This window comes from Oryctolagus cuniculus, chromosome 9, assembly GCF_964237555.1.
Source record: "Oryctolagus cuniculus chromosome 9, mOryCun1.1, whole genome shotgun sequence".
In the NCBI taxonomy this organism is placed as follows: domain Eukaryota; kingdom Metazoa; phylum Chordata; class Mammalia; order Lagomorpha; family Leporidae; genus Oryctolagus; species Oryctolagus cuniculus.
Genome location: NC_091440.1, coordinates 127,490,325 through 127,545,060, shown reverse-complemented (window position 1 = coordinate 127,545,060; position 54,736 = coordinate 127,490,325). Strand labels below are relative to the sequence as shown.

Below are 54,736 nucleotides of genomic sequence, written 5' to 3'. Positions count from 1 at the left end.
GTGTTCATTCAGCGAGAATCAGCGAGTGTTTGCTGGACGTTCACACGGTGCTGGCACTGTGTTAGGTTTCAGTGGGAAACAAGGTGGGTGAGGTCCTGGCTCTCAAAGAGCTCAGATTCTCGCAAGAGAACAGAATAAGGATTTATTTATTTATTTGCAAATAGCAAAAGCCCTGTGAGAGAAGTAAACCCTTACTAAGTCCTCCTGGCAGAGTATTTCTGCAGGTTAGGAAGATGAACATGAATATTAGAGCTGAGATCCGGCATGACAAGAAAACATCAGCTGAATCAAGACTTGGGTTAAGCAGCCTCCTAGGCAGAGGGCTTTCCATGTCAAAGACCCCAGAGGGAACAACCCCCGTGCCAGGGAGAGCAGCAAGGAGCCCACAGGGGATGAGGAGAAATGTGGGGGCAGAAGAGTTATCTGCAGCTATGGAACAACATTGCCACAAATTAAGCTGCTTAGAACAACTGCCTATCTCAGCTCCCGTGGGTCCCCAGCCCAGGCACAGCCTAGCTGGGCTCTCCGCAAAGCTGTGACCAAGGTGCTGGGCAGGGCCAGGACGGAAGACCCATCCCAGGCTCCTCCAAGGCGCTACTTCCAAACCCCAGTTGTTGGAGGGGAATCCAGTTTCTCGCAGGCTGTGGGACTAAGACCGCAGCCTCTTGCCGGTAATCTGGAGGCTGCCCTCACTAGCTCGCCATGTGGACCGTCCCACCACGGCTGCTGGCTTCCGAAAGCTGGCATGGGAGGAGGAGTCCCTGCCAGGCTGGGTTACAGCCGATGGGATGCTATCATGAAGGTGACTTCTGGCCACTTTGCTGGGGTACCCTGCATGGAAACACATCCAGGTCCTGCCCACTCAGAGGGAGAGGAGTGGACAGAATGAGTACCTAGAGGTAGGGACTGAGGGGCCACTTTAACTGTCTGCCACAATAAAGAGAGGTGTGGGAGGGGGAGAATTTATATCATGAGCATCTTAAATAGTAAGGTTTTTTTTTCTTATGTAGGATAGAAAGTCTTTAGGGGTTCTGAGCAGGGGATTATTTCAGATTCAAACTTCTTTTTTTTTTAATTTTTTTTTATTTTATTTTTTGACAGGCAGAGTGGACAGTGAGAGAGAGAGACAGAGAGGAAGGTCTTCCTTTGCCGTTGGTTCACCCTCCAATGGCTGCCTCGGCTGGCGCGCTGCGGCCGGCGCACCGCGCTGATCCAAAGGCAAGAGCCAGGTGCTTCTCCTGGTCTCCCATGGGGTGCAGGGCCCAAGCACTTGGGCCATCCTCCACTGCACTCCCAGGCCACAGCAGAGAGCTGGCCTGGAAGAGGGGCAACTGGGACAGAATCCAGCACCCCGACCGGGACTAGAACCCGGGGTTCCGGCGCCGCAAGGCGGAGGATTAGCCTAGTGAGCCGCGGCGCCGGCAGATTCAAACTTCTTAAATATCCTTCCAATTCAGTGTCTGGGAGAAACTGTAGTGCAGTCAGGAGGGCAGCAAGAAATCCAGACAAGACATTGCTATGTCCTGGAGAGAAGACAGTGGCCTGGCTTTGATGGTGGTGTACACAGGGAGAGGTGGGGAGAATATGACTTGGGTGGTGGTGCACACAGGGAAAAGTGGCTAGATGAAGATGTAGCTTGGGCAGTGGTGTACACACAGAGAGAAGTGGGTACAATCGGGATGTGGCTGGGGTGGTGGTGTACACAGGGAGAAGTAGGTAGAATTAGGATGTACCTTGGGTGTGGTACACACAGGGAGAAGGGAGTAGAATTGGGGTGTGGCTTGGGTGGTGGTGTACACAGGAACAAGTGGGGAGAATAGGATGAGGTTCAGTGGTGGTATACACAAGAAGTGGGTATATGGGGATGTGGTTGGGTGGTGGTATACACAGGGAGAAGTGGGTAGAATTGGGATGTGGTTGGGTGGTGGTGCACACAGGGAGAAGTGGGTAGAATTGGGATGTGGCTTGGGTATGGTGTATACAGGGAGGAGTGGGTGGATGAGGATATAGTTAGGTGGTATTGCACACAGGGAGAAGTGAATAGAATTGGGGTGTGGTTGGGTGTTGGTGTACACAGGAAGGAATGGGTACATGAGGATGTGAGTTGGGTGCTGGTATGCACAGGAAGTGGACAGAACTGAGATATGCTTTGGAGGTACAGTTGATAGCACCTGCTGGTAATGTATGTGTGGCTGTTCACAGACAAGTGAAGTCGTTTGCCCAGGTTCGCAAACTGTCGCAAATTGGGCCTCTGCCTTCTTGGTTCTTAGCCAGTTCTCTTTCTACTGGACCTTTACATGTGCCATGATATCGACAGGACATTGTATCCCAGCCTTCATTTCCTGCCCTCTATCTCTCACCTCCAAGTTTTGTTTTAAACAGACCATCAGGGACCAGTGCGGTGACACAGCAGGTCAAGCCTCCACTTGTGATGCTGCATCCGTTATCAGAGGCTTGGTTTGAGTCACGGCTGTTCCACTTCTGCTCCAGCTCCCTGCTAATGTGCACCCCTGACAGCAGCAGGTGATGACTCGAGCCCTAGGGTTTCTGCCATCCATATGGAAGACCCAAATTGGGTCCCCAGCTCCTGGCTTCAGCGTGGCCCTGACTTGGCTCTTGTGGCCTTCTGGGGAGTGACCCAGATATGGAAGATCTCTCTATTTCTGTCCCTCCCCCTCTCTTTTCACTCTTTTTGAATCAACAAACATAGCACAGGCTGCTACGGAAGTGACATGGCTGTAACTCTCAAACATGATTTTGTAGTTGGTGGCATCGTTAGTGATGGTGGTAGGTGGGTTAGAGAAAGCAGCTGTCTTAGCAAAATGCCTGCTATAGCGTTGGCAGGGAACCCGGCCTGTTCCTCCATGTTCCAGCTGCCGTGCTGCCCCCGGGACCCTGTTTGTGAATTGCAGCAGCTGAGCAGCACGAGGCATGCGAAGGAGGCAGTGCTGTCCCTTGATCTGCAGTTCTGGAGATGTGGACTTTCTGTCTCATGCACTTTTTTTTAAGGTTTATTTTATTTATTGCAATAGTTACAGAGAGAGGTAGAGACAGAGAGAAAGAGAGAGAGGTCCTTCATCTGCTGGTTCACTCCCCAAACAGCCGCAACAGCTGAGCCAATCTGAAGCCAGGAGCCAGGAGCCTCCTCTGGGTCTCCCATGCAGGTGCAGGGGCCCAAGCACTTGGGCCATCCTCTGGTGCTTTCCCAGGCGGCGTTAGCAGGATGCTGGACTGGAAATGCAGCAGCCGGCCCTTCATGTAGTGCCCATGTTCTTTGCCTGAGCGCTCCTCAGTGGTCCTCACAGTCAGCAGTTGCCCTGGGACGTGTGTTTCTCTGGCTCCTCACCAGTCTTTAGGAGCAGGGAATGGCTTTAGCAGTGGAAACAATTTTTCTAAGAACCACTACCAATCATTGTGCTAGGGGCTGCGCAATGGGCTAAATACTTTACATCTATCAGCTCCTTTAGCCATTACAACACTTCTGTGAATTCTTAGCCCATTTTATTTATTTATTTATTTAAGATTTATTTATTTAAAAGGCAGAGAGAGATAAAGAGAGAAAGAGAGAGACAGAGAGAGAGAGAGAGAGAGAGACTTTCTATATGCTGGTTCACCCCCCAAAAGGCTGTGATGACTGGGGCTGGGTCAGGCGGAAGCCAGGAGCCAGGAGCTTCTTCTGGGTTTCCCGCATGGGTGGTAGGGGCCTAAGCACTTGGGCCATCTCCTGCTGCTCTCCCAGGTGCATTAGCAGGGAGCTGATTTGGAAGTGGAGCAGCTGGGACTGGAACCAGCACCCATGTTGGATGCTGATGTCTGCAGGCTGTGGCCTAACCTGCTGTACCACAATGCCAACCGCTATTAGCCCATTTTCAAGGTAATGCAACCAAAGTTCTAAGAAGCTGATTTACCCTGAGATGGAACTCTCCCCTTGTTGTATCCAATGGGAAATTTCTCCTAGAAAAAACTATTTGCCTCAAGGCAGAAACAGTGCAGGCCCATGCAGTCTTACCCCTCCCCCCGTCTTCACCGCCATGTTGTTTTACCTATCAGTTGTTTGACGTTTTGAAAACAAAAAAAAAGTAGGTTTTTCAAGTCTGCATCTTTTTGTTTTTCCTGTGGCAATCAACCTTTCCCTGCCTCCTCCCGGGCCTCAGAATCATTTTCTTGCCAGTCTACAGGATTCCCGCTGAGATTAAGGGACATATTCTTATTTTTAAAATAAGTAATTCACTGGATTTATTCTGGCCCAGACATCTGCTTGAAAGCTCTAATTAACACTGCATGGTTCTGAAGAGGCTACTCTCCAATCGCCAGAAAAATACCAGCATAACGATGCCCGTGGAACAGACGTAGGGCATTCAAATAGCACAGTCCTCTGGGAGGTGGAGCCTGCTCACCTTGCTGCTGCCTGATGTTACTCACGGAGAATCCCCTGGTGGCCACATCAGCGTGGGCAGCTGCAGCATCCTGGGAAAGCAAGCAGGGAGGGGCCCTGCAGGTGAGGCGGCCAAGGAAGTGTGCGTGATGAAGCCAGCTACGCGGACCCCTCTCCTTAGCACCTTTCATTTAAACACCACTAATACACTAATTCCCAGGCCAAAACAACGATGAATTCTAATCGAGACTCCTAGGAATGTGTAATTTCAACTTTATGAAAAATATAAACTCACAGGAATATTAATATTAGAAACTACTGATTATCTCTTTTTAAGATTTATTTATTTGAAAGGCAGAGTTACAGAAAGAGAGATTGATCTTCCATCTGCTGGTTCACTCCCTGAATGGCCGTAATGGCCAAGGCTGGGCCAAGTTGTGTTCAGGGGCCCAGACCTCTTCTGGGTCTGTCACATGGGTGGCAGGGGTCATAGCAGGATCAGAAGTAGAGCAGACAGGATTCAAACCAGTGCTCATATGGGATGCAGACGCTACAGGTGGCAGCTTAACCCATTGCACCACAGTACTGGTCCCTAGAACTTTTCTTAAAAATGCTCTAAACTATTACGACAACTTTTTTTTTTTTTTTTCCTAGCTCAGGTCTATATTGCGTAGCTCTTTACTTTCAAGAAAAGTCTCCCCTTAACTATTTGAAAAGACTGAATCTGAAAGTATGTGAAACTGCAATATATTTTTAAAAGACTTATTTATTGGAAAGGCAGAGTTCAGGGGCACACACACAAACACAGGGGGAGAGAGAGAGAGAAAGAGAGAGAGAGAGAGAACATGAGAGAGAGAATCTTATATCTGCTGGTTCACTCCCCAGATGGCCACAGTGTCCAGGGTGGGCCAGGCCACAGCCAGGAGCATGGAACTCCATTCCAGGCTCCCATGTGGGTGCAGGGGCCGAAACACTTGGGTCATCAAAAACGCATCATTTTTAACAACCTTAGGTTACCTGTTACCTGGGACTGTACATTTTTTGGGGGTTACTATTTTGCTCCATAAACTGTCTTAGAGCCACTAGAAGCAGATGTCTGTCACCCATGACAAGATGTGCAAGACAGTTTCCAGCATCTCCCATCATATGCTACCGGCTTTCTTGTCCCTTGGTGAATTAATCTTTCCAGGTCCAACAACATGAAACTGCGCTGATACAAAGGAACTGTGGTTTAACCATCACTGCAGGAACCTTGTGTTTGCTAGACAATGCTTATTAAGATCACCAGATTTCCAAAGGATGTCAAGTCTGGCTGCTTTTGCAAAAATCAAACCATGCATTATAACGCTTTAGGACTTTGTCTTTCTCTCTCATTGTTTTTCTCTTCTTTCCATTTACACCTTGCAGCTTTTGTTGACTGCCCACTCCAGTCCCAGGAAGGCAGAGATTACACTGCCTCATGCACCGGTATTGCCCTATTACCCAATAATAGCTGTTGAATGAATGAATGCATTCGTCCCTCACCGATTCAGGATATTTGAAATTACATTCCGAATACAGTAATTCCGTGCAAAGCTTGGAGGTGGCATGCCACAAATACTGCCTCATGGTGGCCAAGACAAATGCAGGCATTGGGGAGAATAGTGGAGGAGGGGTGGAAGGGAATGAACAGGAGCCTTGACTGCCAAGATTGTGGGGGCACATGCTGTCACAACAGGCCAGGGGCACCCGCCTCAAAGTTCTCGGCCAGCAGGAAAGCATTTTCCTGTCCGAGTCACCCTTGTCACTGTTTCAGAAAACATTTCTGCAGCATTGTCTACTGTGAGACGTTTTCTCTCAGAAGTCACGCTGCCCCTTCCTGGATTTGAAATTTAATTACTTTTACCTTTTCGTTTTTTCTTGATTCATTTTCACGGCCCATGGTGGGAAGTCAGCCTGTATACAATCACTCAGAATTATTGCACTCAGTGGAATGTTCGGGATCTAGGGCCAGATCTGTATGACCCAAGGGCTGGGTTTTGCCCAGTTACCTGTTTCAAGTTCATTGTAGCTCAGGCTACAACAGGCATTGCCCGTGTTCTAACTGTGCCACATCATTGATCCAAAAGTGTGCCCTTCACATTATTTCTTACTAAGTCCAGACTTCTGCATTGCCAAGGGTGAAGGCGTGGTGTGCCTGCCCTCACGTTCTGCAACGTCTGTTCTTGATCTGGCTACAAACAGACAAAAGGACAAGCTAAGGTTTGTCTGACCTTCAAGGTCTCACGTGGGATTCAGAGACCCAAAGGGAAACTGCAACATCGAGGTACAAATAGCACCAGGGACTGAAAAGAAGGGGGCAGATACTGTATCAAAATATTAACATCACAGTCACATTTGTGTGGATCTGGCCAGACTTGCAGACTTGGCCTTTGTTTTGTTGGTCAATCGCTTGATTTTTCTCTATCCTCCTCTTGCTAGTCTTAAGTAACTTTTATCGGAGCGCAGGAACACGACCTAGAACAGCTCTATGTGATGAAATAGCTGGGCACCTTGGGGGCGAGGTAGTGATTGTTCCTTATAAAACAGAGGCTTTGCAAGAGCCGCGCCATCCTAAGTGTTTCCAGCTTTTTCTGTTAATTTCGTGCAACCTTACTAAGATTCTAGCCAGCTCTTCCTCTGGATGCCAACGAATCCATCTTTCGCACAGCAGCGAACAGCCCAGCCTAACAGACACAGCCCCAGTACTGAAGGCTGCAGAGTCACCTCCTCCGGTTACGGCTGCGCCGCTGCGGGCCGCTCTGCTCCCGCAAACCGGGTCCCTTACGGGTGCTTTTCCCGTTCCTGCCGTGAGCGATGCTCTCCCGGGGCCAGCGGCGCCCTGCCCTGCAAGAGCGCCCCACGTCTGCTGGGCAGCTCCGCCGAGGCGCGCTGCGCTTCTGCAGTGATTGAAGTCATCGGCTCCAGGTGTCGCGGCGAGTGGGCGCCGCGCTCAATCAGCAGGGCCCGGCCGGCCGCTGGGCGCCCCCCGCGCGCCCGCGCGCGTCCCCTCGCCCGGGCGCACCTGCCGCGGATACCGCGCGCAGTCGCAGCGTACGCGCCCACTCCCGCAGCGCCGCCGCCGCCCCAGCTGGGCCGGGAGGAGGCCCCGCGGGCCGGGCCGGGCCGGGCGCGTCGGAAGGGGGCGGGGCGGCGGGCGGGCGCGGCCTATATGAGCCCCGCGCGGCGGCGAGGGCGGGCCTGGGCACGCGCGGCGGGGTCGGCGGAGCGCCCGGCGCCGCAGACGCGCGGGCTGGAGCGGGGCGGCGGGAGCGGCCGGGAGGCGGAGACGTGGTGCCGGGTGGCGCGGGTCCACCTCCGCAGCTCTCCTGGCTCCCGCCGGCCTTCGGAGGCGGGCCCAGGCTGCGGCAGCGGCGGCGGCGGCGGCGGCGGCGGTGGCCTCGGCGGCCTGGGGAGGTGAAGTTGGGCGCGGGGGCGCAGAGGGGCCCGGTGTCCGGGTGGGGCGTGGCGAGTGTTTCTGCGCGGCGGACGGAGCCGGCGGGTGCCCTCGGAGCGCGGTGCGGGTTCGGGGCGTCCGCGGCGGCGCGCACGGGACCTGCCCTGCGCTCTTGCTGCAGATGCGCGCGGGGTGTTGAGCTGCGTGGCTCGGGGCGCAGGTTCCCTGAGACCGGCTGGGGCTGGGGGTTATGGGTTAGTTACGGGTTAGTCCAGGGGCGCCTCGGAGAATGAATTTGGGGCGCTGGCACCTTGCGGAGGCCCCGGCCCCGGGGGGCCCGGCAGCGAGGGTCGCGCCCCGTAGGCCCCGAGGGAAGTGAGCCTTCTTGTTGAGGCCCCGACGGCGTTGGGGGCTTCCCCGGAAAGGTCGGCTGGGGTCGAGGCCTGGGCTGGTGGGGAGGGTCGGGCGTGGGCAGCTTGCCTCGAGCTCACCCCCGGGTCTTGGAAATGGCTCGGAGCGTGCTTTGCGCTTCCGACCGGAGAGCGGCTCCCGAGCCGTTGCGGGATGAGCGGTGCTGTTTCTGGAAGCGTCCCCTGGAGGAGCCTTTGGCCTGTGAGAGGCCTTGGTCCGGGCTTGGCAGTGGTTCCGTCGGAGCGCGGCGCCAGCCCGGCCTTGGGTGGAAGATGGGAGGGGGCTTTGGGCGAGTGCGCCCGTGCTCCCCGGGGGAGCGGGGCTGTGCCCGCATTCACTCGCGCACTTAAGGTCCCCCTTCTGCCCTTCAGCCTCCTCTGTTTCAATGGTGCAGCTGTCTTCGTCCGCTTTTGGCTACCAGACACCTTCAGGCCTCGCCGAGGAGGGGACGGTGGCGAATATGAAGGCGGCCAAGCCCCAGCTGAACCACAGCCCGCATGGGGAGGGCCCGCGGGCCATGAGCCCCCTGCAGCCCACCGTCAGTTCTGCGTCTCCTTCCCAGGCTTACGAGACCTATATCGACAACGGACTCATATGCCTTAAACACAAGATCAGAAACATCGAGAAAAAGAAGGTAACCTTTTCCCCCCCTCTTTGTCTCTCCAAGCCTGAAAATGCATGAACTTCAACAAGGGGTTAAGCAGCCGAGGTCTCTATTACAGCTGGGCTGTGGGTGTTCCTTCCTAATTAACCTTGGGATTTAACTGCCTGAGAACAATTAAGCAGGCAGGCTGAATAGTGGATGTATCCAACATTGTGTTTCGTTTGTCGACACAGGGAATAAGGATACTCTACCTGGCGAAACCGGTGCCTGCTGTGGGAAGGCTTGTAGGGCTGGGTGTTCCAGCCGGGTGGATTGCTTGGGTGTTGTCTCCCTCCTTCCCGAGGTGAAGGGCAGCCGGGTTTTGAGCTTGCTGCTGTGCAGTGACTTTGTGCAGCACCTGGTACTGCAGTGTGGCTGCTGCAGTCCGTAGGCTTCACTGTGGCACCGCCAGGCCATGTGGTGGCCCTGCATTCTGTTCTGGGAGGCGATGGTTGAAGAGTAGGTGGAAGTGTGCTGCACAGCCTTGGGGAGGGACTCACGCGTGGGGTCTTGGTGCTGAACAGTACAGTCGAAGCTGATGTCAGGATCCCAGCCGTGTCTCAATTCCTGAGTCATGTAGCCCGGGAAACGTTGCTGCACGCTGCTGTGTTGTGTCACGGCTCTTCCCTGCTTTGACGGCGAAGGCCGTGTGCTTAACTCTTGGGACCCTGGTGCTCTTCAACATGACTGCAGTGAGTCCAGAGAATCGCCGTTCTTTGTCTTTTTTAAGGGAGGTTTTTAAGAGTCTGGTTGATGCTGTTTCTCTGCGTTTTCCATTTCCCCTTAAGCTAGGAAGGTAATGAGAAGGGCCCGTGTAGCAGTGTTGCTGCAGCTCTCCCCGTCTGTCTTTGGAACGTGCACTTGTGGCAAGGGGAGTGTGGCCGGGTCAGCACAGTTGCGCTGCCCTAGGGAAACTAGTCAAAGCAGCATCTGGGGTTTTTTTTTTTTTTTTTCCCCTTTCATTTTTGAATGTTATTTTACTATTTGAGAGTGAGGGACCTCCAGGGACAGGACTGTGATCTGATGCTTCACTCCCCAAATGCCCGCAGTCCAGCCTGGAGCTGGAGCTCAGTGCGAGGCTCCCACGTGGGTGGCAGGAACCCGAGTGCTGGAGTGGGGACGTGCCAGCTCATGGTGTGCGTTAGCGGGAAGCTGGAGTCAGGGGCGCGGGCGGAATGTGCAGCCCAGGTACTGTGATGGGGAGCGTGGGTGTCGACCGCTGGGCTCAGCCCTCTCCCAGAGCAGGGTCTGTGGAAGGGCTTCGCTGGGGCGGGGAAGCTGCATCTGTATTGTAGTGTAGTTACCTCGTGTGCATTTAAACCTTCCGGCTTCCATTATGGGTTCTGTGAATTGGAAACAATCTTTGTTTCAAGATTCTGAGAAAGCATTTTAAGACTATGAAGCCAATTCAAGAAAAGCCTGAAAAAAGGCTTTTAGAATACCTTTCTCTGTCTCTCTGCATCTCCAATAAATAAATATAATATTAAAAGAATACCACCGTAGTGGGTATATGCCATTGCTATGGGGCTGGTGGAGTTAATTTAGCTTTGCTGGATTTCTTTGTCTACCAAATGCTCTGTGAAAAACCGCTTCGAGTTGAGGTTACTACAGTCCTAGAAGTCTGTGACATTGCTGTGGTTCTGTGACTGGAGATGGCTTGCTCAGAGACCCTGTCTTCCTGCAAGAGAAGAATTGCAGCTGTGAGACACAGTAGCCGTAAACAGGGTAGCGCAGTTGAGGAAGAGTACCCTTGACAGGCCAGTGGAGAGCCCAGAGTGCAGTCTGCATGCACCCTGCAGTTTTTATAGATACAGCCCATGCTTCCCTCCCCCCCACCCTTCCTCTTCTGGGATGGGGCTGGGTGCAGAGCTTTCCGGGCATGGAATTCATGAAATTCCTCCTGGGAATGAACACAGGGTCACTGGGTCTACTGGCCCCTGGAAGTTGTCTACCCCCCCCAACATAGGCAGGACTTTCGGGGTGCAAGTGCTGGCCTGCCTCCCGGGCGTGGTTCTGCATTACTTCCCTCATTCAAACAGAATCCCGGTTCTGTTCCTGAGACCCTTTGAGCACACGGAGGCTGAGGTCTGTCTGCCTTCCCACTTAATACTTCCGTTAGGAAGTTTCCTGTTGGGAAAATCTACGTGATTCAGCAGGTAACTGAACTAACAGTTGAAGCTAGAGGTTAGAGTGGAACTTCTGAACCTCCACACGCTTCGTGCTGGGTGATTTTCTGATGGGGAATTCTGTCCCGGGGCACCTGGGTGCACTGGGCGGTGGCCCTGACCTCCACCCCTCCCCTCCTCCCACTTCCTGTCACGGTGACCAGAGTATCCCCAGACCCGGCCAAGTTTCTCTGGGGGACGGAATTGGCCTAGATGGACACCACTGGGTTAGTGGCACCAGGTAAGTCCCGGTCTGTTAAGCTCTCTAACAGTAAATAGAAGAAATGAAGGGATCAAGGCTTTATCACTGCTGAACTTGTAGAGTTCCAGACTAATGTTACTGTGTCTGATGAGCCTGTTCCCTGTCACTGGCGTTCCTGCAGACTGCTGACTTGAGAATCGTGTTTTCATGGGAAGCAAGACCTGGTATTGAGCTTTCTCGCTGTCGAGTTCTGTATCAGACTGTAGTAGACACATGTTTCTCTTTCGTAGCTCAAACTGGAAGATTACAAGGATCGCCTGAAAAATGGAGAGCAGCTGAATCCAGACCAGTTGGTGAGTGTCCCGTGATCCTTTGTCGGGCTCCGGTCTCCCTTTGTTCAGAAAGCTCTGGGTGGATTTAGTGAGGCTGGAGACTTGATAGGCCACAAAATGGGTTAGAATCTCCGGGATTCTTTCGGAACACATAGTCTTATCTCATGAATGAGTCTTGGCTGTTGGGATTAGGTGGATGGGGGCTAAGTAGTCAGATACGAGTGGCAGCATAGACGTTCACCAGGAGTCAGGCTACGGATGTAAGCTAGGCTTAAACTCAGGAGAAGTGAGGGGAGCAGGCACCCTCCCACGTTCCACTCGTCCCTGGGGGGTTCCGGCGTGGGTGCCTTGGTGCTCTGGAATATCGGCGAATATTTGGCCTGGCTGCCTCGAGTTTTCAGTTCATTTCCTCAAATTCCTCTCCTGGTTTCCCGATGTCTTGCCCTGCATTGTTGTACCCCGTCTCAGTGGGGGGGGGGGGGGTTATCTGACAGGTGTGTAGCCTTCTAAGGAACAACTCTGAGTATTAGACTCTTGGCAATGCTGTATGACATTCTGTAAGTTGTCCGTGATACATTTAATAGGGAGGGGCAGATTTTATCTAATTGACGAAGAATTTTTACAGTAGGGAAAAAAAAAGGTTCATCAATGCCCTTTTGACCTGATCACATGTCCTGGCTGAGAAGGGGCAAAACTCACTTAGAAGTGACTTGATGTAGCCTGTGAGTTCATTGTCTCGCCTTTTTCAGCCGAGATTTTTGGCTGTGTGTCATAGTTGCTGGCATTCAAGGCCTGCTGCCCTGCGCTGTGGGCTCCCCTCTCCACTGACCCAGAATTCTGGTGACGTGGTGGCGTGCGCTTTTGCTGAGCTGCACGTTTGAATTGTGTGAGCTCCGAGAGTGGTGTGCTCGCTCAGCTGAACACCCAGCGTTTGGACTTGGCTTTGCTTTTCAGTTGTCATGGTGTGTCCGGTAATTCTTAGAGTGGGACAGCTTCTCTCTGCGTAGGGATCCTTGAAGGAAGGATTCTGGTACAGCTGTGTTCTTGATTTTTTTGGGGAAAGGAGGGAGGGGGCAGGAGGTGGTTCTCATGGTGGCTCTGTAAGAAATGCCAAGCACATGCCCTGTTTGAGACCTGCAGCCAGGCAAGCTGCAGTCTCTGTGTTTGATTACTGTCTTTATAACAACATACTGCTTCTGTAATAAAAATATGAACTTGGATTTCTTTTTAAGATTTATTTATTTGGGCCGGCGCCGCGGCTCACTAGGCTAATCCTCCGCCTTGCGGCGTCAGCACACCGGGTTCTAGTCCCAGTCGGGGCGCCGGATCCTGTCCCGGTTGCCCCTCTTCCAGGCCAGCTCTCTGCTGTGGCCCGGGAGTGCAGTGGAGGATGGCCCAAGTGTTTTGGCCCTGAACCCCATGGGAGACCAGGAGAAGTACCTGGCTCCTGCCTTCGGATCAGCGCGGTGTGCCGGCGCTCTGAGGCTGGCCGCGGCGGCCATTGGAGGGTGAACCAATGGCAAAGGAAGACCTTTCTCTCTGTCTCTCTCTCTCACTGTCCACTCTGCCTGTCAAAAAAAAAAAAAAAAAGTTGATTTATTTGAAAGGCAGAGTGTCAGACACAGAGAAAGAGATCTTCATCTACTGGGTCATTCCCCATATGGCTGCGACAGCCAGGTCCGGGCCAGGTCAAAACCGGAAGCTGCATCCTGGTCTCATGTGGGTTGCAAGGCCTCAAGTACTCAGACCATGTGCTGCTGCCTTGCTGGTCTCATGCGCAGGGAGCTGCATTGGAAGCAGAGAGCTGGCACTCCAATTTGGGACGCTGGAATCGCAAGGAACAGCTCGAGCTCCTGTGCCGCCATGCTGGCCCTGAGCCTCAGTTGTTGGGCAGTAAGTTGACAGTTGCCAGCTTCGTATTACTGATGGATGAGTCCCCTGCACGCTGTATTCCCGTGTCCTGTTGCCTATCAGACTTTGGCTGATGGCCCCTTGTTTCTGCTTTCCTGCTATCTTCCCAAACCTCCTTCCTTTAATTTTGGCTACATAAGTCAGTGGCTTAATCAACTACAAGGAAGGGATGTCTGAAAACGTTGGAGAATTTCTCATCTTAATTTTGTATCTCGCATGCGTCTCATCAACAAATATGACGGTTTGAACCATCAAAATAACTGGAACTGACCATTTTTTTTAATTCCACTTGTGTTATCCTGGTCCAAGTGACGTCATCTTCCATCCACATTGCTGTCAAAGCTCTCTAAATGTTTTTCCCTTTCTCCTCTTTTGTAAGTCTTCTTGTCATAGTAACCTCAGTGATCCTGTGGAGATAGTCACTTGTCTGCTTAAAAGTCCCCACTGGGGGAGCTGTTAAGCCTAGCAGTTAAAAGTCCCCACTGGGGCAGGCGTTCAGCCTGGCAGTTAAGACACTGCTAGTTAAGATGCCTGTGTGGCATGTCAGGGGACGTGGGCTTCATTCCCAGCTCCAGGGGCTGGCTCCAGATTTGTGCTAATGTAGACCCTGGGAGGCAGCAGTTATGGCTCAAGCAGTTGGGCTCCTGCCACCCACATGGAAACCTGCATTGAGCCCTTGGCTCCTGCCTTTGGCCCGGCTCCAGCTTGGCTGTTGCAGGCATTTGGGGAGTGAGCTGGTGGATGGGAATTCTGTCTGCCAACTTCTCTTTATTCTGTCTCTCTGCCTCTCAAATAAAAAGAAAAAAATTCCCCCACCGGTTCCCATTAGGATGGCATAGTGTGCTGAGTGTGGTCTGCAGACCCTACAAAGTGTGCTCCCTCTTTGCAGTCTGTCTTAGCTGCGTTTGCCACCCAGCTCTCCCTTGCCAGGTCCGTTCAGCGGCCGTGGCCCTCTTGCTGCTGCTCACATGCCCCAGGCACACTTGGGGGCTCGTCCTACTGCCTGGGCCCTTCCTCGGTGTGTCAGTGGCTCAGTGTTGCCCTCCTGCAGCTTTGTTTCTTTTTTTTTTTTGACAGGCAGAGTGGACAGTGAGAGAGAGACAGAGAGAAAGGTCTTCCTTTGCCGTTGGTTCACCCTCCAATGGCCGCTGCAGCCGGCGCACCGCGCTGATCCGATGGCAGGAGCCAGGTGCTTCTCCTGGTCTCCCATGGGGTGCAGGGCCCAAGCACTTGGGCCATCCTCCACTGCACTCCCGGGCCACAGCAGAGAGCTGGCCTGGAAGAGGGGCAACCAGGACAGAATCCGGCACCCCGACCGGGACTAGAACCCGGTGTGCCGGTGCTACAAGGTGGAGGATTAGCCTAGTGAGCTGTGGCGCCGGCCCCTCCTGCAGCTTTGTATTTGAAGGTCACCTCAGGAAGGCCTTGCGTGACTACATGACCACCACGCCCTGTGCATACGCCTCAGATCCTTTTCCTTTTTGTAGCAGAAGTTAGCATTTCTCCGAGAAACGGTGAAATTCTGTTTTATTTTGTTTATCTCTGTCTTTCTCAGTACAAGCTCTGTGATAGTAGGATTTTGTGTGTTCCTGCTATATGCCTGGTGCACTGCATCTAGTAGGCATTAAAATGCTTGCTGCATACAGATTGATTAAGTGTAAAGTGACTGAATATTTCATCTTTGGATGTGATTGACCGTGTAGTTTGTGCTGCTTTGAGAAAGCACATCCCCGTACAAGAGCAGTGTGTGTTTAAGGTGTATTTAAGGTGAGAAGAAACGTGAGAACTGATGTAAATATTTCAGCATTTAATTAAAAAGCTCGAAGTTTAGTGTTTAAAGTTGGTACATGGTTCTGAAATGAGGAAATACTTAAGAAGATGTAACGCTTCCTCTCAGCCCTGTCTTTACCCTGTTTGGTTCTCATCTTACTGTATGTACTTTTTTTTTTTTTTAAGATTTATTTATTTATTTAAAAGAGTTACACACACAAACAGAGGTCTTCCATCTGCTGGTTCACTTCCCAGTTGGCCGCAATGGCCGGAGCTGCGCCAATCTGGAGCCAGGAGCCAGGAGCTTCTTCCGGGTCTCCCACGCTGTTGCAGGGGCTCAAGGTCTTGGGCCATCCTCTACTGCTTTCCCAGGCCACAGCAGAGAGCTGGATCAGAAGTGGAGCAGCTGGGTCTTGAACTGGCATCTATATGGGATGCTGGTGCTTCAGGCCAGGGCGTTAACACGCTGCGCCACAGCACCGGCCCCTCAAGCTTTGTTTTTGTTTTTGTTTTTGTTTTTGTTTTTTTTTGACAGGCAGAGTAGACAGTGAGAGAGAGAGACAGAGAGAAAGGTCTTCCTTTGCCGTTGGTTCACCCTCCAATGGCCGCCGCGGCCGGCGCGCTGTGGCCGGCGCACCGCGCTGATCCGATGGCAGGAGCCAGGAGCCAGGTGCTTTTCCTGGTCTCCCATGGGGTGCAGGGCCCAAGCACCTGGGCCATCCTCCACTGCACTCCCTGGCCACAGCAGAGGGCTGGCCTGGAAGAGGGACAACCGGGACAGAATCCGGCGCCCCGACCGGGACTAGAACCTGGTGTGCCGGCGCCGCTAGGCCGCTAGTGAGCCACAGCGCCGGCCTTCAAGCTTTGTTTTATTGGACAGTTGAGCAGGAAGTAGAGAACTGGGGCATCCTGCACCTAACACGGGCGCATCCGCCTCCGCTGTCAGCGTCTGTCATTAGAATAGCAGGTTTAGGTGTGATGAACCTGCCCTGACAGGTCGTCTGCTCCATGCTGTTCCCTTGAGAGATGCCCCTTGTGGGTGTTGACAGGTGCAGTGGCAGTGTAAAGTGGAGTTCTCTCCCCAAAGACCCTGCGCTCTGCCTGCCCCTCCCCCTCCCCTCTTCCTTTGGCTCCAGGGCTGTGTTTCCTGTGTGAAACCATCGGAGTCTGCTCCTCCTCTTGTAATCTGTTTTCAGAGTGAGCTCTTGGGAAATAATCTGTTTTTCTTTAAAAATGCATTGTGTTTAGATTTCTTGTTTTGGAGGCAATTTTTATAAACTTCTTGAAAATAATAAACTTTTTTGGTTTATTCCACTTTTTGTCTTTTCAACTCACTTTAGCTTTTTGCTTTCATTCGGTTTATTTGCTTTTTCTAATGACAATTTCATTTTCTAAAGTTCTTTGAAGACAGTGAATTTTCCTTTAACTATCACATTAGCTGTATCAGGTTTGATACTGCGCTTTCGGTATTGTTCATGGGAAAGATAGTGTAAAAATATTTGTGTCTTTGAAAGGCAAAGTGAAAAAGAGGGGGAGAGAGGTCTTCGGTCCACTTGTTTACTCCCTGAACGCCTGCATCCACGGGGGCTGTGCCAGACGGAAGCCAGGAACCTGGCACTCAGTCAAGGTCTCCATGTAGGTGGCAGGAACTCAAATACTTGGGCCATCATCTCTGCTTTCCCAGGCCCATTAGCATGAGGGAACATCGGAAGTGGAGGAGCTGAGACGGGAACTGGCACCACAAGGATGCTATGGGATGCAGGTGTCCCAAGCGATGGCTTTGACCCCCCTGTGTCACGACACCCAGCCCCAGGAGAAATTTCACAGTTTGTGTCTTTCACAAACTTAATCTTGCTTTCATTGGATCACAATTGGAAATGTGGAACCAAGATTCGAGTGTGTTTTGAGCTGTTGGCAGGGGGCACTCAGAAATTCTGAGAAACAGTTAGAAGGAGGTGGGCACTGGGCCTCATGCAGGGGTGGGGAACGGCTGGCCCACCCGTGGACTGTATCTAGCGTGCGAGATCTAAGGCCGCTGTAGATGGGATTTGAAATTCAATAAATCTGTAGCAGGCTAACTTGCCCCACCCACAGAAATCTTTTATTTAATGTCTGCAAACTTCATGTATTTCCTAAATATAACTTGAGGAACATCCCACCCTTTTTCCTCCTCCCTCTCCTGTTCCATTCTTATTTTTTCCTAAGATCTATTTTTTTAAAAATTTATTTATTCATGTGAAAGTCAGAGTTAGGCAGAGAGGTCTTCGATCTGATGGTTCACTCCCCAACTGACTGCAACAGTCGGAGCTGCGCTGTTCCTAAGCCAGGAGCCAGGAGTTTCTTCCAGGTCTCCCATGCAGGTGCAGGTGCCCAAAGACTTGGGCCATTTTCCACTGCTTCCCCAGGCCATAGCAGAAAGCTGGATGGAAAATGGAGCATCCAGGTCTCGAACCAGCACCTGTATGGGATGCCGGCGCTTCAGGCCAGGGCATTAACCCGCCGTGCCACAGCGCCGCCCCTAAGATCTATTTTTCAATTAACTTTATGCATATAAGATTATACTAAGTAAAGGTTTTCAACAAACAGTGGGAGGAAAAAACTTCTTCAGCAGTTGAGACAAGGCTGTTCCAAGTCATTGCATCACAAAGTGTCGATTTCACTTCTATAGATGACCTTGTAGGTGCTGTATTAGTTACCATAGATCAGGGAGAACATATATTTGTCCCTTTGGGACTGGCTTATTTCACTAAGTATGATGTTTGCCGGATTGATCCATTTTGTTGCAAATGACCGGATTTCATTTTTTTTTTTAACCACAGTGTAGAATTCCATGGTGTACATATCCCATAATTTCTTTATCCAGTCTTGTTGATGGGCATCTTGGTTGATTCCTTATCTTAGCTATTGTGAATTGAGCTGCAATAAACATGGGGGTGCAGATAGCTCTGATATGCTGATTTCATTTCCCTCGGGTAAATTCCCAGGAGTGTGATGGCTGGGATATATGTTAGGTCTGTATTCAGATTTCTGAGGTGTCTTCGTGCTGTCTTCCATAGTGGCCGTACCAGTTTACATCACCAGCGGTAGATTAGGGTACCTTTTTCCCCATTTGTTGTTTGTTGGTTTCTGTATGAAAGCCATTCTAACAGGGAAGCAGGCTGACTTGTAAGCAGATAATTTGTTGATGTCTGTGAGTGAAGGTGTGAATCTGTAGATGCCCCTTGGCAGAGAAGCTCAGCCCCCGGAGCAGTTAAGCCACCAGTGAGGATGCCCACGTCCTGCCCCTGAGTGCCCAGGGATAAGTTGCAGCTCTGGCTCCCCGTTCCAGCTTGCTAAGGGAGGCAGTAGTGATGGCTCGAGGGACTGGGTTCCTGCCGCTCACCTGGAAGGCCTGGATTGAGTTTCTGACTCCAGGTTTGGGTTCCCCTTGGCCCCTTCTCCCCACCATTGTAGGCAGTTGAGAGTGAAGCAGCAGAGGGGAGCACTCTCTGCCTCCCTCTGTGAGATGAATTAAGAAAAAACATTGTGAGAAATAAAATGAGTTAGGATTGGTATTCATTCCTTAGTGCTGAGCTGTGATAATAACCCCGTTGAGGAGAATGACATCCTCTGTGCTTCTCCCTTTCTGCAGAGGTGGTCGCCTCAATGTCACGTGAGCCTTCTACTCGATCTCCTCTCTTGAGACTTTGTTTTCCAGTTCACTGCCGTGGCCTCGAGCATCCCTTCCCTGGAACAGAAGTGTTAGTGTCTGGTTCGGTTGAAAAGTTTTAACATCCGATCAGAATCCTAAGCATATTTCGGTACCTCCTCTAGGAGGTCCTGTGTCTGGTGGTAGGGTTAGAACCCGCGGGGACAGCTTGTGAGCAGGTGGGGAGTGAGCAGACACAGGCAGCCGTCTGTCACCTGCAGGTTCCACTGTTAGAGGTACACAGATGAAAGATGGCTTTCTTAGTTATCTCAGTGCAGGCAGCTGTGTTTTGTTCTCTCAGTAGCAGTGCGTGAAAGGTGGATGCGTTGGTTGCTTCTAAGTTTCTTGGTGTTATGAACAGTTTGACCTGGAGCTGTGTTAAGGAGTTGGCTTACTGTTGGGCTTTTGGATATGCCCGTTGGTTAACTTAATGGGTAAAAATGCCAAAACTGTTCTCCGGAATCATCGTATTGGCGGTTACTGATACTGGTAGTTCACAGGAGAAGGTATTGCTCTACAGTGTCACACAGACTTAGTATTATCAAACTTCTGCCTTTTTTGTTTTTATAAATGTATATGTGCAATATTTGAATTTTTTTTAATAGTTGTTTTTTGTTGTCTACTTGAAAGGTAGAGTGACAGAGACAGAAGGAGGTACCACCCATTTGTTGGCTCACTCCTCAAATGCCTGCAATAGCCAGGAGCCCAGAACTCCATCTGGGTCTCCTGCAAGGGTGGCATGGTCCCAAGCGCTTGAAACCTCTTCTGCTGCCTCCCAGGGGAAATTAACAAGAGCCTGGTTTGGAAACAGAGGTGCTGGGACAGTAGCCAGCCCTGTCGTGGGATGTGGGCGTCCCAAGCAATGGTGTCACCCAGTGCCGTGCTGACTGCCCCCGGATTGTATTCCCCATAACTGTGAAGAGGTATAATGGTGCATATCACAACCAGTTTACAATGGTTCTATCACCCTGAAAAACTCACTATTATACTCTGTCTTGATTCTCTCTATATAAATTTATCTATTCTGGAAATTTCATATAAAGTCTTGTACATCTAGCTTCTTTGACTTTGGATTTTATTTGGGGTAGATAGATGTTGTGTCACACTGGGTTAAAGTGTTGCTTGCGATGCCTGCGTCTTAAAGTACCAACTCAAGTCCTGGTTGTTCTGTTTCTGATCCTGCTTCTTCCTGACATCCCAGGGAGGCAGCAGATGATGGCTCAAGTACTTGGGCCTCTGCCACCCATGTGGGAGACCTGGATGAAGTTCCTGGCTTCCAACTTCGGCCTGGCCCAGCACTGGCTGATGGAGGCATTTGAGGAGTGAGCCACTGGGTAGAAGAGTTATCTCTGTCTCTCACTCTGCATTTCAAATAGTAAATAAATCAAATATTTTTAAAAATTTTATTTTATCTGAGGGGCAGAGATGTGTAGAGAGATCTTCCATCTGCTGATGGACTCGACAAATGCAACACGTGAGGGATTGGATTAGACTGAAACTAAGACCTCAGAACTCAGTTTGGGTTTGCACTTGAGTGGCAGGGATCCAAGTACTTGAGCCATCATATGTTGGGTTTCGTGGTGCACGTTTGCTGGAAACTGGAATTGGAAGCAGAGCCGGGACTTGAACCAAGTACTCTAATGTGGGATGCTTGGGTCCCAAGTAGTGTCTTGGGTACAGCAACTGCCAGTTCCAAAATTTGCTCATTTAATTTTCTGGTAGGACATTGCACACTTTTTATGTTAAGATACTTAGTTCTCACATCTTTTCCTAATCATTTTGAAATTGTTCATCTGTGATTCATGGTGGTACTTGCGTAATAAACCTGAGTAGTGAATATTGAGAGACGAATCCTGCTGACTGAATGATCTTAACAGCTACCTTCTTCAGACCTTGACTTCATAGAGGGGGCAGATTTCTACCCCAAGAACTGAATTTGTGGGGTGAGTGTTGTGGCGCAGTGGGTTAAGCTGCCACTTGGGACATCCGTATGCCGTGTTGGAATCTCTGGGATGAAGACCACCTGCTCACGTCCCAAGTACGTGAGCCTCTGCCACCCACGTGGGAGACTCAGATGGAGTTCCCAGCTCCTGGCTTTACCTGGATCAGCCTTGGCTGTTGGGGGCATTTGGGCAGTGAACCAACAGGTGGGAGGTCCCTCGATACCTCTCTTGTTCTTGCTGATACTCTGCCTTTCAGATAAATCAAAGTAAATGAGCTAACGAATTGTGGCTATTAAGTTAAAAGAGCAAAATGCCAAGTTAAATTGAATTTCTTTTTTTTTTTTTTAATTTGTTTTTATTTGAAAGTCACAGTTACATAGAGAGGAGAAGCAGAGAGAGAGAGAGAGAGGTCTTCCATCTCATATTCACTCCCCAGTTGGCTGCAACAGCCGGAGCTGCACTGATCCGAAGCCAGGAGCTTCTTCCGGGTCTCCCACGTGGGTGCAGGGGCCCAAGGACTTGAGCCTTGTACTGTTTTCCTAGGCCATAGCAGGGAGCTGGATTGAAAGTGGAGCAGCCGGGTCTCGAACCGGCACCCATATGGGATGCTGGAGCTTCAGGCCAGGGCTTTAACCTGCTGCACCACAGCGCCGGCCCCTGAATTTCTAACATTAGAATTTCCACATGAAAGTTCGGTTTTGAAGTTCATCTTTATGTAACTTGGACTAACTGTTTTGTGGAAGGTAAGTACCTTGCTGTGTCGGCTCTGTGTTGAAGGAGCACTGATTCTGACGTATTCATGCTCAGAACGTCATGGAATTGATGCTTGCTTCTCTGTGTGGTAGGAAGCCGTAGAGAAATACGAAGAAGTGCTGCATAACTTGGAATTCGCCAAGGAGCTACAGAAAACCTTTTCTGGACTAAGCCAAGACGTGAGTGTGTTTGCTTTGCCTTCTTGGTCGCTGTAACCACTAGTCCTGAGGGAAGTGTTATGTGTGGTGGTGGTGCTTTATCATACGGGCTTCCCGTGGGGGGTGCACCGGGTTTGCACTCCTCTGAAGCGTGAAGAGTTACTACCAGGAGTTCCAGATGCATGTTTTGGAGAGCTCAAGTGTGGCCTCACTGCTTGGGAGGTGGTCCGTGTTGGCGGTCAGACTCCGACCTCTAACCACGTCACTCAGTAGTTACAGTGGAGCCGCGTTCTTCACTGAGGACGTGTTCTTCCTGGGTCAGGGTCTTAGCGTTAGGAGGCCCTTACCAGTGTGTGAAGGTTAAAGCTGCTGCCTGCAGTGCCGGTATCCCATATGGGTGCCGGTTCGAGTCCCAGTCACTCCACTTCCAGTCCAGCTCTCTGCTATGTCCTGGGAGAGCAGTGGAAGATGGCCCAAGTCCTTGGGCCCCTGCACCCACCTGGGAGACCCAGAGGAAGTTCCTCCCTCCTGGCTTGGGACTGGCACAGCTCTGGTCCTTGCCGCCAATAGGGGAGTGAACCAGCGAATGGAAGACCTCTGTCTTTCTCTCTCTTTTTGCCTCTCCTTCTCTCGCTCTTTCAAATAAATAAATAATAAATCTTAAAAAAAAAAAAAAAAGGCCCTTTAAAAGTCTTGTTCTAGTAATTTGAAGAAGTTTCTTGATGATTTCTGCCAGTGGTGGGGGAGGGCATTCCATGAGTCTTACCCATTGTTTACAGTGGTCTAAGAATCTCTTCCGTCTTCCTCCACTGGAATACAAAGAATGGTGTCTAGGCCGAAGACGTCTGTCATCACAGTCCGTGGAGTATAGTACAGTTCTGGGTTTTCTGGGAGGGGATAAGAGGTAGCACACGGATCTATGGTGGAATCACACGGAGCCATCAAGCTGTTTTGCTTGGTGCTCTGTTGATGCAGGTCCAAGACGCTAGCTTTTCCTGTCAACCACAGCCTATTTTAGCTCACACATTTATCACTTTATTTTAGTTTTTTGCTAATTGCACAGTTATTAAATATTTATTTGAAAGGCAGAGACATCTTCCATTCATTGATTGACTTTCCAAATACCTGCAGCCATCAGGGTCAAAGCCAGGAGCCAGGAACATTTTTTTTTTTATTTATTTATTTGAGAGGTTGAGTTATAGACAGAGACCTCCCATCTGTAGGTTCACTCTCCATGTGGCCCCAGTGGCTAGCTGAGCTGATGTGATGGCAGGAGCCTCTTCTGGGTCTTGCACGCAGGGGCCCAAGGACCTGGGCCATCTTCCACGGCTTTTCTAGGCCGTAGCAGAGAGCTGGCTTGGAAGAGGTGGAAGAGGAGCAGCCAGAACACAAACCAGCCCTGATATGGGATGCCAGCACCGTAGGTGGATCTTTAGCCTAGTATGCCATGGCACTGCCCCCCCCCCCCCCTTTTAAATTGATTTTTTTGAGAGAGTTACAGAGAGAAATGGCTAGGAGCTCGGTCTGGGTCTCCACCTAGGTGGCAGGGACCCCAGTATCTGAGGCCACCACTTGCTGGTTCCCGAGGTGCCCATTAGCAGGAAGCTGGGTCAGCAGAGGAGCCAGGATCTGCGGCAGGCGTTCCAGGACGGGATGTGGGTATTCTAAGCAGGCTCCTCACCGCTGTGCCCAGCACCAACTCCTTTTTATATTGAAACTCGTTTCTGTGCCAGGCACTTAGGTCACTCCACGTGATTCCTACAGCAGTCTGGGATGTGACTGTAAACAGTCTTTGTTCAGATAAGGCTCCCGAGTCTTGGGTCTTACTGAAAGTCACGTGTCGCTGAGTGGGAGAGGCAGGGTAGGACCCCGAGTTCTTCTGGGGTGTAGAGGTAGCTCTCAGCTTGCCACTTTTTATTATTCCCCACTGAGGTTTTTTTTTTTTTTAATTTATTTTAATTATTTGAAAAGCAGAGTTGAGGAGAGACAGAGGTCTTCCGTATGCTGGTTCACTCCCCAGATGGCTGCAATGGCTGGGGCTGGGTCAAGCTGAAGGCAGGAGCATGGGGCGTCTCCTGTGTGGATGCAGGGGCCCAAGCGTAAGCACCATCTTGTGCCGCTTGCCCAGGTGCATTAGTGGGAAGCTGGATCAGAAGTGGAGCAGCCGGGAATAGAACCGGCGCCCGTATGGTGTCCTCCTTGTGTTGGTGTGAAGCTTGCCATTCATTGGCTGGGGTTCTTCGTTCTCAGTCGTGGGTCAGAAAATGAATTCTGTTGGGCAGTCGTGTTGCTTGGGAGCAGAACATTCCCTGTATCCTCAGCTAGAAGAAAGACGCACGCTTTCATGTGAGGGTCTGCCTCGGTAAGGAAATGGCTTTTTGTGACAGACGATCCTGATGTGGGACATGATGTGCTTTGTGGTGCTTGAGTCATTGGCCAGGAATCTTCTGTCCTGTTGCGTGTCCGGCTGCTGCGTGGCAGGCGCTGGTGTCGGGCTGGTGAGTGACATGGGTGCGGATACGAGAATGAAGCCATTTGGTGCCATACGAGCTGTGGTGTGGGGTCGTTAAGTGGTGGCCGTTCCTGGGCCCATGCCTTAGGCGAGGGTTAAGGTGGCAGAGTTGGGATGATGCGAGGTTTTAAGGTGGCATAATTGTGTGACAGTGTTGATGATACAAGGCTTTACTGTGCTGTTGTCCTGTGGCATGGAGAAGACCCAGAGCTGCTGTCACCACACACACAGTATTTAAGGGAAAACCTAAGTGGCTCTAATTTTCCATATCCTTGTCGTTAGCTGAGTATTAGAGGCTACAGCTGTCTTCAGGCTGGAGGGCAAACTTACAAAATAAAATCTCCACTTTTCCTCCTTTTGAAGAACACGTTTGCTGTGGTTTTCTGCATTGACTCGTGAGACAGGTCTGTTAGTTTTTGTTTCCTTATGCTTTAGCCTGAAACCTTTGGTCAGTTGGAAATAGACCATTTGAGTTGACATTTTTCCTCTGAAACATGAACAGTACCCCACATTGACGCCAAAGCACTTGCTAACAGAGTTGGCCTGCGAAGGCTTGATGCACGTTCCTAGGAAGAGGTAGACTCGAGGTCAGCGTGCAGTCCACAGCTGGATGCTCTGCTTCCCGCCTTCCTGGGGGCTTGGAGGTGCTGGGTGCGGAGTCGGTTGTCGGGGCTCGCTGTGCCCTGGGTCCCCGAGACTCAGCCGTTCATTGATCGGTGGTTTCAGTGGCCTGTTGGCCCAGCTGTGGGGTTTTGTGAGCGCCCGTGGCTCCCAAGCGGGTGGAGGGTTGTCCCGCTCAGTGACTGTCGGTTTCCACAGCTGCTGAAAGCGCAGAAGAAGGCCCAGAGGAGGGAGCACCTGATCAAGCTGGAGGCCGAGAAGAAGAAGCTGCGGACCATCCTGCAGGTGCAGTACGTGCTGCAGAACCTGACGCAGGAGCACGTGCAGAAGGACTTCCGAGGGGGCTTGAATGGGGCAGTGTATTTGCCTTCAAAAGAACTCGACTACCTCATTAAATTTTCAAAACTGACCTGCCCCGAGAGGAACGAAAGTCTGAGGTAAGCTTGGGGAAGGTTTGCCTGAAGTTGGTCACATAGCACTTGGACTGTGTAGTTACGCATGAAGTTAGGAGTTAACTGAGACCGCGTTGATCAGTTTGGGAAGTCTGGCTGGCTCATACTTCAATAGAGTGGACAGATTGTCTAGAAGGCATGTGAATTTGAATGGTCTCTTATCATGCTTTTTAATTATAAAACTGAGTTTAATAATGTCTGATCAGGTTATAACCATACAGAAGTCCTGTTATACATAATATTCATAGAACATTGTTTTTAAGATTTATTTATTTGAAAGGCAGAGTTAGAGGCAGAGAGTTTTTTTTTAAAAGGTGTAAATTTATTTGAAAGAGGAACAGAGAGAGCGAGACAGAAACACACACACACACACACACACACACACACGGAGAGATAGAACCAAAATCTTCCACCTGCTGGTTCACTCTCCAGATGGCCACATCTGCTCCAAGCAGGGCCAGTCCAAAGCTGTGAGCTTCTTCTGGATCTCCAATGTGGGCGCAGAGGTCCAAGGACTTGGGGCATCGTCTACTGCTTTCCCAGGAGCATTAACAGGGAACTCAATCAGAAGGGGAGCAGCTGGGATGGGAACCGATGCCCATATGGGATGCCAGCAGTTTTACACACTATGCCACTTGGCCGACCTCAAGAGAGAAAGATCTATCCACTGGTTCACTCCGCAAAAGGGTGCAATGGCCAGGGCTGGGCCAGGCTGAAACTAGGAGCCAGGAGCTTCTTTCATGTCTCCCATGTGAGCACAAGGGCCCAAGCACTTGGGCCATCCTCCACTGCCTTCCCAGGTGCATTAGCTTGGAGCTGGATCAAAGTGGAGCAGCTGGGACTTGAACCGGCGCCTATATGGGATACCTGTGCTGCAGGTGGCAACTTAACGTGCACTGCTGTAGCACCGGCCCATAGAACGTTATTTTAATTTCAGAGTCTTTGGCTTTGTGTACCTGCTCTACTTCTGTAGAGGAAAAGAAAATTTAAGTTGGCCAAAATTATAGTTAAGATTATTTTGTGTGTTTACTGTGCTGTGAGCCAATGCTGAGACAGCCTTCTGATCATTTAAAATATAAGTCTAGCAAATTGTATGCCCTCAGTTTTTACCCTGTGGTTTCCCATAAGCTGTTTTTGTTCAGTGGAGTTGAATGGATCTTTCTACTTCAGCTTTGTGAAACCCAGGTTGTTCCATATTGGCATCTGCCAGCCGTGGTTAAGTAGTCAGACTTGAGCTGTTACTGGAAGTCATTCACAGAGAAGCCTCGTGAAACTGAGCTACCTGTGCATGGCCGTTTTTTTTTTTTTTTTTTTTTTTTTAAGATTTATTCATTTAATTTAATGAATTTAAGTTAGAGGGGAAGAGGGAGAGTGAGAAGAGGGCTCCTCATCTGTTGGATCACTCCCCAGATAGCTGCAGCGGCCACTGCTGGGCCAGGCTGCGTCCATGAGCTTCGCCTGGGTGTCTCATGTGGGTAGCACAGACCCAAACGCTAGGCCGTGTTGCACTGCTTTCCCAGGCCGTTAGCAGGAAGCAGGGTCTGAAGTGGAGCAGCCGGGACGTGAACGGCGCCCTCCTGAGATGCTGGCGTTGCTGGTGGCAGCTTACCCCGCTATGCCACAGCACCGGGCTCGGCCGTGTGTACTCTATCATTACCTGTTGGATCACTTGCTGGTTCCTTCTCACTTAGGTGGGTGCAGCTTACTGTAACAAGTGACATATAAGAAAAACAATTAGCAAAGTAGGCTGGTCTCTTTAAGAAATGCAGCTCAGGTGTCCATTCGGCCGTTGCTGTGTCTGGGACGCGCACGTGGTGGCTAATGATGCCGCATTGGCAGCTGTCCCCTCTTGTTCATCTATTGCTGGGTGGTTGTATTTGGTAAAATCTCTGTTTTAGGTATTTTAAGGAAAAAGTATCTCATTTGAAATGCATAAATGAGCATTGTCACCTTTTATAAATTTTGGTTATTTCCAAAGAGTGAAAAGACAAAGTTAACGCTGGAATGTTGTAACTGAAGGGCCGCGTTGCACTCTGTGCTGCCCGGCGCTCTATGTGCTTCTGAAGCCACTGTGTTCTGCTGCTGCTTTTCCTTGTCAGTGTTGAAGACCAGATGGAGCAGTCGTCCTTGTACTTCTGGGACCTTCTGGAAGGTAGCGAGAAAGCAGTAGTAGGAACGACATGTGAGTCTCCTCTCTTCTGGATATAGGGATGTCTGGAGGTTTAGTACGAAGCAGAGGGGCTACACCGTGTCCATCAGAGCTTACGGGTCTCACAAGACTGGAGTCTTTGGGAGAGGGGTCCCTTGGTTTAATTAATCGTATAATATTGTTCACAAAAACAGAATGTAGAGAGAGCTTGGAAGTGGCGGATCAGTGTGGTTTGGGGACAAGAGCTCAGCACCAGTTCTGGCTTCAATCCTACCTTGAATGTTTTGGGGTTCGGTTCTCTATTCTGCATGGTAAAACCTACTCTACTCAAGAATGCTACATCCACACATCTTCAGCGTGAGGGCTTAGTGACCGGATCAGACCAAGACAGAGTATGATAGGTCAGCGGTGTTGCTGGGGGAGCATTGCTTTTTCTCCGTCTGGAAATGCAGTGCAGGGAGTGAGTCCTTTTGCCTTCCTAGAGAGCCTTTGGCCAAATGACCAAGTACCAAGGGCCGGGCATCAAGTACATAGCTTTGTTGTATTCGCTTAGGATAATGAGAAGTCACTAGGAGCTGGCAGAATGTTTTATTAACTAGTGATTGTTTCCTTTCTAAAAAAAAAATCCAAGTATGTTTAACTGTTCTAAGATTTCTAAGTCCTTTCAAATTTAAATATCAATTAAAAATTCTTTCTTGGTTAGGAAAATCAGGGAAAAGTTTCACAATTTCTTTGTTTTAAGGATTTATTTATTTGAGAGGCAGAATTATAGACAGAGGTCTTCCATCCACTGACTCACTCCCCACATGGCAGCAACGGCTCAAGCTGGGCCGATCTGAAGCCAGGAGCCAGGCCCTTCTTCCGGGTCTCCCACACAGGTGCAAGGGGCCAAGCACTTGGGCCATCTTCTACTCCCTTCCTAGGCCATAAGCAGAGAGCTGGATTGGAAGTGAAGCATCCAGAAAACGAACCGGTGGCCATAAGGGATGCTAGCATCGCAGGCGGAGAGGCTTAACCTACTATGCGACCTTGTCAGCCCCTGACATTTCTTGTAAAATTAAGTATGTGTTTAGTATGAATAAACAATTACTTGTTTAAAAGTCAGAGGCAGAGAGAGAGAGGGAGGTCCTCTATCCGCTGGTTCACTCCCCAAGTGGCTGCAACAACTGGAGCGGGGCCGATCCGAAGCCAAGAGCCAGGAGCTTCTTCAGGGTCTCCCATGTGGGTGCAAGAGCCCGAGGAGCTGGGCCATCTTCTGCTGCTTTTCCAGGCCATAGTAGAGAGCTGTATTGGGAGTGGAGCAGCCAGGACTTGAATCAGTGCCCCTGTGGGATGCCAGCGCTGCAGGCGGTGGCATTACCCACTATGCCACAGCTTCAGCCCCCACAATTACATTTCTAATTCCCAAGAAAAATGAAAACATGTTTATAAGTCCTTGTACATGAATGTACCAGTTTTATTTATAATAGCCCCAAACTGGATATAGCCTAGATGTGCATCAACTGAAAACTGACAAACAAAATGTGTAACCGTGGAATCTGCTCAGCAGTTAGAAAAAGGAGTGAAAATTGATTCCCATAACTGCACATATGAATCTCCAAAATAATTACTCTGGGTGAGGGAAGGCAGACCCCCTGCCCCCCAAAATGAGTCCCTATTGTATTTGCATGAAATTGTAGGAACGGCAATGCTAGAACAAGAGCAACTGCCAAGAGCAGTTGGCAACCACTAGTTGCCAGGGACTGGGGAGGGCTGGGTAGACACAGGGCTCCGAAGGGGCTCTGATGGCTGGTGACGATGATCTGCATCACGGTTCTGGTGGAAACTTGGTGCATCTGTACAAGCCGTGCACTTGAAATCGGTGCATGTTGTTGGTGAAGCATCAGCTGATGAACGGACTCACGTGACATGGTACTTCTGCGAAAGGAGGACCACTAAGCTCTTACTGGCTATGGAGAATGACTTGGCCCTCATGCCTGTGTTTAGTGCAGTGACTTGACTGTCACGTTAAGATTTTTCTTGATCATCAAATGGTGATGTGCCAAGAGAGATGCAGATCACAATCCAAGACTGAAATCTTAATCAAGGCATCTCGCAGTTTGGACAGACTTGGCAGTTTTCTAAGACGGGCACTCCTCCAGCGGAGCAGTGCTCTTCCCTGCTCCAAGCCCTTCATGATGGGGGGGTGGAGAAGTTGCTAGTTGTGACGTCTTAGAGGAACAGGACTTAACAGCTCAGGGAGGGAGTTCTCGTGTGACATACTGGAGTTCTTGATTAGGACCTTTGGTTTTTAGTTATAAATCCGGAGAGACTTAAATGATGCACTGAACTTTTGGATTTGGATGTTTAAAATTTTGTATTACGAACCATAAAACCAAGATGGACTGTACATGTCCTTTTCATAGAACCGACCAGTTTTCTGAGTCTCCCCAAAAGTACTGTAATGATGCAACTAGAATTAAGGTTTCTGTTCCTTTTAATTTTCAGTGGACTAGTAGTTGATGTGATACTAAGTCTTAATCCGTCTTTCTTAGATAAACACATGAAAGATCTACTGTCTAAACTGCTGAACTCAGGCTATTTTGAAAGTATCCCAGTTCCCAAAAATGCTAAAGAGAAAGAAGTATCTTTGGAGGAAGAACTGCTGATACAGTCTGAAAAGAAAAAACAGTTGTTGAAGACTGAACCTGTCAAAGAGTCAGGTTTGTTGTGATTGTCGATACTCTGTCTAGTAGTTGTGTGATGAGTCGAATCATCCTGAAATGATGGCATGATTTTTTTTTTTTAAGACTTATTGGAGAGGCAGGGTGACAGAGGAGGAGAGACAGAGAGAGGGTGAGAGCTGTCTTCCATCTGCTGGTTCCCTTTCCACATGCCAGAAAGAGCTGGGGTAGTGCACGTTGAAGCCAGGAGGTGGGAGTTTGAGTAAACTGGGGCTCTCACATGGGTGGCAAGAAAATAAGTGCTTGGGCCGTCGCCTGCTGCTCCCAGGTGCATTAGCAGGAGCTGGGTCGGGAATGCTGAGTGGGCAGGACTTGAACCAGACCCTGCAGCGTGGATGTGGGCATCCCAAGTAGAACCTTGAGCTGTGGTGGCACAACGCCTGCCCCTGTGGCCTTGTTTTAGTGTGTTAGGTTCTACATGCAGGTGAAACGGGCAAGAAAATTTAAGTTTAGAGAACATCTCTAGTCCCTATTCCCATGGTTTATGGAGTGAACCTTAATGGAAACATTAGGTTCAACTTTGTTCCAGTATAATGCATGGGTTAAAATTAAGTGTGTCTGAAATTTGAGTGAATCTCTCTGTTAAACTATAGGTAAGATAATTCCATTTAAAATTATTTAATATGTAAGTTAGCGATTACAATATTATAGTAGAATGTTGATTCAGGGGAAAAAGTCATCAAAATTTTTAAAGGAAATATGATTTTCAAATTAGCATTTAATGGGGAAAGAAATATTTGCAGCAATTGGCACTTTTAACCTAAACAAATACCATCAAATAAGAAATATCTCTGCCCAGGAGGTGGTGGAGGCAGTTTGTATTTTTGTATTTATTTTATTTATTTATTTGACAGCTAGTTAGACAGAGAGAGACAGAGAAAGGTCTTCCTTCCGTTGGTTCACCCCACAAATGGCCGCCACGGCCAGAACTATGCCAATCCGAAGCAGGAGCCAGGTGCTTCCCCCCAGTCTCCCATGCGGGTACAGGGCCCAAGCACCTGGGCCATCCTCTACTGCCTTCCTGGGCCACAGCAGAGAGCTGGACAGGAAGAGGAGCAACCAGGACCAGAACTGGCAGCCGTATGGGATGCCAGCACCACAGGCAGAGGATTAACCAAGTGAGCCGGGGCGCTGGCCCCTAGTTTGTATTTTTTTTTTTTAAGGTTTATTTATTTATTTGAGAGAGTGATGGAGAGAGAGGGAAACAGGGAGAGAGAGAGAGATCTTCCATTAGCTGGTTCACTTCACAAATGGCTACAACAGCCAGGGCTGGGCCAGGCTGAAGCCAGGAGTTTAATCCAGGTCTCATGTGGGTTCAGGGGCCCAAGAGCCTGGGCCATCCTCTGCTGCTTTCTCAGGTGCATTAGCAGGGAGCTGGATAGAAAGTAGAGCAGCTGGGAATGGAACTGGTGCCCATGTTGGATGCCGGTGCCACAGGTGGTGGCTTCACCCGTCATGCCACGGTGCCAGCCCTGGAGGCAGGTTCTTGGAGCCACCGGTAAAAGCCAAGTCATCGCTCACATCCTCTCTCCTTTAGTTCTTAGTATCCAGGCCTGTGCTTGGTCCTCTGCAAACCCTAACATGCCCTGTGGGAGGTGTTTACAGTCCTCTTTCAAGTGGAGACAACTCCCTGTTACTCCATGAGATCTGAGCTGTGATCCCAATTGGGGAAAAGAATAGTTTCTAAAAAGAAGAGACAGTGTATTTTCTACCAGAAATCACTTGTATTTTTCCCCCCAGAAACCTTTTATCTAAGGAGTACAGACTTCACGCACTTCATAAGAAGAACTGGGAAAGCAGTGAATCTTCCTACCGTGCCCGCCTTCACACCCCTACTCCCAGCCCGCTTCCTCTTCCTCCTCCTATTCCCATTCTTATTTTTACTGAGATCTATTTTGAATTAACTGTATTCACATGAGTAGCTCTATACTAAGTAAAGAGTTCAACAAATAGTTGAACTGTGGGAAAAAACTGTTTTCAACAGTAGAGACAAAGGCTGTTCAGAGTGACAGCATCTCCGCAGAGATCAGTTTTTAACTGAAACTTAAAGCAAAGTGTCTTGTATGTGAGAGCCAGTGGGTACTTCAAAACATTCATGGAAAAATGGAAATTTATTTTAGAGGTGGGTTTATTCATTTATTCGAAAGGCAGAGTTACAGAGAAGCAGAGGGAGAGACAGATCTTCCATCTGCTGGTTCATTCTCAAATGGCTGCAGTGGCCAGAGCTAGGCCAGGACGAAGCCAGGAGATTATTCCAGATCGTCCATGTGAGTGTAGGGGCCCAAGGACTTGGGCCATCCTCCACTGCTTGGCCAGGCCATTAGCAAGGAGCCGAATCAGAAGTGGAGCAACCTGGACTCGAACTGACACCCTTATGGGATGCTGGCACAGCACTGGCCCCTGGAAAATGGAATTAAATGATAAGTTTACTTTGGTCCAAAAGTGTTTGAAATTCAGGTTGTTTTCCTTGTTTTGTGTTTTTATTTATTTATTTGAAAGGCAGAATTCCGGAGAGAATTTTGATTCTTTGGTTCACTTTACAAATGACTACAACAGCTGGCTAGGCCAGGCTGAAGCCAGGATCCTGGAATTCCATCCGGGTCTCCCACACAAGTGGAAGGGGCCCAGATACTTGGACTGTCTTTTTTTTTTTTTGACAGGCAGAGTTAGAGAAAGAGAGAGAAAGGTCTTCCTTCCGTTGGTTCACCCCCCAAATGGCGGCTGTGGCCGATGCACTGTGCTGATCCGAAGCCAGGAGCCAGGTGCTTCCTCCTGGTCTCCCATGCAGGTGCAGGGCCCAAGCACCTGGGCCATCCTCCACTGCCTTCCCGGGCCACAGCAGAGAGCTGGCCTGGAAGAGGGGCAACTGGAACAGAATATGGCACCCCAACCAGGACTAGAAGCCAGGGTGCCGGCGCCACAGCAGAGGATTAGCCTAGTGAGGCGCGGTGCTGGCCCACTTGGACTATCATCTGCTGCCTTCCCAAAAGTGTTAGCAGGGAGCTGGATTGGAAGTGAAGCAGCCAGAACTTGAACCAGCGCTCATTTGGGATGCTGGTATTGCAGGCAGCAGATTAACCTGCTGTGCCACAATGCTGGCCTCCTTATTTTTTCATAAAATTAGTTTTGCATGAACTTTCTGAAGCCTCATCCTCCTAGGTTCAACTAGCTTTGGGACACATGTTTTTGACCAACATTGTATTTATGCTTTTTTAAAAAAAATTGCTTTTCTGAATCATCTGAAATACGTTGATGGAATTGTAATCAGACTAACAACTTAGAGAGCGGGCGTTTGGCCTGACGAGTGAGGGCTGCACGTCCCATTGCCGAGTACTGGCGTTGATAGCTGGCTCTGGCTTCTGTGTCCTGCCTCCTGTTAATGCACACCCTGGGAGGTGCCTGTGACGATGGCTCACGTAGTTGGCAGACCTGGATTTCGTTTCTAGCTTGTGGCTCCCGCCCGTCCCAGCAGTTGGAGCCTTCTGGGACAAGTGAACCATTAGACAGGAGCATTCTCCTTGTGTCTCTGTCTCTCAGATAAATACATTTATTTCCAAATTGTATTCAAGCGTCTAGATGACCTAATGATTATTTACTATTATCTTATCTTCCCAGAGTCTCTTATGGAACTCGCACAGCCAGAGATACAGCCGCGCGAGGTAAGATGCCGAGAGGCGATTGGCTGATGGCGTCTCTTAGACTTCCGCGTGGTGTCCCGGTCAGGAGCAGAGGCTCTGCAGCCAGACAGCCTGAGCCTGCAGCTTCCGAGCTCAGTGACTTCGGCAGGAATTCAGGCCTGGCTGTGTCTGGTGTCCCCGTGTGTAAGATGGGCCTGGAGATACTGTCTGTCTTGTGGGCTTATTGTGGGGATTAAAGGAGTTCCCTGATTCTGAATTACTTAGAACGTTGTCTGCTCTGCAGTAAGTGCTCCAGCGTTGGCTGCTGGACCTTTCTGTTAGGATTTAAAGAGGTGCAGGATTTTGCTGTGTCCAGATTTTACATGCACTGCTAGTAGAAAGGGTCTTGGCTTTTGTTGACATTTAAATGTGTGGGAGCTGACCAGAACGGGGGAAGCAGAAGCGTGGTATAACTGATGTCTCCAGGAAACAGGAAAGACTGATGATGTAGGAAACTCCAGCGGAGGGTGCAGCAGCAGCACTGCTTGTCGCTGACCTGTGCCCTGGCTTAACTGAAGGGAGTGTGGAGGGTGGCAGGGCCTGAGGCCAGGAAGGGCAGAAGAGCCGTCTGGTCCACTCGGTGTGGCCCCACGGTGTGCACTTCCTGTCAGTCTAGAGCGAGTTAGACACATGATTGCTTTTGAAGTATCAAACTGCACATTTCTGTTAAAGTTAGGAGAAAAGGGTGCTATGAGTGGGCATTTGGTTCAGTGGTTACGATGCAGCTTGGGATGCCTGCGTGCCACTCTGGGAGTGCTTGGGTTCACTGCCTGCCTCTGCTTTCCACCCAGCTTCCTGTAATGTGTACCCTGGGAGGTAGCAGGCACTGGCTCGAGTAATTGGTCATCTGCTACCCACGTGACTTCAGTTCCTGGCCCAGACCTGGCTCTGCAGGCACTGGGGGAGTGAACTTGGCAGATGGGAGATCTCTCCCTCTCCTCCCTGTCTCCTTTGCACATTTGGAAAGAAAAAGAAAACGAGTTTTTGCACGTTGGGTATAGGAATACTAACAGTTGGTTTGAAATTTGTGACCAGTACGTTCTTTCTCTGGCTTAGTTTCTTAACAGACGCTATATGGCAGAAGTGGATTATTCAGGCAAACAAGAGGAGGAGCAGTCGTGGGAAGCAGATTACGCTAGAAAACCAAATCTCCCCAAATGTTGGGATGTGCTCACTGAGCCAGATGGCCAGGAGAAGAAACAGGAGTCCTTCAAATCCTGGGAGTCTCCCAAGCACCAGGAGCTCTCGAAGCCTGTGGTGTCCTCTGAGCCGAGGAAGCAAGAGGCCCCGAAGCTCAGGTCCTCCCTGCAGGACGAGCTGAAGAAGCCGGGCGTCTCCAAGGCCAAGGCGGCCCCCAGCCAGGGGAAGCAGGAAGTGCCCAAGGCCAGGGCAGGCTGCGCCCAGGAGGAGCAGAAGAAGCAGGAGACCCCAAAGCCGTGGCCAGGCCAGCTGCAGAAAGAGCAGGATCCAAAGAAGCAACCCCCAAAGTCCTGGATGCCTTCGGTGCAGAGTGAACAGAACCTGTCCAAGTCCTGGAGCCCCGCCGTGTGCGAAGACCAGGGTTCAAAGCCTCTGGAGCCCCCAAAGACCTGGGAAAACGGTGTGGAGAGTCAGAAGCACTCTTCAACGCCGCAGGCACAGACGTCTCCAAAGTCCTGGGGTGCAGCTGCTGCGAGCCTCGTACCAAATGAGCAGCTCCTGCCCAGGAAGTTCAACACCGAACCCAAAGATGTGAGTAGTTCTGTGTCTGCCTGCCTCTGTCCCACAGGCACGTAGAAAGAACTGGTGGAAAGGTGGTGGCGCAGTGGGTTAGGCTGCAGCCCCGGACGCCCACACGCCGCATTGGAGTGCCGGTTCAAGTCCGAGCTCTCTGCTCCTGGGAGGCAGCAGTGAGCACACAAGTCCTGGGGTCCTTGCCACCCAACGTGGGAGACCCCTACGGAGCTCAGGGCTCCAGGCTTCCGCAAGCCTGGAGCATTTGTGGCAAGAGCCAGTAGATGGAAGGTCTTTCTCTTTGTCTCTCCCGCTCTGCCTTTCAGGTAGATGAAAACAGCTTTTGATTTTTCTTTTTATAAAGGAACTATAGTGATGGTAACTTTTTAGTTCTATTTAAAAACAGTAACAAAAAAATGTAATAGTCATGAAGTATTTGACTTAACTGTTTAACAGGTAGATTTATTTTCCCTGGAAAGTTGGAAGTTAACCTAAGGTGTCTGGGTGCGTAACCTAAGATGAGTTGTTTTTTTTTTTTTTTTAATACTTATTTATTAATTTGACTCAGTTACACAGATAGGAGAGGCAGAGAGAGAGAGGTCTTCCATCCGATGGTTCATTCCCCAGGTGGCCGCAACAGCCAGAGCTGTACCGATCCGAAGCCAGGAGCCTGGAGCTTCTTCCCAGTCTCCCACGTGTGTGCAGGGACCCAAGGACTTGGGCCATCTTCTACTGCTATCACAGGCCATAGCAGAGAGCTGGATGGGAAGTGGAGCAGCTGGGAGTAGAACCAGTGCCCCTATGGGATGCCAGCGCTTCAGGCCAGGGCGTTAACCCACTGCGCCACAGTGCCAGCCCCCTAAGATGAGGTTTTAAAGTTATGTTTGAATGTCGTAGCTGCAGTGACGCAGTGCGATGTCAGGCACAATGAGAAGTGTAAGTCAGCAGGGTACTGGTGGTCAAGGGATGGGGGCTGGCCGGGGCTGTCTGCCATGTGCCTGCTGTCTGCCCGCGGCTGGCTCTCGCAGGAGTTAGACTATTCATGGGCCTGGGCTTCCTTTTTGCCCATTTGCAGCTCCTCAGAGTAGCTGACACTTAGCAGAAGGTACAATGCGGCTACAGATACTCATGTGGCTGGGCGAAGATTTCAAATTATTCTCTACTTGGTGGTTGTCGTTTTTAAGATTTATTTATTTGAGACGCAGAGTAACAGAAGGAGAGACAGAGAGATTTTAATCTGCTGGTTCACTTCCCAGATGACTGCAACGGTCGGAGCTGGGCTGATCCAAAGCCAGAAACCAGGAGCGTCTTCTGGGTCTCCCACTTCGGTGCAGGGACCCCAGCATTTGGGCCATCTTGCACTGTTTTTCCCAGGTCATAGCAGAGAGCTGGATCTGAAGAGGAGCAGCTGGAACATGAACTGGCACCCGTATGCAATTCCCATGCTGCAGGCGGGCCCTTAGCCTACTGTGCCACAGTACTGGACCCTTTCTGTTGCAATATAAGAATTTTTCTAGGAATAGTGAGCTGCAGACTTTAAATATTTCATCTTCAGATGTGGGAGTGTGAAGTCTACCTGGTAAATAAGGCCTTACGTGTTAATGATAAGACCCTGTTTCAGGGAGGTGAGCCCTGCGGGGCATGACCCTTGCGAACAGTTCGGCTGTGCTTTTTGCTAAATGCAGACTTGTTACCTTGCTAGCTGAGAAATGGGCGGTGAATCTCCCACCCCCAATTTTTGCAGTAGTTTTCTATGTACTTTGCTGAAGCTTTAGTCAAAGGCTTTCTGCTAAGTCTTGGGTCCTCCAGCCAAGTAGAAGCTGTGGTTGGGGGAAGGCGAAGCATTGCATTTTATAGATAGGTGCATCCTGGCTCCGTTCTGCCTTGCGAGAAGGAATTGTGAGTTACTTGTGTTCTGTCTCCTTTCCCGTCTTCATCTTCCTGACCCTCCAGATAGCGCACATCAGTGATTGTAATACGATAACCACCTTGAGAAACCTAGATTTAAAAGCTCGATAACTCAGTAAAGCTGTTTAAAAAACTTAATTTAGAACCGCCCTGAGTTTAGCAGTGCTGAGCCTGGGCTGCACCAGAGTGTTGATAACTTGCTCTTTGTTGGCTGGGATTTAAAACGGGGGATGCTTTGCTGGAAAGGCTGAGGTTGTAGGGTTTCTCCGTGACTGAGGGCGCACTCTGTAGAGCTGTCCTGGGCTCTCGGGGCTGCTGATGCCAACTGCCTGGGTTGTGCCCGAGCGTAGGCAGGGGTGATGTGGAGTCCCACCGCTCCTGCTCTTCCCTGAAAGAGCCCCTCCCCCATGCACCTGGTGTCAGCTCAGCCTGTGGGACTCCTCAGTGAGCAAGCAGGTGGCGAAGAGGCCCACAGCTGGAAGGAGTGACTGCAAATTAGGTGTACTTTGTGGGAGTTTCAATCACATGAGCGTGAGGACTAACGGCCCTGGAAACACCAGTAAGCCCTCCAGAGTGTACTTAGCTGAGAGGCAAATACAGCTGTTCACTTCCTCACTTCCAGGATGTGTTGGGTACATACATATATATACACACACACAGCTTAAACTCAGACATCTATGAAACGGTTTGTGTGTTTAACGTGGTAGGATGCATTTTTACCTGGGAAGAAAATAAGTGGTTTGTATTTCCCAGTAGTCCGTGACATCTTACAGAGGACTACGTGGGAACTATGTCTGAAATGAAAACTTAAGGAAGTTGCGGTCTTCTGGGGCCTCTCTTTAAAAAGAGTATCTTCTGGCCGGCACCATGGCGCAGTAGGTTAACCCTCCGCCTGTGGCGCTGGCATCCCATATGGGCGTTGGTTCTAGTCCCAGCTGGTCCTCTTCCCATCCAGCTCTCTGCTATGGCCTGAGAAAGCAGTAGAAGATGGCTCAAGTGCTTGGGCCCTTGCACCTGCGTGGGAGACTGGGAAGAAGCACTTGGCTCCTGGCTTCGGATCGTCGCAACTCTGGCCGTAGCGGCCATTTGGGGCTTGAACCAACGGAAGGAAGACCTTTCTCTCTGCCTCTCCCTCTCACTGTCTGTAACTCTACCTCTCCTATAAATAAATAAAATCTTTAAATAAGAAAAGAACATTTTCTGTGAATCAGAAGGATTTCCATTAAAGCTGTCTGGAAGTGGGAAAAGCTGTAACGTTGGCTTAGCTGATTGGGAAGTGTATTGAAGTGGAAGCTGTTCACCTGAGATGAATCTGCTGAGTGTGCGCTCTTCTGGAAGTTGAATTTCTTTGTCCCGGGTGTGGGTCTGTCTTGCAGGTGCCTAACCCTATGCATCAGCCCATAGGTTCTTCATCTGCCCTCCCGAAGGATCCAGCGCTGAGGAAGGAAAAACTGCAGGACCTGATGACCCAGATTCAAGGAACCTGTAACTTTATGCAAGTATGAGTCACTTTAGGAAGCGTCCAGTGGGACACGTGCAGCTGCTATCGGGATCCAAAGCATTACAGGGAGACTGGTTGACAGCGAGGATGCTGGTGTCCTGAATGGGTACAGGTCCTGGCTCTGCCTGCTCCCGAGAGTTTAGGCAAATGATTTTCAGTTTCTTCAATTGAAAATTGAGGACAGTGGTTCTTGATCGTTGGCTTTAGGCCTGGGTTTTAATCCCCGTTGTACTTCTTAACCAGCTGTGTAAGTTGGGGTGAGTTAATTAACCTCCAGCCCTCCATGGATTTGCACAATGAAGGAATAACCAGTCTCTTCACATTGTTGGAAGATAAAAAAAACTAAGAATGTGTGTAAAGTGTTGAAATCTTGAGGGAGAACCTAGGTAGAGGAGACTGAGTTCTCACGATGACAGTGTTGAACAGGGCGGGCTAGTAAGTGTTGGAGGGGAAATCGATGCCCTCACTGTTGGGAATAGTGGCCGTGAGGGCTCCACCTGGACCAGGACGGGTGCTTAGGCCCAGGACCTTGAGTCAGGCCTTTGTTTCCAAGTTTGCACTCTGAGTTACTAATGCAGCTGTTTTTTTTTTTTTTTTTTTTTTCCTATGTGTTTTATTCTACTATTGTAGTTTGAACTGTTGATCAAGGCTTGGGGTCTGTCAGTTAATTTAAACTCTGGATTTCTTCAGTTTGTTTTTTAGCACTGTGAGATGGTTGTTAGCTGGAGAGCTATTGCTTTAGTTGGCTGGGCTGTGGGAATACTGTGATTAATGGTGAGAGCTGTTGAGTGAAGAATCTTTGTTCCTGTTTGTCGTGTACAATCTCGTTTTAGGAATCTGTTCTGGATTTTGACAAACCTTCAAGTGCAATTCCATCGTCACAGCCGCCTTCAACTGCTCCAGGCAGCCCAGGAGGTGAGTGGGCAGTGTAGGGAGTCTGGGGACCGCTTGGTGTCTGTCGGTCGGTTTCACAGATGATGGCACTCGAGGTATCCTCAGGGTTGAATTACGTCTGTTAAGCCACTTCAGCTCTGTCCATCTGTTAGCAGTTTCGTATGGGTAGATCGCGTTAGGAGGTAAGGGTCCTTTGACTTGGATTTTTTTGGGAAAGTCCCATGTGGGTGAGTGAAGTTGACAACAGTTTTTTGCAGCTTTCTGTCTTCTTGGGGGTGGATTCGGACAAGAGCTTGTTGACTGCCCTGGACTCTGTATGGTGCTGGGGCTCGTGGATCCCCACTGTGAGTGAGGCTGCTGCAGTGGTGTTAGTACAGTGCCGAGCCCAGCGGCCAAGCGTGGGGCCTGGACTGGAGTCTGCGCTGATGCTTCCCAGCTTGGGCTTTGTGCACCGCGGCTGCTGCTCAGGGTAGGACTGACGGAGAGCTGGGCGTATCTGCAGCCAGCAGCAGACCCCTGCCGGGAGACTGGTGTGCTCAATCCCGGGTGAAGCAGGGAGAGTCCAGAGAGCGGTGGACAAGAACCTCGCTGAGAAGCGTATTCGTAATGGAACCAGAGAGGAAGAAAACCTAGAGAGACAGGGACGCAGCTGAGACTGAAGGCTCGTTCGTTAGTGTTGGTGACAGCTCGGGTTTCATCTCGCAGGTGACTGTCACCAGTTGTTTTTTGAAGTCTGGGTTCTTCTGGAAGCCTTGAAGTGCAGCTTCTGCCTTTAGTTCTGCTTCTGTTTACCCTTAAAGTCTGTGTGCATCACAGATGGAGCTAGCATCGACTCTTCTGTAGTCTGCTGTCTTTAAAGGTCTGAGAGCACGTGTGGGTGGCTGTGAAACCTAGTCCCTCCCATTCAGTTTTCTTAAAAAATATTTATTTGAAAGAGTTACACAGAGAAGGAGAGGCAGAGAGAGAGAGAGAGAGAGAGAGAGAGGTCTTCCATCTGCTGGTTCACTCCCAGTTGGCCACTACAGCCGGAGCTGCGTCAATCCGAAGCAGGAGCTGCTTCCAGATCTCCCACGTGGGTGCAGGGCGCCAAGGACTTGGGCCATCTTCTGCTGCTTTCCCAGGCCATAGCAGAGAGCTGGACGGGGAAGTGGAGCAGCCAGGACTTGAACCGGCGCCCATATGGGATGCCAGCACTGCAGGTGGCGGCTTTACCTGCTATGCCGCAGTGTCAGCTCTCCCATTCACACTTGCATGACAATGTGTGGACTTGAGACTTCCCTGGGTGATGCGCAGTGACCCTCTCCAGCCTCAGTAACATTCTCCTAATTCCCTCTTTGCAGCATCTACAGAGCAGAATCTGTCCAGTCAGAGTGACTTTCTTCAAGAGCCATTGCAGGTAACATTTCCAAGTTAGTTTCTCACTTACTGTCCCTGGCTGTTTGTGGAAGAGCCGCTTGCTTTTGGCAAGAATGATGAGGGTGACTGATTGTGATGTCCCTAAGTTTCTGAAAGTATCTCTAGGGTCTAGCTCGTTCTAAAGTTAAGCACAACTGGTCCGAAAATGACTTTGTTTTTCTTCCAAAGATGGACTTACTCATTTGTAAAGGCAGAGTTTGGGAGAACTTCTATCCATGGCTGACCAGGCTGGGCCAGGCTGGAGCCTGGAGCCCTGTCTCGGTGTCTCACAAGGGTGCAGCAGACCAAGCAGTTGGGCTGTTTGCTGCCTCTTTCCCAGGTGCACAGGGAGGGAGCAGGAGCAGAAGTGGAACAGCTGGGTCCCTAACCGGCACTCCTATGGGATGCCGGCATCGCAGGCGGTAGCTTGGCCTGCTGTGCCCCAACACTGGTGCCCTATAGTGACTTCTGATGACATCTGTTGCAGTAGTTACTTCACTAGTCAGGGGCAAGCAAGCCCGAGGGATTCCGAGGACCTTGCCCGAGTGCTGTCGAGCCACGTGAGCCACTTGCTGTGAGAGAACACTCAGGGTCCCGAGAAAGAAGCTTGCTTTGAGTGGCCTGTGGTTCAGCAGTCTCCTTCCCTGCTTAATAGTTGACGCCGTCAGGAACTGATTCTCCCAGGTTGCACTTAGCGGGGCCAAGCCGTCAGAGCAGTGAGGTTTCTGAATGTCGTGTTGCATTTCCCTCAGGGGTCTGCTCAAGGCTCACTAGTTTTCTGGTCTCTGAACTTGTCAAAAAACGTTGTCAGCCTCCCTCTGAAAACCGTGTGGCAGTGTTCTCCACAGTGGCTGCCCTGACGGCGCGTTGGGTGTTTCCCACCGCTTGGTTCGACAGGTGCAGTCTTTCCCCTCCAAGAGCCTACCCGTGATGCCGCTTGTTCATGGTTGTTTGGACGTAGCTTGCTAAGATGGGGCTCAGTTTTCAGACTGTGTCTGCGGGCTGGGGTACCAGTGGGGTTTTACCCCGCGGTCCCCCACTCCACTCCTTACTTCAGTTAGCATCTGTTGCCCCAGTCTACACAAGGCTGTCCAGTGACCAGGGTTTTCAGAAGCCATAGATGCAGTTTGTTCCCTGGTGCAGAGGCTGTGGCATGGCTGTGTCAGAGAGTCCGCTGGTCACTTCAATAAGAATGCATCTTGCTAGGTATTAGCTGAGACCTACTGGAGCAGAATTGTTAGGGGTGTTACCTAAGCATGTGTGTGTTTAGGCATGACCGCCGAGTTGGCGTCTTTGTCTTCACTCAGCAGCAGGGTGAGCTGGCTCCCCAAGCAGCTCCAGTAGTCGTCTCATTATTTTAGTTGGCGAGAAGAAAGGCCTAGTTCTACAGACACTTGAGTTTCTTAGAAATTCTAAACCCTTCCCCACTGCACTGCTTGAGCCTCAGAACCACCTGGAACGTGGGGACAGAGGACGCTGTTGGCTGCGTGTTGCTCAGTTTTTGCGGCTGCGTCTGTGCGTTCTGGGCTTCCTTCCTAGAGCTCTGAGTGTCGCGCGGGTCACACTTGCTGCAGGCTCTGTCCCCGGGCGCTTCCTCCCGGTGCTTGGCTCCCCAGCTGCTCCGTCTTTGCCCTAGCATCACGGAGCCCTGTTGGCATTCACTGGCGAGCTTTGGGCGGGGAAAGACTGCACCTGTTGACCCAACCAGTCAGAAACGCCTAACTCACTGTCACCTCACCTCCTGCTCCCTCCTTCTGTGCAGGTGCCCGTGCCTGGAGTGTGCACCCGACTTTCTAGGGCCAAGGGTCTCGAAAGGGAGGGTGCAGTCGGGGGCCGCCCAGTTGGGTGATGGGGCTGCCTGGGTTTGGAGCTCCCACCTTAGTTGTGGTGCTGGGTTTTAGTGTGATGGGGGTTGGGGGGGGCAGTCACTTAACCTTTCTTTGGCTCTGCCTGCTGGTCAACCATTCAGGGGTTTTATTGTTAGGATTAAATATGTGAATATGTGTAGCACGTGTAAAGTGCTTAGGTTGATAAAGAAAGTTAGGTGTCAAGAAACCCAGGGCCCAGAAAGCGCCAGGTGCAGGTGCCGGTGCGCACGGCGTGGCTGTGATGCTGTTCTCTGTCCTCCCATGTGCAGGCTGCTTCTCCAGGCACCCGCAGCACCAACGCTGGCTTGGTCACTGCCGACCAGGTGTCTTCGGGATCAGAAGCAGAGTTTATGACCTCAGAGACCCCTGAGGTAATACGAGTGATTCCTCTGGGTTCTTTGCTTCCTGTAGAGGTAGCAGAGGCGGCTTCTCTTGGGAGGGACCGGCGTGCTCGGGTCCACGATGTGCCCATCTCGGTCTCCGAGGCGTTGCCCTCTGCTCCTTCCGGTCTTGACACGAGCACTGCTGGCTTTCTTGTGGCTTTGCCATGAAGTGGATTTCACGCCGTATCTCGTGGGATAGATGTGCCAAGTCTGAACACGAAAAAACAGGACTGCTTTGCGCAAGTCACTCATCTGGCCGCTGCCCGTTGAGTCGCTTTGTCGTGTTGGTGAGCGCTGACTGCTCATCAGAAAGCCTCTTCCAACACGGTGTTGGTGTATTCGGTTCTGAGTTTAGTCTTGGCTGTGTTGCAGCAGATGCTTCAGACAGAGGCAGTGACGGAACATGAATTTTTAGGGGTGGGGTCATTGGTTGAGCAACTGTGGGGTTTTACTTTGAGGGCTCACTACTGTGGAGGCATGTGCTTTCCCTTGAGAGTAGAAGCAGACACAGCTAACAGGTCATGGGATGCTGATCTCAGGGTAGTTTTGGGTGCTCCCTGTAAGAGGAGGAAGTGATGGTTGTCAGGTAACTCAGCTCTGTGTGCTGCACACTCTGATTGGGGCGGTTTCTGGTGGCTTTTGGATTTATGATCTGGTAAGACTTGGCTCCCTCAGGTGAGGATGATTTAAATCAGGGCAGGGTCAGTTTTCTTCTCCGAGAAGCGGACCTGGAAACCGACGAGTACGCACTGAAAGCGGAGAAACTGGAGGTGTACCTAGGGAGCCTCCCCCAAGCCTCGTCCTGCCGTGTGCTTGGGGGCGGAGCCGGGTTCTCGGGCGGAGATGGCGTTTCAGGGTTGGAAAGGTTCGAGCTGCCCGTGTGGCCGAGCCCCTGGTCTGCTCGCCCGGCCGCGCCGCTCACTGGGAAGGCGCTTTCCCTTAGTCAGCAGGTTGTGCAAAGCAAATAGGGCCGTGCCGCCTCAGCAGTTGAGATTTGAAATGGTAAGCAAAAGCCATTCTTCTGCATTCCTGTGTCCAAATGCCATCCCAAAGAACTTGCTGACTTCCACCGGTTTGGGGTTTAGTGGGAGCTAACTGCTGGTGACGGGGCAGGTGATTGGCTGATGCTGCATTTGTCGTCCCCAGGCAGCTGTAACCGCCAGCAAGCGACCGTCTTCTCCCGCCGTGCCCATGGCCAAGGGCTCTGAGCAGGGCTTCCAGTCACCCCCAGCGAGTAGCAGTTCTGTGACCATTAACACAGCCCCTTTCCAAGCCCTGCAGACAGTGAGTATGAAGCGTGGTGCTGGCCGTGGCTCACTGCTGCCGGAGAACTGTTGGCTCTCTGCATCCATCGCTGGCATCACGGGCAGAGCCCGCCTTCGGTCTCAGGGTCACTGGGGGTGGTGGATTTGGCATTGGTCCCATGGGAATCAGTGTTCAGTGCACAGCCTCTCTGGTTCTCGAAGGGTGTTTGATGAGAGCCCGTTCCCTCCCAGCAAACCAGCAGGTTGGGGTGCGGGCCCGTATGCAGTCAGTGAGATGTGTGGGTCAGGAGCATGGTTGTGCAGCAACAGCTTCGTAGTGCTTGCTAACGTCACCCTGGGGACGACCCACAGCCCCCGGAACACGAGGTGCAGATGCACACTGAGGGGTTCTCTCATCGTTGGGACAGATGTGTGGCGTTTTTAGATATGCTATACTGATAAAGCTAGATGTGTATGCGTGTTCTCTAAGCACAGACACGTACAAAGTAGTTCTTCTGGGGGAAGAAACATCTCAGTGAGCCAACAGGTGCCTCTCCTGTTGGTGCCCAGTGTCCCGCAGTGGGGGGTGGGGCCAGTCACGCAGCCACGGCACGTGGCTGCCCACTGACCCCACGGCTCGTTCGCCTTCCCACGTGATGCTGGCCCTGATGGAACGTGTTAGTCGCCTTGTTCCATCGCTCCCTGTCTGGCGATCCTGCGCAGTGTTGCCACACTGGTTTTACCGACTTTTTGTGTAGCCTGATTAAAAGCAGGCAGAGGTCCCCGGCGGAATGAGATAGAGTCCTCAGCCAGACAGTGTTGCAGTCGGCTGTGAGCTGCCAGACTGGGCCCCTGGGCCAGCCGTCTGCATGCTTGTCACGGTTCCTTTTTGCTCATGCCTGCCTGTTTGACCGCCACCCAAGTCAAACTCGTCTTTGCTTTGGTAGGCAGGAGGTTGTGCAGCCAGGCCCTGTTCGCAGTCACTGGAGTTGTAGCCCTGGGAAATAGAAGAGACTTTGTACTCAGGACGCTGGATTTTCCTAGGGAGGTTGGCGATCTGGGGAGACGGGAGCTTGTCATGTGCTGGGCTGTGTGCAGTAAGGAGGACAGAGCAGAGTGAGGAGCTGGCTAATTGAAGTGCCAGGGTCTCACAGGTTGCAGCCTCCACATGGAGAAGTCCAGTGAATGGTGGACTGCTGTGTCTCCAGTTACTGGAGACAGACCCTCGTTCCCTACTCCGCTTCCCTGTTCTGAGCAGACACGAGTGTGAAGGCATGATAGTGGGGGGTTAGCTTTTACTCTTGGGTGTCAATTCTGCCAGCACCCAGATAGGAGGACTCTTAAAAGTTCATGAAGAATCCATGTCACAAAAACATGCATACATTTCTAGTTTTTTTTTTTTTTTTTTGCACCAAAATCAGTTTATCTTTTAATTTCCCTTGTATACAAACTTCGAAAGTATCCTCACAAAGGTTGGGGTTTTTCTCTGCGGTATATTGTACCTAATACAGGGTCTGCCGCTTTGTGCACTTGGGGGCACTGAGTGTATTCACGGTGTTGTGCCGCCATTACCACTGTCTTTGTCATGATCCCAAGCGGAAACTACCCACTCAACCGTCATCACTTCCATTTCCCACTTGCCTCAGCCTCTGGTGGCCTCTGTACTACCTGGTGGCCGTGAACTTGTGTGTTCTAAGTACCTGATCTAAGTAAAACCACGCATCGTCTGGCTTATTTCACCTAGCATGGAGTTTACAGGTGTGCGGCAGGATTTTGTTTCTTATGGCGGGATAAAATTCCACTTCATTTATGCCCCTTACTCTTTCTGTCCATCTGGTGACGGATACGTGGGTTGTTTGTACCTTTGAGTGTGCTGAGTGATGATGCTATGAACCTTGGTGTACTAAGTTCTGTGTGAGTCCCTGCTTTCCGTTCTCGGGGTATTTCCCCAGAAGTGGGGTTGCTGGGTCATAGGGTGACGCTTCTGGGCGTGGTCAGGAGCCACCATGTCTTCCCCCGGGATCGCACCCCTGGCAGTGTCAGGCAGTTCCAGTTTTTCCACATCTCGCCACCACTCATTTTCTGTCTCTTGGATGACAGCCATCCTAATGGGTAGGAAGAGGTATCTTAATGCGGTTTTGATTGACATTCCCCTAATGGCTAATCCTACTGAGAGGGTTTTCCTGTGCTTACTTGCCATGTGTCGTCTGTCCAGGTCCTTGGCCCATGCTAAAGGCTTGTTTGAATGTTGGAGAGTTGAAGGGGATGCCACCTTCAAGCTTAACGCGTGAGTCTTGACAAGTGACTGAGTGCACCCTTGTCTTTTAAGGTATTTAATGTTAACGCACCTCTGCCTCCACGGAAAGAACAAGAAATGAAAGAATCCGCTTACTCAGCGGGCTACAATCAGAGTTTCACGACAGCGAGCACACAGACGCCACCCCAGTGCCAGCTGCCAGCCATACACGTGGAACAAACTGTCCTTTCTCAAGAGACTGGTAAGACGTGTGCCCGGGGCAGCCACAGCTGGAGGGGCGAGCACGTGTCACGTCTCCATGTGTTCCTCGAGCACTGCCTCTGTGGTTAGGTTCACCTGGGCGTTTACTTGTTGCACTGGCAGTTCTGAGGTGCTGGACCTAATCTGCAGACTGGTTGCTCTGATCGCCCTAGACGGTGACTGAGGTTGAAGCACTGTCCTGCTTCTGTGCAGATTTTGAGACCATTCTGTTAGTGCTTTTACAAAGTGCAGAAGAATGATTATCTGGCCTTTGTTTTTTTCCCTGTTCTAAATATTTATTTAAAAGGCAGAGGTAAACAGTCTCTTGTGTCCCCTGGTTGATTGCCTGAATGCCGCTGCAGCCAGAGCTGGGCCAGGCGGAAGCCAGGAGCACACGCTCCCTCTCTGTCTCCCCGTGGGTGGCAGGGGCCCTCCTGCCTGAGCCTCCTGCTGCATGCTGGGATGCGTGGTAGCGGGAAGCCGGAAGTGGAAGTTGAGCCAGGACTGGAATCCAGGCTCTGGTATGGGCTGCAGGAGTCCCGAGCTACAGTTAAATGATGCACCGTCCTGCCCGTCTTCCCTCGTAGTTGACACAGAGCTGTGAGTGTGAAGGTATAACTTGATGTGCTTACAGAACTGTTCGCCCAGGGATAGGAGACCGCTATGATCTTTCATGCTGTTCTCAATCATGAAAAAAACTAGAGCTTTGTGCGACTTCTTAGTGAATTCACCGAGTGTTCAGAGTCCTGAGTTAAGCAGCTGAGTCCATGTGGATCCCTGGCGGCCACAGGTGGTGTCACTGCATTCTCTCCTGATGGCTGGGCTGCGTGATTTGCATAAAGGAGGTTTTCATCATGTCTTCCCAGTTACGGGTTCTGATTAAAATTCTTTACCTTACATTTCCTGATCTGGAGTATTTGCCCTACTCTTTAAAAAAAATTACAAAATATATATAACACAAAAATAACCCTTTTTACAGTTCGGTGGCATTAACTGCATCCAAAGTGTGCAGTCATCAGCACCTTCCCTGTTCTGCACTAACTCCACCCTCTGCTCTCCTCCAGCCCTTGGCAACAGCCGTTCTCTCGGAGTGTGAACTTGACACCCCTTGGTACTCACACACGTGGTATCCACAACGTGGTCCCTGTGCGGTTGGCTTATTTCACGTGACATGATGTCTTGACAGTGCGACCCGTGCTGTGGCATGTGCCAGAATAGCTTCCTTTTGAAGGCCAAATGATGCTCACTTGATATGTTCTGTGTGTGCATGTACACACACACACACCTCTGGGTTTTTTTTGTAAAGGGAGCCAGTGTCTGAGGGTTCGGATATATCTCGACTTTTAAATCTCAGGAGCACTGGCCCTTTGTTGCCATTTAACTCTCGGACTCTTGAACTATTTCCTTAAGCAGCCAGTCATCCTCCTGATGGAGCTGTTCAAGTAAGCAATGGTAGCCTTGCCTTTTACCCAGCACAGACGAGCGTGTTCCCCAGACCTGCGCAGCCGTTCGTCGGGAGCCGGGGCTCTGTGCGAGGGTGCGCCCGTGGGGGCAGGCTGCTGGCCAACTCCTACCGCTCCCCTGGAGGCTACAAAGGTAGGCTCTGGGCCAGCCCCAGTTACACCTGCTCTGTTACTGCCTTACCTTGTTCTCTTTTGTCATTGCCAGTGGTAATGTGGTAGAGAATTCTTTATTTGTAAGTAATAAAGTCGTTTTAATACGCCTGTCCTCTCTTTCCTAGGAACTGCCTTTCTGTAGGAAAGCGCATAGGTTCTGTGACTGGCTGAAGGTGAAAGGTTGACTGAGCTTTAAAGATTTATTTATTGATTTGCAAGGCAGAGTGGTAGGGGGAGAGGGAGGCAGAGAGATCTTCCGTTTGCTGGTTCTCTCCCCAAATGCCCACAGTAGCCAGGGCTGGGTCACACTGAAGCTGGGAGCTGGCAGCTCCATCCTGGTCTCCCACGTGGGTAGCAGGGGTTCAAGGGCTTGAGCCATCTGATGCTTTCCCAGGTGTATTGTCAGGAAGCAGACTTTGAAGTGGAGCAGCTGGGACTTGAACAGGTGTGTTGATAGGGGTTACTGATGTCAGGGCTTAATCCACTCTGCTGTAATGCTGGCCTGTTGTTGGTTTTTGTTTTAAAATTTAGTTCTGTGAAAGAGTGATAGGGACAGAGAAGAGAGAGAGAGATCGGCCATCTGCTGGTTCACGCCCCAACAGTCAGGGCTGGGTCAGGCCGGGCCAAAGATGGGATCTGGAAAGTCCACGTGGGTGGAAGAAACTCGAGTGCCTGGGCCATCATCTGCTGCCTGCCCAGCGCGTTAGCGGGAAGCTGGAGTGGTTGGGACTTGAAGTGGCACTGCGGGGCGGGTTACAGTGTCCCAGGCAGAAGCACAGCCCACTGCACCACAGCGGCCTGCTTCCATCTTGCTTGGGATGGCATGAATTTATCCTCATGTTTGAGTAACTGCTTTTTTTAGTTAATTGTGTTTGGTAAAACTAGTTGTTACTGATCGTATTATATCACAGGTACGAGCATGGAGTCGAGACTGTAGTGATCTCTTAGGTTTTAGTTACGGTTGTTCAGTGTTTCACGGGCCTTAAGCAGCTACTTACAGCACCGCATTCAGCCCCTTCCTGCGTTTCTTCAGTTGCAGATTTCTAACCTCAGCTTACTCAGAGTCAGCGATGTTTTATAGATGCGTGTTTCTCTGTGGAAGCGATGTCAGTAGTCTTCTCCTGCGGAAGGCCTGGCTGCTGATGGCATTACAGGATCAGTGGAATTTTTAAGGCAGTACAGAGTTAGTTTTCACCATGGCTGAGTTTAACTTGCTGTGTTTTTATTCATTAGGCTTTGATGCTTACAGAGGACCCCCTTCAATTTCCAATGGGAATTACAGCCAGTTGCAGTTCCAGGGGCGAGATTATCCTGGAACTCCTTATTCCCAAAGGGTAAGAGTCTCTGCCCCACGTGGGGAGTGTGGCAGGTGGTGCTGCCAGGCTGTGATTAAACCATGGCGGAGTCTTGGAACTGCTTGTAAGTCCTGGGGAGGGTTGAATTGGACGTTCCTATCACCCAGAGGAGGGTACGTGGCTGCCAGTCACACGAAGCTTCAGTGGTGTGAGGTGCTGCGAATTTTTAAGTAAGATTTATTTATTTATTTGAAAGGCAGAGTTAGATCTGGGTGTGGGGAGAGAGAGAGACAGAGACACACCTTCCATCACTGGCTCACCCCTCAAATGGCCACAATGGCCGGAGCTGGACTGATCCGCAGCCAGGAGCTTCTTCCGGGTCTCCCCCATGAGTGCAGGTGGCGGCTTCACCGGCTGTGCCACAGTGCTGGCCCTGGCACTGTGCCTTTCACGGAGTTCTCCGAGTGCTTCGTTGGTTTACAAGTGTGAACGTAGCTAGTTGGGCAGGTTAGTTACCAGGAGAAGCCAGCATGGCCGTTCCTGCCCCTGGCTGATGGGTTTCCCAGGTGTGTGGCTGCTGGGGGAGGCAGGATGGAGCACTAGGAGGAGCTGGATAATCTTAGACTGACCAGTCGGTAATCCTGGGCACTCACTAATTGCAGTGCTAGAAGGGGATGTCCTGTGTTGCTTTCAGGATAATTTCCAGCAGTGTTACAAGCGAGGAGGAGCTTCTGGCGGTCCTCGGACAAACTCGCGAGGTAAGGGCCGGTGACCAGTGCTCTGCTTGCCCTGGACGCCTGCCGAGCGCCCTCCACAGGCCGCGCACTTTCAGCCTTTGTCTCGGTGTTCCGCTTGCTTGTTAGGGGAGGTGTGACATGACTAGAGGAGCTATGGATCCTGTGGTCAGCTTACTTAGAGGTGTATGTTACCTAAATTAATTGAACACCAGAGCATAATTTAATCTTAGATACATACTCCTGATGCTGACTGCACAGTTTTGTGTGTTTCAGGCTGATGGTTTATTTTTAAATAAGAAGTACTTACAGTTTCTTGTCATTACTCTGATAAATTTGAATAATCAACAGTTCAGACACACTGACTCAAAAAGCAGTATATGTAGAACACTTTTTTTAAAAGTGTTTATTTGAAAGCCAGAGTTACTGAGAGGCAGAGGACGAGAGAGAGACAGAGAGATCTTCCATCCACTGGTTCACTCCCCATATGGCTGCAACAGCTGGAGCTGCGCCGATCCTAAGTCAGGAGCCAGGAGCTTCTTCTGGGTTCCACTTGGGTGGGGTGCGGGAGCCCAAGCATTTGGGCCATCTTCCACTGCTTTCCCGGGCCATAGCAGAGAGCTGGATTGGAAGTGCAGCAGCCAGGAATCAAACCAGCACCCACATGGGATGCCGGCACTGTAGGTGGCGGTTTTACCCACTGTGCCACAGTGCCAGCCCCAGCACTTCTTTTTAATTTTTTTATTTTTTGACAGGAAGAGTGGACAGTGAGAGAGACAGAGAGAAAGGTCTTTCTTTGCCGTTGGATCACCGTGCTGATCCGATGGCAAGAGCCAGGTACTTCTCCTGGTCTCCCATGGGGTGCAGGGCCCAAGCACTTGGGCCATCCTCCACTGCACTCCCGGGCCACAGCAAAGAGCTGGCCTGGAAGAGGGGCAACTGGGACAGAATCCGGCGCCCCGACCGGGACTAGAACCCAGGGTGCTGGCGCCACAAGGCGGAGGATTAGCCTATTGAGCCGCAGCGCCGGCCCCACAGCACTTCTTAAAGTGTGAGGAGGCAAGACTGAGCAGACCTGAGAAGATCAGTAATTACTGCAGGGGCCAGTGTCGCAGCACAGTGGCTAAGCCTCCGCTTGGAACACTGGCACCCCGAGTCAGAGCAGTGCTGTCAGTCCCAGCTGCTTCACTTCCTGTTGGGCTTCCTGCGAGTGCGCCTGGGATGGCAGTGCAGAGTGACACAAGGGCTGGGGCCCTGCACCACGTGGGAGACCAGGATGGAGTTCACGGCTTCTGGTTTCCGCGTGGCCCAGAGCTGGCTGTTGTGGCCCTTTGGGGACTGAACCAGTGGATGAAAGATTGATGATCTCTCCCTGCCTGCCATACCTCCCCCCTCTCTGCTTTTCACAAAGAAATCGATAAACTTAAAAAAAAAGCTGAAGATAATTATTTTATAAGAAAATGTGGTAGTCGTTATGTGTTTGCATTATTTCTGGCTAGTGTTTTTAATACTGCACATAGATGATGTCACATTAACTTGGAATTGAAAAACAGGCTTTCATCATGCAATTAAAACCAGCCCAATGTCTGAATGGCTCGAGGCCAGTGGTTCTGAAAGCTGGCTTCTGTTAAGCTCAGTTTTCCTGAGTTCTTCTACATGAGCCGATCCAGAAAAATTGTTGGTTTGCTGACTTGAGAGAGAAGGAGAGACAGATCTCCCATCCCCTGGGTCACACCCTGAATGCTTGCTGTGCTCAGCCAGGAGCCAGGAACTCAGTGTATGTGTGTATGTGTCCCTTGTAGGAGGCGGGGACCCAAGTTTTTTTTTTGACAGACAGTTGCACAGTGAGAGAGAGAGACGGAGAGAAAGGTCTTCCTTCCACTGGTTCACCCCCCAAATGGCTGCTACTGCCAGCGCACTGTGCTGATCCGAAGCCAGGAGCCAGGTGCCTCCTCCTGCTCTCCCATGCAGGTGCAGGGCCCAAGGACCCAAGTTCTTGAGCCATCCCCTGCTGCGTGTCAGGGTGCACGGTAGCAGGAAGCTGGAATTGCGAGTGGAGCCGGGTCTCCAGTGCAGGCACTTCTGTAAGGGACGTGGGTGTCGGTGTCGTCCAGACACCTGCCCTACAGCAGCCACTTGGAGTGGAAGATGCATCGCTGAGAAGTGAACTCAGTGAGGAAGGAGTAGAAAGCATGCAAGCCTGTCCTTTAGTTTTGCTGCCTCTAACCAGCTTTGCTGAGTTACCCAGTGTGTGTTAACGCTGGCCTTAGCACACTGGCTCAGGTGCAGGCGGGGGCGGTGCCTTGTGCCTCAGGTAAGAATACAGACTGCCTCTGGACGTCACCCAGTGTTCCTTACCCTCTAGATCTCCCTGGCTGTAGAGTAGGAGTGTGAAAGCCCAGCACCAGAAATTCCCAGCAAAGTGCAGTCTAGTGGTATTTCACTGCTTCTGCTTTGGAATGGACTATAAAAATGTGTCTCGAATCTGTGTTTCAGTAGCCGACTCATATTACATGTTGTGTTCAAAGCTAACTGTTTCCTTATGAGAAACTCACTGTTGCTAATAAAACAGCAGGGTGGAGTGATTCTTCTCAGGTCAGCAGCCCGGAGCGGGACAACGAGACCTTCAACAGTGGCGACTCCGGCCAAGGAGACTCCCGTAGCATGACCCCCGTGGACGTGCCCGTGACCAATCCGGCGGCCACCATACTGCCAGTCCACGTCTACCCCCTGCCTCAGCAGATGCGCGTGGCCTTCTCGGCGGCCAGAACCTCCAACCTGGCCCCTGGGACGCTGGACCAGCCGATCGTGTTTGATCTGCTCCTCAACAACCTGGGGGAGACGTTCGACCTGCAGCTCGGTCGGTTCAACTGCCCGGTGAACGGCACGTACGTGTTCATCTTCCACATGCTGAAGCTGGCGGTGAACGTGCCACTGTACGTCAACCTCATGAAGAACGAGGAGGTCCTGGTGTCGGCCTACGCCAACGACGGTGCTCCCGACCACGAGACCGCCAGCAACCACGCCATCCTGCAGCTCTTCCAGGGAGACCAGATCTGGCTGCGGTTGCACAGGGGAGCCATCTACGGCAGCAGTTGGAAGTATTCCACGTTTTCCGGCTATCTGCTCTATCAGGATTGAAAGTATGGCGTCGGCAGTGAGAGGATGGTGTTCGCATGAGTGGGCTGAAGGGAGGAGTAGTCCCTGTCCTTGGCACTGGTTGGTGTAGGAAAATGTCTTCTTTCCCAGAGGAAGGAGGAGAGCCTTATTTTTTGTTTGCCTCCCCAAGGTGAAAAATTTCAGGCCGAATGACAATTAGCACTAATCTGGCACTTTATAAATTGTGATGTAGCCTCGCTAGTCAAGCTGTGAATGTATAATTGTTTGCACTTAATCCTTAACTGTATTAACGTTCAGCTTACTAAACTGACTGCCTCCAGTACAGGCGGGTTACAATGCCTTGTTGTGCCTCAATAAAAAGGTTACCTGCACCCGCCGTGGTCCTGTTCATTGAACGTTGCGTTGAGAGGTGACATAGCCAATTTTTAAAGTTCCTGCTACTGTTTTAAAATAAGACTTCTATAAAGCTGTTTTTCCCCTGGGTTATTACCACACATACTAAACATCTCGTTCAGTGAAAAAGACTTGATTTCTCCCGTGGACCCAGTCCTGCAGTCTCCTTGAAGCCATTCTGTCTCTCAGTTGGGCATCTTTGGGTACCTGTTGCCACGATACAAGGTATGGTAGGACGCACACAGGTGATTTTCTGGCCCACTCTCGGTGAGACG

At 50.8% G+C, this 54,736-nt stretch overlaps 1 protein-coding gene across 14 annotated transcripts; it reads left to right on the top strand.

The window, feature by feature from the left end:
- Positions 1-7,592: 7,592 nt before the first annotated feature.
- On the top strand, positions 7,593-54,439 carry CAPRIN2 (caprin family member 2). 14 transcript variants are annotated; one of them, XM_051850392.2, is made up of 19 exons: positions 7,593-7,810; positions 8,573-8,835; positions 11,502-11,564; positions 21,701-21,787; positions 25,098-25,336; positions 27,451-27,533; positions 30,035-30,202; positions 33,839-33,882; positions 34,957-35,631; positions 38,898-39,020; positions 39,856-39,937; positions 41,257-41,312; positions 43,449-43,550; positions 44,709-44,846; positions 47,136-47,304; positions 48,717-48,899; positions 50,153-50,253; positions 50,909-50,972; positions 53,521-54,439. In XM_051850392.2, exons 2-19 carry the CDS (start codon positions 8,587-8,589, stop codon positions 54,087-54,089), a joined length of 3,195 nt encoding a protein of 1,064 aa, XP_051706352.1. In that variant the 5' UTR covers positions 7,593-7,810; positions 8,573-8,586; the 3' UTR covers positions 54,090-54,439. The 14 variants fall into 14 exon arrangements, with proteins under 14 accessions (XP_051706352.1, XP_008257659.1, XP_051706353.1 ...); XM_008259437.4 differs by having other exon boundaries at positions 48,714-48,899; XM_008259442.4 differs by having other exon boundaries at positions 7,594-7,810; positions 48,777-48,899.
- The last annotated feature ends 297 nt before the right edge of the window (positions 54,440-54,736 follow it).

Coding starts and splice junctions, on each gene's coding strand:
- CAPRIN2 (XM_008259437.4), top strand. CDS start 8,587: ATGGTGCAGCTGTCTTCGTCCGCTTTTGGCTACCAGACACCTTCAGGC. Junction 21,788..25,097: donor TTTCTGGACTAAGCCAAGAC/GTGAGTGTGTTT, acceptor CGGTTTCCACAG/CTGCTGAAAGCGCAGAAGAA. Junction 27,534..30,034: donor AGCAGTAGTAGGAACGACAT/GTGAGTCTCCTC, acceptor CGTCTTTCTTAG/ATAAACACATGAAAGATCTA.